Here is a 72,089-nt window from a genome sequence, read left to right on the forward strand (position 1 = left end):
GCATCACTCTGTTCAAACAGATACCCTGCAGCTCTATACCCTTCTTTCAGTCTCTGCTCCCCAATCCTCAATAATACGGATAATTAGTGAAAACTCTACATATGAGCTTAATAATGTGCGGTGGTACAATATCACTGTGATGCTTTGTGAGGTTATCTAGCTACAGCTTACATATTATATTCATACCATGGCTGCTTTTAGTTAAAACTGATTGCAAGTGAACCTGATTGATCAAAGGTCTGCAAACACAGCATTTTATACATAAATAAGATATATATATATATTCCCTTAACCAGACCATTAGAAAAAGAGCTTGTGCAGTTGCAATTAAAGTTCAGATGGAGCTGACAAATGCCGTGGTACTGGTTAGCAGCAGTTTTTGAACAGTAAAGAATGAAGTAAAGGAAGTGCTTAAGAGTGGGTCGAGCGCTGACAGCTGAGGTAGGATCCGTTCACATTGGGAATATTCTGCAGGGAATAAAATCTATCACACTCATCTGTGACACACTACAACTTATCTGTCCGAACTGGCTCTTATAATTGACTATATCTAGATCAGAGCAGAGGTACCGCTCCTGAAGAAAGAGTTCTTGAGTATTTTTATGCCTTTATTAGTGGAGAAAGGACAGGATTGTTTCCTTGACAGAGAGGTGTAGTGATTTATGGCAGGTTTCTTAAATCCTCGGGCCCTGAATGCTCCACAGGAAGACAAATAATTAGGAGATATAGCCAGAGGTTTTACAGAGAACAGTAAAGAAGCTCTCTTTTTCATTATGTGTGTCAACACTGCAAAATAAAATTTGAATACTGTAACCCTAAAAGTGTTTTGACACTTTTTGAAAGCACTAAAACACAAACGTTTTGAAAGGAAGAGGGCTGAGGTTGATATGCGAGAAGCAGACTTCACCGTTGTTTGTCTCGACGCTCCACCACTTGTTCTCTCTGTGCACACACACACACACACACACGCACACACATCTGCACACAACAGGTGTAACAGTTTGCATCTCACGACCCCAGTGAGAAGACTCCCTGTGGAAATGATCTCACAGAAAAACGCAAAACACAGAGATTAACGCAGGAGCGGCCAATGGGGAGAATGAGGCTAAATATGAATAGAAAGAAGCACATCTGGTTTGAAGAGACAAACTAGGAGAAGACAAAGTCTCATCGCAAAACAAAAGGTTACCATGAGGGGACCGAAACTGCACAGCTGGGTAAACAAAGACAAATTAGACAAAAGACAAAACAGCAGCTGGGAGAATGACAATAGAGAAGACATTTTACCAACATCAGTCACAAGACACCTGTCTCTGGAACCCTTTAGAAGGATCTGTTTGTGTATTTTGCAGCAAAGAGAAATATTTCCAACACAGATTTGATGATCATTTGAGCTGCATACTGTTTGTCTAATTAATCTAATTTTGAATTTGTTTATGATAATTTCACGAAGGCTTCTCCCATCTGTTGTGTTGTTATTTCAGGGACCAGAGTTGAATGTTTTATATTGATTACAATTCCGTAACTGTTCAGAGAGTGGAAAAATAGACTCAATTATGCATGTAGTGAAATCGTGTTTTGCCACTCAATCCATGTCCATGGTGCATAGAAGGAGAAAAGCAGCTTTACCGAATTCAGAGTTCATTCTGGGAACATTTAAAAAAACCTGGTGCTGTAGTTGCTGATGTGCTTTGAAAATCAACATTTTTTTAAACTGTGTGTGAGAGTGATGGTCGTGTCTGGAATGTGGTTTATAAAGCGGTAGACAATGAATAAATGAAGGATATTGCACACCGATTAGTGTCTACAGTTGAGTTACAAAGGAGGAAACAAGAAAGCCGGCACGAGATTGATGAATAAGTGAAAGTGAGCAAGAAATTATAATCAGTATGAGTGATACATCTCTACAGTATATAACAGCCACGCTGGTACCGGAGGTTTCCAGGAAGTAGCTACGAGGGCTACAGTGTGCTGACGCCTGGCAATTCTGCTATCATCATCCAAGCTGAACCTTCTGAGACATCATTGTTCTGGAGATTTATTTTCCAATCATCCCAGATGGATGATACAACAGCGCTCCCATTTGATTCCTTGGCCTCATATCATCAACAGAGCATACGCGGGATCTTGAGCGTTTGTTGCCTCTGTGCTTAAAGAGTTTGCGCTATAGCTCTCTCTGCGGCTCCCTCGTTCCCTCAGTCCCATCCCTGCGGGCTTAATGCTTGGTAAGGGAGCTCAAAATGGCTGATGGGAGATCTGGAGAGGTTTAGCGGGTGTTTTGTGGTTGAGTGTGTGTGTGTGAATGAGTTTCAAACATATGGCTAAGTGAGACTCTGGAGAAAGTATCAGGGAGCTGTCACTGGCATGATGGATGTCCCGGCGACGCACTGTATGTCTATGCAGCAGCAATGGTCAGCCATTACTCTTTTCAACCAACTGCTTTGCATTCTGGGGGAGATTCTATGCAGGTGAAGCATGAACAGAGGGTGGTGGATGGGGTAGAGACGGGTCGGCGGGGGCGGGGGGAGTTTGCAAAGCACAGTCCATCTATTTTTCACACTCACTCATCAATGAATCTCACCACCCTGCAGCAGAAATAGTCTTGGAAGAGTCAATGGGAAGAGGATTTGACTGATGAACAATCTAGTGAAATGCTTATGAGGGGAGTATTGACTTCCAAAGTTCATGATCTGGGTTCATATGATCACATGAAGGCAGAGGTTAATGCCCCACACTAATTTAATTGGAAAATCCTCAATTGTGTGTAGATCGTGTCAACAGAAACAGGTCTGCGCTGTTTCTCAAACTTGCGAGTGCAGAATCTGGTATCAGTTCAAACCTTTCCCTCAGCAAAAACCTTCAGTGCGCCATCAAAGCCTTTTCATTTCGTTTACAAATCCAAAGGTCATTTGTGGACTGTCACATCTTTCAGCTCTAACGTGGATTGAATAGTGAGGGGAGGAGAGTCCCCCGAAACACAACTGACACCCTGAGCTCTTGATAGGTGACATTTTCAAAAGTGGCAATCATTTCGCCCTGACCTTAAGTCACGCACACACATGTATATTATCTTTCCACCCATAACATTTGCTCTGCTATGGATAAAAGTACATCATCAGACTAAGCAATGGTGCACTAAAAAGACAGGGCTATTTGAGGTGAGATATAAAACGACAAAGGTGGAGTTGTTTGGCTCCTGATGACAGTTTGGCTCCGTGTCTGAGCAGTGGTGCATTAAAGCTGCTGAAGTGAAATTATTCCAGGAATGACCTGCTCACCTGCCCACTGCAGTGAGTCAGCGTCATGCATGGGGGGGCATTCATGGGCCATGCCCCCCCCCCCATACACACACACACACAATGAGTGACTGTGTACTCTGTGCAGTGTGTTTGTGTGTGTGTAAAAGACTTTGCAGCATGTTTTAGAATTGGGTTGGTGTGTTAGCAAATTCATTATCGAACCATTTACATCATATATCGATTTCCTCCAACTCTGTACTGCAGAAATTAGGTCAGCCAAAAGTAAAGGTAAGAATAATAAATTTTAAAAGATAATGTATTGATTTTACAAATGCACAAAAAGTGTTTTGGGAATGAGGATCTGACCTGGGGCCCTGTTATAGTTCCCCTGATCTACTGGACTCGTATTATGAGACAAATAGAATTAAAACAGAGTCTGGTTTTTTTGTCTACCTTCCAGATTATGCCACAGTGCAGCAGTCAGTAAACTTTTGGAATAATTTGGTATTTAAACACAGGTATTCATTTTCCCTAATCATTCTGGCAGCAGATCAAAAGAAAACTACTGTTTTACTTTGTATACTGAATGGAATCGAGCCTGGCTCAAGTTCAAGATAAGTTCTTTTAAAATAATTCCACCAATTTCTTTAAGAGAGACATTCATGTAAGTAGTTGCTTCTGTAATTGAACTGATTGTATATTAGTTTTGGCACAGAGACGTTATGACATTTTTATATTATATTGGTGAAGGTTATGTTGTTGTTGTTTTTTAACTGGAAAACATGTCTTGCTTGGTCTCCTAATAGATAGGAAACAGAAAGACGCTTTCATTAATTTTTATTATGTAACAGCAAAATTACATATCACATAAATTTAAATTCAAATAGACAGCATAAAAAGCAAAAACTTTCCATATGATGATTAATATGTTCATTATCTTTTCATCATTTCAAATAGTTGTTTGGTCCATAAAATGTCAGCAAATGATAAAGATAAATATAGAAATAAACAAATATGTTTATTTATTATTTTTTTGTAGCTTTTTTACGTTTGTTTATTGGTGTTGATGTTAATAAAGAAAAAAAAAAGTCGCTCATTAGTGACACCTGTGTGCACTTCCGTCCGTCAAGATGGCTGCCGCTGCCGTTTTTGGTTTGTTTGTTTGTTTATTATTATTTGGGGAAAGTATCAAAGTTCCTCCACTGCTGTATTCTCCAGTATTTCGTGGTTTCACCGACAACATTTCAGCCACAGCGCTGTTGAGTGGATTTACTCCGCAGGACTTTGACGACATGAAGGAATGTGGACACTGTCAGTCACGGTGTCGGACATTTTGTGTCCACAGCGTCCTGAGTCTTCCTCTTCAGAAGCCGGTAGGTGGTGACTCAAACACACCTTCCTCTTCATCTCTGTGCTCTGCTCACTCTGTGGCTTTTAGCAACTTTACTGGTTACAACTTTGAACTTTGTATGTAACTGTTTTGCGTTAGTTTATCTCAGGTTTTACTTGTACGTAAACGTACCCTCTGTGACTTGTAGGAGTTCGCCACTCTTGTTTTTAAGTTGTTGACTTGGTCTTGAAGACTGTGCTTGTTAGGGCTGAAGAGTTTAGGAACAGCAGACACAGCAAATGTGAACTGATTTTATCGTTGGTTTGATATTCTGAGTGCAGCATTATCCACATATCATCATTCAAATATGAACTACAGTTTCCTAATACAAGAATTGCTTAAACTTAAAACACATGAACAGTTTCTAACATGCATGTACTGTATACTATTTTTTCTTTGGCATAATAAATACAAATATATAGAGCTGCAACTAATGATTATTTTCATAATCGATTAATCTGTCGATTACTTTCTCGATTAATCGTTTGGTCCATAAAATATCAGAAAACCTTAAAAAATGTTGATGGTATTCGTCAAACCTGGAAATGATGACGTTCTCAAATGTCTTGTTTTGTCCATAAACCAAAATGATTCACTTTTAATGATTTCTTTGTTATCCAGAGCAAAGAAATTAAGAAAATATTCACATTTAAGAAGCTTAAACAATCGTATATCTTGTTTTAATCATGAAAAAAGCTTCAAACCGATTAATCGATTATCAAAATAGTTGTCGATTAATTTAGTAATCGATTAATAATCGATTAATCGTTTCAGCTATACAAATATATAAAGATATATACATCTTTACAGTATACAAGATATAAAGACTATGCTTTGCTTAAAATTGCCAAGATATAAGAATATACTTTAAATATAATGGTTAAATTTGAAGTAACAATTATGTCAGTTTTGTTTTTCCTTTGTTTCCTTTGTATCACCCCTGATGTGATTCTTACATGACAGCATCAGTTGCATCAGGTCAGTTTACAGCATCACTGGAAACATTGTGATGTGTTTGTTTGAATTCCTTTGTGATCATGTGGGTCTTAAGTCTCATCAGTTTTAAGGTTTCTTGAGAATCTTTGTTGTTGTGTATTAGTGGCTGGAGTGTGTATATGAAAATGTCATCTCAGTTTGAATGTGGTGTAGCTGGTGCCTGCTGCATACAAATGAATAAACCCTGCATTATTTTAAGTCAATAACATGTCAACTATACACAGTACAGTATATATAGTATATAGTATCATGCACCTGGAAACCTGCAGCAAGTTGATTTACAGCACCATGACGTGTGTGCATAACTTTTGGTGATGTTTATTTGTTGATATTATTCTGTCTCTGTTGGGTCTTCGTGGACAAGAATGATGTAACATTCTGTATAATCCCCTTCTACATATGAGGTGTTTCTGTCTGGCAGTATTACTAAAGCAGAAACACTATGTATTTTAATATTTAGTCCTTAATATTTCGTCGATGATTTATACCTGAAGCACACAGTCCATTTTATTTAGTGTCAAGAGGTCTGTGAATATGACTGAACATCAGTGGCCACACTTCTGATAGATGTTGTTCTTCTCCAGACATGAGAAACAAACACTAGACTCTCACAATAACGTCACATAGTGCCCTCTCACAAATGATTATTCTGGGCCGTAATAATGATACTGGCCCACTTCAAGCACTGGTGTTGACACAAAACAAATCACTTTGAGTGTGCTGCTTCATCTTATCACTGTAGGGCTGGGGGCGATTCGTCTGCATAATCGATGTAATTGATAACAAAGATACAACGATTTTTGATAACATGCGTCTAACCCATATCTTGATACACAATACGCACACATTTTTAAATTCTAAATGTCTAGTTTCCCCTCAAATGATCTTAAAGCTGCGTTCCGTGACACAGAAAGAGTTTTATTTCAAGTTCTTGATACATATATGTGACGCGAACAAGCTCTTGCTTTAATTTTATTTTGGAAAGTATTATGTTGGACTGTAAAACTGAGCTTACCAGTCAAGACTGTTGCAGTATAATGCCCTCCAAGTAGTAATAACAATGATGAAGGTGTAATTTACTCTGCTCTACCAGGTACATTAAATAGTTCAGTCAGGCTCAGTAATTCTTACACACCCACACAGTGCTGAGAGGAAACTAATTAAAGCCACTTGTGTTGGTCTATGAGAAATGTGTTTGGGACTTTTACCATTGTCTAGTGTTTATGACATTGTTTGAACATATTTTCTGTCTTTTGGAAGTCATTGCTGCACTTGGTAGAGTGTATGATTACCGTTTCTCACCTGTATCAGCAATAAAAGCTTAGTCCCCATCATCTCGACCATGCAGTACAGTTCGGTTGAGATTGTTGTTCCACTTTTCGGCAACTTTCCTTTGGGTTGATGCTCGATACTTTGCGGTCTGTAATATTCTTTTAGGTGTCTTCAAATAAAAAACAAAAGAAATACTTTTTTCCAGTACCATAATGAGCAATACACTGTGTACGGGCATGTAAGACCTTCGTATATAAACAGTACAGTTGTTATCTTTGAGAAGGAGGAGGAAGAGGAGCAGGTGAATGAATGAATGAAGAATCTATGTCCTCCGTAGTTGTAAGTCTGACTCACCCCTTCACCAATAAATCATTGCTGCTGTGGCAGCTGGTAACATCCTCATTTACTATTTTTCAATAGCCTTCATTGTAACACACTGATGACGCCCAGTGCTGTCGCTCCTGATACATGGATATAGCCTGTGTTTTTCAAATTCAGTGAACGTGTCTTTTGTTAGTGAATTTACAATAATAAATGAGGTGCTGTTTTTTTGCCGCCTTTTCATGCTTCTGCTGAGCTGACATTTCTACGCTTTAAGATGAGTGTTCTCCATAAGCATCTCCTCCTTGCTGCTCTCTGCACCTCTGATTATCCCTTTATCTCCCGTCCAGTCTTGTTGTAGCTGGATGAGGAATGGGAGCGAGTGCATCAGCTGCAGAGGAGGTGAAGACTGTCCTCCCTCAGTGTGTCACTAATGCTTCATTAGATACTTGGCGAAGGCCATTCATCGCTGTTATTGCCAAGCTACAACCTGCCCCTCTGTTACCTATATACACAAATAGACACACACAATTGTGAATGTGTGAATTGCCTATACACAGTCACGCAACCGATGTTGTGCTCCTCCATGCGTGCAAAAAAAATATACAGCCGATTATGCCACCGTTTTATCGTTGTTCATTCAGCAACGCTGATGTCTCCACCTGTTTTCTCTAATTCCTCTCTTTGAATTTCACCATCCTCTGCAATCCCACCAAGTAATTATTCAGCCTGTAAACATCCAGTGGCTTGTAGGCAGTGAAGCATATTATTGAAATTTACATTCATGGGGTTCGGAGGTTTAACCACACAGGCACACAAACTTGTGCCATCATTGACACATCAGGTATTCTGTTGATTAATACCCATGCTGGTTGCACTGGAGTGGACTGTTCCATTACTATAAACAGTGGTTCAATTTATTGATTAAGGCATTACTCTGATTAGGAGATGAATTAAACACACTTAAGGTGCTCAACTCAGCAGCATCTATTTAAATCCCTTACGTGGCACTGGCTTGTGTTGTAAACCACTGATTTCAGCACATGCTTTACATGAAATGAAGCATTTAAAAAGTAACATGGTAGCTGTTCTGTTATTGTTAAAATGAGCATTGGTTTCAGATTAGGTCTCATTATGTTTTTCTGGATTCATGTAGCATGTACAGTAGTCTCAGGGAATCTGTCCAGGGTGTGACCACGTCCTTCGCCCTGTGTCAGCCCCGCGCGACCGTCATGTGGAGGATAAAGTGGTAGAAGGTGGATGGATGGATACCTGAAAGCAAATAAATAGAGCTTTGCGCCAATAGACATTAGTCATTAAGGTAGCCCTCAGGACTTCCACGGAACGACCGTCAAATCACAGACAAGATTCACCAGCGCGTCACACGTTTGTGAAGTCAGCTTCTCAGTACTGTCATTCCCAGATATCGAAATTGAAAGTAGCACAAAGGGGCAGAAGCACTCACTCATTGAAAATTCTTTGACAAGATTACAGCCATAAAATCAATATAATCCAGGCAGCGTGATTATCTTGATGGTCATCAGAGGGTAAAGCCTAAAACGAAGGCTTTACCAAGTGTATGAGTCATTATTTTTAATTTGATATTTTCTATGATATTTGTCCTTTTTATTTCTAATGTGGGCTTGAGGCTTCCTGCTAGTTGTTGCTGTAAGAAAAACATTTCCCACTTTGGGCGTGTGTGTGTGTGTGTGTGTGTGTGTGAGAGAAACATAGTAAAGTGCGTGGGATCAGGAGAGGAGGAGTTGAATGTGAGGACATAGAGTCACAGCACATAACTGGCAGGTTCAGTTCCGGGTGTATTTATTGTAGCTAGACCTTTTTACGATGTCGCCACTTTTTTGCAGTAAATTCAGTGTTTTGACACTGCCCTCCCCAAAGTTCACTTTTCATCTGCTGAGGAATCCTTTCTTGAGTCACCTCTTGAAGTTTGTTAGTCTTCTTTGTTCATCCACGGAGGTCGATGATACCAAAAAAGTGATGGAGTTAGTGCAGCCTGGGATAACAGCATGGATATACTCGGCGTGAGGCTGTCCAGACCAATCTCGTCAATACATCCCCACGACTTTATCCGTGTCTTTCCTCTGTGTCTCTTTTGACAGCTCCATATTTCAGCTCCACATGCATCCACTCTCCACCCTGCAAGGTTACAGAGCAGAGCACACAGCTTTCATTTACATCCAGTTTCTCTGGCGATTCATTTTCCCAAGTGCAATCAATTCACTATACCCTCATGGGACTAGGGCACTACTCCATAAATCCAGATTAGTTAATCAAATATGTTACTCAATAACTTCATCATAACTTTAAACGTAAAATGTTAATGATTATCATATAAAAAAAAAATACATCTCAAAATTAGGACATTTTATAGTGCACGGTGAGACGTATAACCTCCAGATAAAGGTAAGGCAAGAGAGTGCTGTTCTGTATACAGTAATAGCAAGATTATACAGCCTGGGTGGCTGTGGAAGCGCTGTATGACGAGGGGGGTGATTTACAGCTGTGTGAAATAGAAAATATGGCCTTGTTTATCACTAAACATTGAGCTGTATGTAGATGGCTTATTGATCTACAATGTGGCTGCATTCTTGTTATTTCCTTCAGTTAGTCACATAATGAACACCCTTGCCTTCATTGTCTAATCAAAAAGAGTGATTGTATAGGAGCGTCGGTTGTCATTATGTCGGACACATTGAGAAAGCGTTGGTCTCTCTAACTAATTTGAATTTGCTCTCACAGGGGCCATATAACTATAATGTCTGACTCTTGAGTACATTTGACACTATGCTTCACTTTCTACCATTCACTTAACTTTGGTAACTTCTGGTTTCAGAGTTACCCTCTTACTTCCAGCGAAAAGCATATCAAAATTCAAAAAAGACAGTTTTTGATTGCTGTCCCGTGTGAAGCTCCCCGTCACAGGTCGCCTTCGGGTTACGCAGCTTTTGGGTCGTGTAACTTGCGTTAGATGGAAAAATCAAAACTGGACCAAAAGGGAAACAAAATCGGAAATTGGAAGAAAAAAAAAAAAATGGCATTATACATTTTTTGTTTCATTTTGAAAAACAAATGATAAACGGATTAGCAGGTTTCAGTGCAACTGAGCCAACCGAAACATCCTCCCTCTCCTGTCTGCGCTATCATCAAAGCTCTGTCCTTTTGTTTATAAGTGTTAAAATTGGGGAATACAAGCAAGTTTGGGGAAAAGACTATGGGTCAATTGCTGAGTCTCGAAGTGAAACAAGTAAATGGATAAAGCTGCAGCTTCTGCTGCATCTCTGTGTCACACTTTCACTCTGCCTGTATTATTTAGACTGTTTGCAGAATTAAAAACTCCACTACGGCTTGGTTGAGAAAGGGAGCAGAGGAGATTGATAAAAGAAGAAAAGAATAATATATATTTGTGAGACCCCACATTGTTCCTCTGCCTAACCCTATTACACAGCTTGTATCAAACAGAGAAGGCAACTCAACTGGTTGCACTTGTTTTGATTTGAAACAAATTAATCTCATTCGAGTCAAGTTCGTAAAGTAACTTCCTTTCAAACTTTTTGTGAAATGTGAAATAATAGAATTTTAAAGAAACACAATATAGGAGTTCCCCCCACAGTTGCTACCTGATGTTGTTTGCGTGGCTTGTGTTTTCAACCCGGCCTATATAACCTACTGTATGTCTCATTACATTTACATTGTATGAATCCCGTGATTTATGAATGTGATGACTTTGAAAGTCAGACACTCCAGTTATAGACAATAAGCAAACCATTTAAACTTACAAGTCCAACAGTAACGAGACCAGGTCGCCCTGGGCTGGGGTGTTAACCCTCCTCTCTTGTCCAGCCTCTTGTTCTGTCACATTTTTTGCTGCCACTGCCATGACACCCACCCAATGAATAGTTCCACTTGTGTAATTTTGTAGTGTTTTGTGTCCAGTTTCTGTGATGAGAAGTAGCACATACAGAGAGGTGTGCTTTCTCTTTTTGGCCACAAGGTGGAGTATCTGCTAAAGTGAGCACTGCTCAGGAGTAAACAAGGCAAGCACATGTGTATGAGAACAGTTCCTCCCGGTTCCATAGTGATTGCACAGCTCCATAGAAATTTAAATGATACTTTTTTTTAATCGAGCCAAAGTTCTTTCGTTTACTGACCAACTCCTTTTGTGCGGCGCACTCCGTCTCCATGTTGTCGCTGAGTGTAGGTGAGAGGGGGAGGCGGAGCAGAAAGGTTGTGTCTGTGTAGGGACGCAGGGTGAGGATAAGTAGGTGCAAACTTGGGGTCGAATAACTGCCAGATATCAAAAGTGAACATTATCTTGCAAAAAGGAGCAGAAACATTCACTCCTTGAACATTTTTTGACAATTCTACAGCTGTAAAATCGGTTAATGGCAATAAACTATTGAACTGCTGCAGTTAATCGTAATTTAAAAGCATTTTTCAAATGAGTTTGACAGTCCCCGGGGTCCGCTCAAGGTCCAAGAGTGAATGATTTAGTGGAGACAAAATTATTTGTAGCAGTTAAATATTACATGCACAATGACCCAATAGATTTAAAGAATGTCAGATGAATTTTTGTAATATTTTCCACGATATACTCCCAGCTATGTGATCAATAATCTCATTAGCGTCATTCAGAGTTTCAGATTTTTTCATCAGAATTAGCTGTGATTTCCTCTGAAGTTCACTGAGTTGCAGATGAAATGGCAGAGCTGCATTTTTTCCCCTCTCTAGAGGTTGCCACAGCAGATGATCCACATATTTGATTTATCAGAGATTTTTAGGCTGAATGACCTTCAGCACAACCATCCCTTTTATATGGGCCTTGGGTAGAATTGCTGAGAGATAGAAGAGCTGGATAAACTAGTCAAAAATGTAATTGGCAGGCATCGATTTGATGAATCCTTTATTTCCCATTCACATTTGAAAGTTGTACCTCTCCTTGAAAAAATGGCTGATTTTCTGTTATATTATTTATTTTTGGGGAATTGTTGCACAACTTGAAGCACTAACAATTGATCAGTACGTTAATTAATAATGGAAATCATTTTTAGTTACTGCTAAAGTTTGGGGAAAATTTCTGTAACACTGCTGTGCATTACTTTGATTATAGATGTACTTCGCCTGGTAGATGTGAGGCCCCATAAAACCCTCCTCCACTTCTGCCTTTACTCTGAGTCCCACAGCCTTTGGCCTCGGGACATGGGGAAATTAATCTAATATCTGAAAATGACAAGCTCTCCTTCTGCTATGCTTGGGGATGCTTCTTTTTCTCAGGACCCCAGAGACATCACACTGATTTCCCCTCTGTCTAATTCTGTCAAGCCATGTATTTGTTCGATGTTTTTGGTGAAGTGGGAGGAGAAGTGGAAAAAAACGAATGAGGTAGGATGGGCATGAGGGGTTGCAGAAATACCAGCGGTGATGGTGTGTGTGTGTGTGTGTGTGTGTGTGTGTGTGTGTGTGTGTGTGTGTGAGAGAGAGAGTAAATCTGCGATGATAGATTGTGGATGTGTCTGCCTCTGTGTGTCCCTATCAGTTGTGAAGGCTGTCCATTAACTTTCTGCTCAGTTCCCGTGGCGTCCCCTCGCCTTCCCGTTCTGTGCTGAGGTGAATGTATAATTTAGAGAGGAAGGTCACTTAATGAAGAGGAGCATCCTGCAGAGATGTCATTAACACTTCATCATAAATGCATCATTCCAAAGATGGCACCGTGCCAGAGGCGGCCTGTTGCAGCAGCTCCCATGTGTATTCTAGTTTTTTCAGTATTTCTTTGCTATTTCTGTCCTTGTGTATTTCTACAGTCGTTGTCAGAACTACTTGTCTGCAATGGCTACTTTTACTTTTTTACATGTTTGATTAACTTTCCTGGCAGTTTTTATATATTTTGTGTTTTGTGTTTTATTCTTGTCTATTTTTTAGCACAGTATATTCTTCAGTATGTTCTATGCCTGATGTCTGTTGCTGTAATGTAAACTTTTCCCAGTCTGGGATCAGTAAAATCCATCCATCCACCCATTGATGATGACTTATGAAATGACATTAATTCACCTTTAAATTTAGTACGACCATGGTGCAAGTCTACAATACAGTGGGAGATAATTCAAACTCTAACCTTAAAATCCTGTTCACGTTCAAAATATCCCACGTGCAAGTGCATTTGACATTTTTGACATATTTGCTAACTTGTCCAGCAGGGGGCACTGTGAGGACAGCTTGCACTACATCCAAGCTTTTTGTGGTGACAGTGGACGACCGAAGCAAACTAAACTGTCCTACTGAGCGGACAATCATGACACCAAATACAATGAAACATTGTGATATTTTGCATGGTAATGTTATATCACTTTTTTTTTTTTTAAACTGATGTTACAAAGAAACATTAAACTTTTGTGGATTAGCATAAAAAACATAAATTGACGTTTCAGTCCACAAGATGGTGTTAAGTGTTCACTCTCACTCGAACTGTTGTGAGGAAAAATACTCAGTATAACAAGATAATATCATATCTTGCCTTAAATATCATATTAATCTTGTATTGTGGTATCTCGATTCCCACCCCTATAGTTGACGTGCACATCTGTAGACGTGTAAATAAGTATGTAACTGTGGTTGAGAAAATAAGTTTCTATATATATTTTCTAAGGTAAACAGTTTTGTTGCCCAGTGACACTCGGAGTAAAGAGCCACTGACACTGTGTGCATGGTGTCAGTGCGACTGTTCACGCTGTTTTCCGGTGTTGACAAAAAACATGTGTAGACATGTACACATCGCTGTGCGAGGAGATTCATACCGATAGATTCTGCCAAACTCAATAATAATTGCCACTCTGAGAGTTTCATAAAGTGTGGTTGTCATCCATGTTACGCTGTAATAGAAATCGCACAGTGACAATGAACTGAATGAACCGCCTTTCCTTTGTGACAGAAATCTCACCAAAAGTGCGGGGAATTGGTTTGATTCACAAAATTACAACTATAGCTACAATAGCAGCAATCATATTTTTCCTCTTTAAATGACTAAGACTTGAGTCCCTACAATCACACTGCTGAATACTTATACTCATGTCAAGTATTGATGAATGGTTTTTTTAGTTTTTAAGATGTAGTTCCTTTAGAGACAGAGATGATACTTCACTGCCTCTTTCATTTCTGGACTCTAATATATATGGTTATCCAGTGGTCTGACAACCATCAGCTGCCAAAGCCTCTGTAGTGCGGGTTTGGCAGCAGCGTGTGCAACTCTGACAAAGCACTTTGGCATTTTTGGATTTAAACTGAGACACAATTACATATTCGATATGGTGACTCATCCATTTCTATCCAGCTTTTTTTTTATTTTTAACATCGCCTATCTTGATATGATTTATTCTGAAAAATAATATATATTCTTCTTCTTCTTATTGTTATTTTATCAATAGAAAACAAAAAAATATTTGCTCTACATGTAACTGTCCATAAATGGAAATCCACATGCATGCACACCCTTCTGTTGATAGTTCATGTAGTTAAGAATAATTTCCCATATAGTGATTTTGATCTTTGCACACTTTAAATTAAAGTGGCACATTCATCAACATCATATTAGCAACAACTTGCTGCAGCTGTTCATCAGCAAATCTCAATTTCAGGGGTAAACAGTCCATATAATTAACCGTTTGTTTTCTTAATTAACTCGCGGTGACCTCAGAAGACCATGGAATAATTACACTTAATGCCTTTCCCTCATCAGTTGTCAGGTTGTGGAGAACGTGTCTGTGTGTAATTGATACATTATGGGATCATTACTAAATGTGTGACCCTGTGTTCTGATCTCCCCCGTCCTCACAGTGGCATTTTGAGCTTGACGGAAATGTTCTGTCTCTCATGCACAGTTCTGTCATGTGTAACGCACCGTGAACGTCGGAGCAGAGGAAACTATGAATATGTATGGTTTCTAGACACATTTAGTTTCAAAATGGAAACAGAAGACAGACATATTGTGCACTTACCTTCTTACATTTTTAGGATATCACATTCCTCCCTGTCACTCTTTTGAAATTTAATTAAATGTAATCAATAATTAAGGATTTTTGAAGTGTGGGTGTCATCAGTCAGCACTGCCCCTGCACATGGAACCAGCTCAGACTGACAGATGTGGGTTTTCTATGGCGATGTGTGTGTATGTATGTATGTATGTATGTATGTGTATATATGTATATGTGTAAATGTACATATATACAGTATATACACATATGTATATGTGTAAATGTACATATATGTATATGTTTATATATATATATATATACAGTATATACACACATATGTATATGTGTAAATGTACATATATGTATATGTTTATATATATATATATATATATACACAGTATATATGTGTACAGTGTGTATGTATAATTATCTGTTGGCAGAAGAACAACACAGTGTACCAAAAGTAGAATTGTCATTTGGGCAAACCCTGCATAAATGATGTTCCCTCCCTGATTATGGTAATTGGAGAGTAAAACGTTACGTAGTAACTAAGACTATATTTTTTTCACCTAAATATCTTGAATTGCTTAAAAACAAAGGAAATATTGATAGATTGTATTCATTAGCTGTACATGTCATATCAATTCAACTTTAAATTGAAGAAGCCCAGAGATAGTGACATATTATAATTGGGGACCTGGGGAAGTTTATAGTTGTTGCACTTTGCTTGAGAGGAACTTTGGAATAGGAGATGTGAGGTGATTATTTTTAGACTCCGTTGTCCACTCTCAGTCTCAGTCTAACACTGTGCTCACACAAATCCAAAAGCAGCATACACACCTATATATGTAGATGTAGTACATGATGCCACAAGACTCTAACGGTGGACGATAAATGTTGTTTAAAAGAAAAGGTTGTCGTGCAATTAGTACAATGATGAATATTTATTACATTAATTCAAGGGACCCGTCTGTCTGTCTGGTTGTCTGCCTATCCTGGTCACTTGGCAGGCATAAGCTAGAGTACTTTGATGACACTGAACAAAGTGAAGTTACTCGTGTGCAACATTACTAAAAAGGACCAAGTGTGAAAAACAAAGGAAGGAATAGAGGAAAGAGAAAAGGCAGTGTCACAAAATAGCAAAATGAGTATAGACAGTCGTGCTAATAGAGAGAGGATATGCAAGGCAGTGTCTGTCTTCCGTCTGTTTGAATCATTTATATTTAAAAGTTACACTCTAAAGTTTTAAGCTTTTGTTAGACTGAAACACTAATATTCGCTTCAGAATGACATGAAACCTAAATGGAACAAGCTTTTAAGTCAATGAGTTAAACATCAAAATAACCTAAATGGTTTCCCCCCGACATTACCCTAAATCTACCTCTAACAGCAAATGCTATATTAAATCATATAATTAATCTTAATTCCATTTTCATAGCTGCTGTTAAAAGATGTGACCGTGTCCTGCCGTTTGCACAGAGAGGTAAAATGTATGAATTGAAAAGGATGGTAGGCAGTTTGAGATGCCGGTGGACTGTATTAATAAATGAAATGTGGAATCTCATGCGCTGTCGTTGCTCATTTACGAGGTGTTTTATCATCAGATTTCTGGCTGGCCCCACCAGTCACAAGACAGTCTGCCAAAATATTACCATAGCTTTGGTCTGGCGTGTTTGGCAGGAGACAAAGACAAACACAGCACCACCTGTGCTGTGGAACAGTTGGTATCCCTTTAGTAACTTGCTGCTTAAAGATAATTCATCATTAGTCCAGTTAGTTATAAAGCATCTGCAATATGATATGATAGGTGTGATATCAACGTTATCTATTTTAACTGGTAAACATTTAAGATTTATGAGCTGATGTAAGTGTAACCATCACCAAGGATCAATGAGCTTTGATCATAACCTAAGGAGTAAACCAAACCCTAATCTTAAGAATGACATGGGCCAATTAAAATTCTGAAAATATCATCCAGTCACACAAAAACCTTTAATCAACACTGAGGCCTTTCCACCTGAAAGGCACACATCCATCATATGCCTGACCCTGCACATAATGGTGTTCTGTCAACTCTGACCCCCACACCCCAATTACAAGAGTTGTGTTCCAATATGAATGTGAGGGGTAAACAAATCCTAGCACTGGTTATTCTAGGTCCAGAGACTGTTTTATAAAAGGACCAAGGATGGAGTTTCTGGAGTCAGTGATGAGTCAAGTTGAAAAGCTTTATTGAAGACAGCTCTGATCCAAGGAGAACTGAGACAGTGCCTGACATCTGAACAGTGAGGCATCCTCGCAGATAGTGTAAGATGGTGTATCCAGTCCAGATGCCTGGTGCCTTGGTATCTAGTGAGGGAACCCTGAAATGTTTGTGTCTTAAGCTATGGCTGTTAATATTGTACTCCAGGTCTGGTTATAAGAATATGTGCGTAATTAAACTTAAAGTTGGCTGAAGAATTTTCTCTCACAGTTGTAATTGAAATTTTTTGGCTTTTTAAAATGATTACTTTTTGAAATAGATAAATGAGTGTAGGGGCTAACTGGCCTTCCAAATGTTTTTTTTAAGGGGGCAGACATAAAAAAAATCATGAAACTAATAATGGTTAGCATGCTGTGTAGCTTTGATAATCACAATAAAACCACAATAAACCATAATAAAACCTGTATGCGCTATACTGTACATATAGCATAGACTGGTCCACCAGTAATTCCAGGTACCGAAGGTCACAATAGTGATATAAAAACAGCTGATGTTGTTGGTTTTTTTTTATTGACTTCAAATGCGTTGAGTCAACTTAGATGATGATGTGTCACAATCCTATGTGAATGTGCTAAAAAGAGGGGTAGATCTTACTTTTAGGGTCAAGGAGTTCATATGCTCAGAGCAAAAGTGGCCTTAGTGGGCAACTGTTTATCAAGACGGCTGACACTCTAATTTCTGACGTAAGCTAAAAGAGTTGGTAACAAAAGGTCATTTTGATTACACTCATCCCAGCTCCAGCACAACCTTGAGGCCATTTAATTGTTTAATCAAACATGCCCCAAGTCTCTAAGTCTGTTGCCACAATGCTGTCTTACAGCCACATTGGTTATTGATGTGTCTCTTATCGCTGCTCACCAGGGGTTTCAGTGTGTAAATAGTGGAACCAAGAACGAAGCATTACACAAAAACAATTAGTATAACATCCCTAAAGGTGCACTGAAGCCTGAGAGATTTAATATCACATCTGAGAAGAGATTTCCTCAACCTGAATCCCAGTACTTTACAGGGGAGATACTGCTGTATCATGTTCTCCTTGGGAAACCGATGCATATTAAATTATAGACCCTAACTTAATTTGCCGATTGCGAGATTCACCTTGGGTTACCTTTTTATATAAAGACTGTTTATCTCACTAATGACAATTAAATATTCAACTGCATTCCACATCCACCCACCTTAGTACTTTCTCCGTCTGTCATGTTCTTCAAGCTTCTTCCTCATGCAGCACATCATACATTCTACCAAATGCAATTAGCTGGACTTGTAGATTTTTTTTAAGAGTTGCATCTGTCACTTCTGAACTGAAGAAGCCTCTTGGATGAAATGTGAAACATCTTCAAGAAAGCCACAAGTCTCAATGCTACAGATTCAGTGACTTTTGGAGAGCTGTGACCTAATTGATTGACAGTCTACACATATGTCATCCGGTTTCAAAGGTGGCAGACGTTACCACTGAACAGAAGGTCAAAAACATACAGAATGAATCACGTTACTTGACTCTTTGGATTATTGCAAGACTGACTCCATTAAAAGAAAGCACAACACAACTATTTTGATTGAAAAACTTTATTGAACAGCGCTCTCAAAAATATTAGGATTTCTTTGGCTTCAGTATCACCTTGTGTACATTAATCTATATATAAGATCTTCTCAGCACAAGGGAAGCCGCCTGTGTGCTAAAATTGATTTCCAAAAACAAATTGCACATGTTATCGTGCAGTAGCCAAAAGTACCACACACAGCTTTTACACTGACTCATGGCACTAATGCATTGCTTTCAGAAATGACACTTTGCGTTGCAAGAGAGAAAGTGGAAAATTGGTTATCAAAAATTGTTAACTAGATGCAAACAAGCACTTTGCAAACAAGATATACAAAACAACATTATTCTATTTCCTTGGATAAATTCTTTAACTGTAGAGGAAATCTCTCGCATTGTCGATGCTGTTGCATTGTCTGAAATCATGGCACATCACAGTTGCTTTCGTGAAGACAAATGTTGTCCTTAATATTATACCTGTCTACATATATTGACAGTGTGCCCCTGAGCAAGGCACTAAACTGTTGATAAATTCCAGGATGTCTTGGGGTCAACTCTGTCAACTTACAGCGGCCCTTGACCTCAATCCTTCTTAAATAAACGGGCCACCTTATGTGCACACGTATGTTAAAGTGGAAATGTGTAATTAAAAAAAACCAGGAACCTCCAGAGAGGCACATGTTTTCAGGGTTTTAACCTACATACCAAGTATCTGTGGTAGTGCTATCCACTGAATATGGCCAGATATTGCATATTGACTGCAACAGTATGCATGCAGTCTTTACTGAAGAAAATACACAGTAACTTTAAAACATGCACCTATTTCTTTGACATTTAAGTCAGATTCCTTGAAGAAATATGTGAATGCTGCTAGCATGCTAGCAATACTACGTGTACAATAAGTAGTTAATTCCATTTAATTAACATTTTTTTGTATTTCAAAGGTCAGGGAGACAAAATAAGGAATGACTGATGGTTTGAAATGTTTCCATGGTATTCTGATTAATCTGCCAACCTTTGTTTTTTTTTTTGTCTACCCGAGCAAAGACTTAAAAATGCATGGTACATTTTTGTTCTTCAACCTCACTTGGTAACCACATACGGTAACCAATCAATATGTCCTATGACATTTTTCCGATCCTCTTCAATCATTGCAGCCTGACTATGCGTCCTCCTAAAATCATGACAAGATCATCCTTCAAATGCTCCTTCTCAGCGAGATGGGTGTTCTCTCTCTACAGAGACTCCTGCAGACCTCTTGCAGGTTTGCCACCTTTTGATATCTGCTCATATTGTCCAGAGGCAGTCTAAGATTGCCCTTTAATGGTCCGTCTCTATAAGCCTGGGCAGAAATGATGCAACAGCTGTGTGAATCCACCTAGACTGGCAGGCTGCTGCTCTCTAAGCCTCAGTTATACCACCGCTCTCATTATTAATGACTTCCCGGCTGAGTGTATTGGCTCATCAGCCGTCAAAGTGGGCCACTAGTGATACCATCGCGGGTTTGATGTCTGACGAAGGGGCTTTGGTGATACCATTTGTGAGCTCAAAGGAAGGGGCCAGCTGGGGCAGAGTGATGGCTGGTTGGCCCAAGGAAGCTACCATAAATAGTAAGTCGTTGCTGCGGCGGGGGCCAGGGACTGGTACACCCCTCATGGCCTTGGTGGCGACCTTGGACGAGCTCCTAATGCTGGAGCCTCTTTGAGGAGCCTCACAACGCAGCAGGGCTTGGAGACATCTGTAAAACTGGTGCAAATGGACAAAACAGAGACATGATCAGAAATGGTCTATATCACACTCTTAGACCATAGATGTACTGTAAATACAAACCCAGACAAGTTATGAAATGTGAACTCTCTTGCTAGAAATTGGTTGAATACAAAAGATATGTTCAGTCGTGACTTAATGCATCATTTAATTAATCTTCTTTTTTGGTAATTAGTTGTTAATTAGTTGATTAGTTTATGATTGATGATTTCCTCTATCCTCTCCACAGAACAACTCTGTTACTCAGAGTACTTTGACACCTGCCTCATGTGTGCCACAATATGCCAAGTGACATAATTAAGACAATTTAGTTTTACCTATTTTTACCCATTTCATGGACAGAATGGTTGTTGCGTACATTTAGCTTCTCTGTCATACACATGCAATCCGGTGGTTCACTGTCTTACTAATGTTATTTTCCATGGTTTCAATGATATGCTAATGTTGAAGCTGTAAATGTATGACTTATAAACACATTGCTCATCATATCTATTGGAAAATGTATTGATAATCTGGCTACATGACCTTAAAAATAGGTCCTGGTGTATCGTTATTAGTCGCAATGGTTGCAAAAACAAGTTTCCCAAAAGACACATTCACTCTCTCTGTCTTGTATTGTGTCCATTGTAGTAATTGTAATATTTCTCTTACTGCGCCTCTCAGCAGCTATGTTAGGGGAGAATACAGTTTTGGTGGGAATGCCTTGCCTTAATGACTGGCTGGCGCACGCAAGGTGCAATGTTCCTTGCATGAATTGTGTGAGGAAAACCCATTGATTGTCTAACTGATTTCCTGCTACCAACCTCTGTTTAGACCTTTCAGAAATGTGGTCAGCCATAACTATCCCGACATAAAACGTGTTTTTAAAGGTGGGAAAAAAAACCGGCTCATTCTCACTCCTTCCTATAAGTGGTCTTGACCTCTTTTGACCTAATTAATTGTAAATGTACGTAAACTTGGTACTTTAGGTGACTGTAGTTAAACTCCAGTCTTTGCACCCAGTGTTAACTGCAGGATGCACCCAGGCAGAAAATAAGAGAGAGAAGGTCAGGTTTGTTTTTACTAAGGCTTGGATTTTGCTTCTCACCTTAGACCTTCAATCAATATGTAGCCACCTTCAATGGTTTTTCATTTCATTTGTGCCACAAACATTTGCTCTCAACATTTCTTGGTTAAATCATTTTTGTGGGACAGGCTTTACACAATTGTCCAAAATCATCTTCCTGTATTGCACGTTTGCAGCAGGGTTTCCACTTCTGCTCCACCTGAGGTTCAGAGTCATTTTCCATACACATCCATATCTTGATACCCTTCAAGTATGATCATAAGCGTGTGTGTACAACCCAGGTTTAGATGAGCCGAACCAATATAAGGACATCTTAAATTTCTTGAAGCCAGTTTACGAAAACAAATACAGTGAATTTGTTTTGTTTGTACAGATCTCAGCGACATGTTATAAAGGTAAAATGAATCCTAGGCACGTGTTAATGTTGGGTAATTGACCTGGCAGTAATATTTGAGGCATAAAGTATTACAGGTCTACATTTCTAGTAATGCTGTATTTTAACCACCACCAAGAATTGAATTTTATCAAAATATCCTGTGGTTTGGAAAGACAGGCAGTCTCTAAGGTGCAGAGTAAAGGCACTGACATCCATACACCATCTGTCAGGGTCTAATAAATAGTGAATGGACACATGGATATATTTTTTTAGGCTGGGAAACCGATCCGGCATTCCCCAGATTCTGATTTCATGCAGAACGTCTCGTTTTATACCGACCTCTGCACAACAGAGAGCCACAGCCGCTGATGGACAGGCAGGAAGATTCTGAATAATTGACGACCCCAACAGCAGGTTGAAAGCATAACAATGCATTCTGGGTATTTAGCTATGCTTTAAATTCAAGGCGTTCCCTACCACATCCGAGACATATTCACAACATAGCGCCAGAGACTAGACCCCAATTTAGGCTGGTTTCTTTTTCTAGGTTTCCTCTTAACGTGGACTTTGAAGATGGCAATTCTTGAGTAAACGTAGTATACTTAGTATACTTTCTGAGTTGTACGTATACTTATAGTCTACTACATTTTCTCAGGAGGTGCAAAATCTGATGAAACTCTTTCACATCGTCTGAGTAAGGTAGGAAAAACTCAGATTGACACATCAAAAGATCATTGAGAGACAGAGAAACAGATGAAAGGAATCCAGATACATGCGTAGATACATTGACTTAAAACCCAAACATATGTACTATGTGCAGAAGAAGTCATCCAGCACTGATGGACTCACTAGCTCATGTAATATATCCACAACCTAAAATGGGCTTGAACTGTAATTTTTTATTTGTTTGATCAGATGATTTTTTTCATATCATGTCACAAATGTATCTCTTTAAGAATTGTGTAGTACCCATATCCACATTGAACTTCACCTGTGCTTTGCAGTCCATCAAACCCCTGCTGAGAAAGGGACTGCGAGAGCGAAATCCCTCGAGAAATAACAAAAAAAATCCTCTCATGGCGTATCTCTGGCCAATACATCTGCCCCCTTTCTTCAGTCTGTCTGAAACCTATAGGTCATCTATTAATGAAGACTTGTGAGGAGATGTAAAGAGAGAGCATCTCTCTGTGGTGTTGATTCAACACTCCCCCACTCTCCGCAGCTGTCCAAACAACACACTGAAGAGAGCTAGACAGGCAAGCGAGTGGTTGAAGATAGTTAAGACACAGGCATCAAGGCTCACGTCACGGCAAAGATGAAGGTAATGACAGATAAATGGATTAAGCATGACATGAGATGGAAGGAGAGAGATGCACTCAGTGGTTTGGCGAGGAAAGGTTGAAGATGAGTCGAGAAGGGCCGTCTCATACCTATCGCATCAGGGTTTGGTTGACTGTTTTTATGATCTGGGCTGATGCTGTATGAGTAGAGGTTGACAAAAGAGGGTCAAATGTCAGGCGTCATCTTAAACAACAACAAAGCCCCATCTATCCTTCCTGTCCATAGCAGGGAACACCTGCTTGGTTCCCAGCATTTTTTCTTCTTCATGTTATAAAAGACTCTCATTAGCAGTCGACTTACGTTGGCTTTGCAAGAGGAGACAACAGTTGTTTGTATAGGAGTCCAACATAAAGCAGAGAGAGAGAGAGAGAAAGGCGAAAAAAGAACATAGGCCAGAAAATAACTCCTAATAAACATCCAGCCAACACAGCTGCATGCAGAAATTGACCGATCCTACTATTGCACATCGCTCTTCGTGACACTATTATGTGAACACAATAATTAAATGTAGCAGTGTTCTCATCACAGCTTGTGAGTTCAATTACCAGCAGTCTATTATCAGTAAATTACATGTAATGCATTTAAGGGATCGAAATTAATTAACCTATTGTGTTTATATGTTTATAGGCATCAGCAAACAAACCGTAACTTAATTTGACAATTGTATGTGTTAACTTGAATGAATAAATTCTAAAGTATCCTGCAGTCCAAAGAATGCAATTAAAAAGAAGTGTTACTTTTGAGAACATGAGCAGAATAACGGATCATTAAGGGACTCCGCATTTGCTGCAACAAATGGAAATACAGTTAGATTTGGTGCCGTTAGTGCCGTTCTTTAGAGGTTCCCTGGATGAAGCAGCAGGCTAAACCAAACAGGGAGCGCAATGTAGGGAACTATCGTATAAGAGCGAGCCAAATCAAGACATCAAGTTTTTGATTTTGAGCTTTTTTAAACCCCAAAGTTTGTTTACGCAATCAATGAGTGAGTGAGACTGTGTTCAGATCTGGGATTAACATCCATCCTGAGATATCCAATCACAAGTGGACAGCACTAAGTATGATTGTTCACATCTGGCATTAAGTGACTTGATCTCACTGACTCACAGCCATATGCAAAATGCACATGTATATCATTTGTGTTCCCAAAGACCATTTTATGTTTTTAACCGGTTTGACTGTACAGATGTACGTCCCTGATTTGCTTATGTGTGTTTGTGTTTTTCAACTAAAAACAAAAAAAACCATCATGGTTAAATCAGGTTAAATCGTAGCTGTAGCAGGTCAGAGCGGAGGACACAGTTTTAATGTGCCCTGCACTTGTGACATGATCAGTCAGAATGGATGTTAATACCATGTCTGCTCTTCCATAAATCGGGGCGTCTATGACAATTATTTCCTTTTTCAAGGACAGACAGCAGTGTTTTTATTGTATTATATCGTATCGGAGCATCATGTCATATTGGGGATGATGGAAAAGGTGTCTAGGATGCCGAGGACAGATTGTGTTCCTGCAGCTGACAAATGTGTAGTCAAACCACATCCAATGTGATATTTGCGATCAGATCTTTAGACCCCTTCAGGACGCATTGGAGTCGTTGACATCTGTATTAATCATGAGCTGGCTGTGATCAGATTATTAAGGATGGATGTTAATTCTAGGACTGAACAGGCTTTATGTGGCCCCTATGTGACCAGCTTTACTTTGAGGCCCTCATGAATGTGAAGAGAAAGACAAAAGAATGCAGTAATGCACTTAGCAGTGACGGGGTAGATCGTTGAGAAAATAACAGGATGTGTTAAACTGCAGTTAACATGGAAAGATGTTGAAGTGACGCCACATGTCAGTTTGTTTGATGTAGTTTTCACTGTGCGAGTCTGTTCCTCTTGACAGTAAGTCATCGTGGAGTGTGGTTCAATCATGCTCCAGCAGTCTATTACAGTCTATTAACAGAGGATTAGGTCTTTTTGTGGCACTGGTGTTGATTCCGAGCGAACCGCTATGACTAGGGCTTGGTGTGCTTTGACTTGCGGTTTGAGCAGTGTTTTTAATTAAAAATAAATGACATGAAAAGAATGGTTTGAAAAATATGCTTACTCTCTTACTTCCAGGGAATTATAGCTGTGCTGAGCATAATAGCAGCCATTTATCAAAAAGGTGCCAGGCCACCACTCCAGAGTCTTTGTTTATGCTATTGCAGTAATTGCCTCTTGTAAATGATATGTACAGTAATGTTGGTAATGATTTCAGTGAGTGGAGCCAACATTAAAGCAAAATGATCAACTAACAAAGTAAAACAAGGAAAACGTTCCATGTAAATTGTATCAAACATCATGTAAGACACAAGTGATTTGGCAACTGAAAAGTTCTAAATATGAACATAATTTACAAAATGTTGCTATTGAAGAAGACACAAAACAAATGATAATGATTGTGAGGCCATTATCTGTGATATATCTCTGTTACTGCTTTCATGTGGCTTATTAGATATTTAAGATATGAAAACCAAACTCTAGTGTGTAAATAAAAGAAGATTACAACGTTAGGCGTCCAACTTTCGGGGGGAAGAAGCTGTTTAGTAGGGGTGGGCAATATGAGCTTTTACCATTTACTCTTCTACCATGATTTTTCCATCATGATATAGCGATGTCAATTGTTTTGATGAATTTTCACAGAATTAACGTGCAAACAATGCTGTGATGAAGGCTGCTGGCAGCTGACATGCAGTTAAAAAATGACCATGCAAGAGAAATCGATTCAGGAAAAGCTTACCCATAATTCCTGGGTTTTTCATGCAGACGTCTGACATCCACTTGAGGACCCTTGGTTGTGACTGTGGCTAATTGTCGACGGGACAAACACACACCAGCTGCTACTTGTATCTGTACAGCATTTTTAGTCTTCAACTCGCCTCAACTCACAGTTTCCATTGTAACGGGCTGGGAGGAATTGAAGACTGAAAATGACATACAGGACATTTGGTGTCGCGCTCTCTCGCTCTCCCACTGAAGTCTCCCACTGTTATGAGGTCAATGATGCGTGGGCCAAAATGTCCCATAAGGTCATAGCTCTGGCGCTGTTGGCGGCAGCTTGAATAAGAAATGTTAGATGAATCCTTCTGTGCCTCGGGATGACACAGCAACCATAATTATACTGCATTTATTCTCATGTTATCAACCACTGAAAGCTCTTCACATGGAAGGACTCTTCAACATGTGGCCTGGAAGTGCTTGGGATTAAACCACCGACCTTTTGATTCAATTTAATGTAATTTTTTGTGATTCAAAACTCCTGTAACTGGTGCATGGTAGCTGAGTGTTAGCTGGAAATCACAACAACACAATCATTTTCATAAATGGAAACCCTGAAACAAAGATATGCAGTTAAAAATAAAAACCTTCTACAATTAATTACACAGATAATTTTAATCCTGGCTATTCCAAACAAAGCCATCATTGTTCCAATGTAATGGTCCAGTAGGCAGGATTTATGATGATACACTTTTCAGCATAAATCAAATCAAGTGATCAGAGAGAACAATACTTCTGCTCTCTTTACAGCCACACAACAAAAGAGAGGAGAATGCAGGGCAGAGCGTCCACGCAGTATTTGGTGACAACTAAACGAGAGTCGGGCAGTAAATACAATGAAACTTGTGTAATTACTGGCACAGAGATTCGGAGAGATTGCCATGTGCAATCTAATGAGAGGAAGTGAAAAACATCAGTATTTTAACATTCTGCAGATGTGACTCAACCATCAACTTCTTTCCCAGCAATCTTGCCTACTGCTGATTTAACTGTCTTCACCTCAGAGCGTCATGCACTGAACCTGTCTTTCACCAATCACCGGCTGTGCTGCTGCTCTCCGAAATAACAATAACAACTCAGGACTCCCCTCGTTAATCTCAAACTGGCTGCTGGCAGCTGATGAGCACTGTAGGCATATACTGATGGTCTACACTTGAAATACATTGTCATTCTGGAACCGTTTTTTAACTTCCCTGTGGGAAATATGGGATAATCCAGACACAAGTTGTAGCACATCTGTGCCTTTATTCTCCGTGTTGCTGTGGTATATCTGAGTTTGCTTTATTATTCATAAATAACTGGATGCTGATGCTCTGGTCCAGTGATAATTATATGCTCAGACAAAGTTTAATCCTGAACTAAACGGAGCATAACACAGAGGTAGCAAGCAAAGTGAATTAATGGAAACATCAGAGTCTAATTAAGGTTCAGGGGTAAAAGTGAGCCGCGGGCCTTATTGATCTCCCATTTATGCAGTGCAGACAAAGTCCTAATACTTAGGCAATAATACTGGTGAGGACATTCATTACATTTGGCCTTGGCTCCAAGTTTAATAACAAAATCTATTTCTAGGGGGTGGAGTGGCTCAGTGGTTAAGACCACAACCCTGTGTGCGAAAGACATCATGGTCGCAAGTTCGATTCCACCCCTGGCTGATTTTACTCAATTCCATTGTAAGTCGCTTTGGATAAAAGTGTCTGCTAAATGACATGTAATGTAATTTAATGTATTAGTGACCATAATCGCAGGACACAGGAAGTGAGGTGACAACAGTTACACTGAATATTCTTTTCCCCACACAGCTCACTCAGTTCAGGACTTCTCAGCTGTGACTTAGAAGGCCACAATTTAATTGAAAATTAATTCAGTTAAGGATATTTCATTTCCACTCTCACAGAACAAATTATACAAAAAAAAAAAAACATATCGATATCAATCTCACATTTTTAATCCATACCCAGCACTAGTAGACGCTACTGTATATCTGGGCAATATCTCTTTAGCAGTGGTTCCCAAACCAGTGGTTAAAACCCCCACACGGTTCAGGAGGAGTCCTGAGACAATGTTTAATACTGATTGACAGCATCAGTTACAGCATGTCAATTTAAAATAAAGTAAATCAAATATTATGACGTTTTTAATTTACTTTACTAAATAATGAGTCTCTGGACCTGAACCCTGGTCTATACTGTAGGATATACTTGATTTGTTGAAGGTTGAAGCCAGTAATTACAGGTGTTTAAGTCTATTACGCAATTATTGGCCAAGTTTTGTTTTCCATGCCACAACAACGCTTAATCACTAGCAGCGTAAGGACTTGTGCTTGCATTGTTTCCACAGTGATTAACCTCCAGTCTGCACATCTTATTTTCCTCTATAACTGTATATAACTGTCTTCATAGTTGTCTGAAATGGAACCAGACGGAATTATTCTTTAAAAGGTACGTGTACTCTTAGAATACTGTTGCGTGGGGAAAACTGCACCAGTACTGATTAAGCAATGTGTCTCATTAAATCTGATTTATATTCACCAAAGACCTCTGCTGGAAATAGCCTGATCTAATTTTGAGGAAGGAGAACCTGTGATCCATTTCAAACAGTATTTGGCTGAACCAGATATTTCTCAATAAAGCGGCTCCAAACTGAATATTTATAGAAAAGGTTGTTTTCACGAGTCTGTGGATTGGATTAAATAATGCCCGCACATACACACACACACACACACCGCTCTTTGCATGATAAATGCTGAGGTACTTTTAAGGTCCACTGTGATTTATCATTTGGATGCATAGGCTTTGTGTCTCCAGGTCCATACTCACTAATTTAGCATGCAGCTGTAGTCAGATGTGGCTTCTGCTCTACACATGTTGGCCACTAGAGGTGTAACATGAAACCGATTCTGTTGTTCACTTCCCAACCCCGGCTGCCTCTGGCTTTCCTCCTCCTGCCTCTCATCTCTGTGCCATCATCTCACTGCTGTCGTTGCTGTGGTTTGTGGCTGTGTTTTCCTTTCACTTTGTCACAGATGGAAATGCATGTATATGTCGTATCTTTTTTTTTCTCTCACTTGTTAAAAGGATCTGCAGGATCTGTCATAGTAAGAAGAAGTGTGATGTGTTTGAAATAGCTGGGATAAAGGCACCAGCTGCTGAATCAACTCTATTCAATTCACAGCCACACAGTCCTGTTGAAGTAAATAGTTTTTTGGTGTTAATCTATGTGAAAGGTTTTTGTTAGATTTATTTTAAGGATACTGGGTAAACGCACATTTAGGTTTGACAAGTTGGAGAGTGGCAGCGATCAAGTGACAAAATATGCTTTTAGCATTATTGAGAAATGATTGATGATTTATTTTGGAGTTTTCAAATGAGAATATGTCACGTTATGTCGGAGACAACGTCATTGTTTTCGAATGAGTTTGGGTGCATCTCCTGACAGCAACTTATAAATGAAATAAAGCAGAAGAAAACATAATTATCGTCCCCAGACAGTAATAACATCTATTCCCCAGATTGTAGTTCACAATTAACACCGAGATAACTCCCTGAGCTATTCATCATACTGTCTGAAGTGGGCATGGGCCAAGGTTGTTTGAGACTTCCACTGTGTTTTAATTTATTAACATTTCAGACAACAGATGCCTTCGTGACATTGTAAACACACCTCCTGGTTTGATAATGAGCAGTCAGGAAAAAAAGGTTAGACTCGCATGAACGGCTTGGGTTAGTCAATTACAATATATATTAGATTTGTTTGTCGTGTCCTGAGTTGCACCGAGATGCCAGATTAGACAAGACGCAGTAGAGAGCGATCAAGGCCCCTTTACTGTGTTGTTTATGTCATTAGATGGAGAATTTTTGTAGTCTGCAATGTGGTTTCTGACACTTTCGCAAAGGCAGAAATACACCGAACATGTGTCGTGAAACTTAAATGCACGGCTCCACACACAGGTAAGCAAGTGAGATTATTCATTGTCAAGAAGGGCACCGGAAGAGTGTCTGATAGGAATATAAAATAAGTGTTTTCCATTTATACAGTATAAAACAACCTTGTGAACAGTCAACACGACTGGCCCTGGGACGTGAGGTACCCTTCACCTGCCGCTTCATGACGGCAAAAGACAAAACGCTCTGACTCAAGCCACAGGCCTCCCTCCCCCCATCTCTCCCTCCATCCCCGCCTCTCTTCCTCACCTGTTTATTCATGAAGACATAGATGACCGGGTTGATGACCGTGCTCGTCTTGGCCAGGACCGAGGGGATGATACTTGCCTCAGGCGTGACGAAGCCCGGTGGCCCGAATGTGGCCGTCAGGGCCATGATGCCGTACGGCAGCCAGCACAGGAGGTAGCATATCACCATAACTACCACCATGCATAACACGCGCTGCTCGCGCTTCCTGCTCATTGATGCGTTGATCCCGCTCACCTGGAAACATCAAAGAGAGAGGATTAATGTTAATGAGTCAGAAATCTATACACAACGTATTCAGGCACCTATAGGTTTTTGACTTTTACATTTGATCTTTCTTTCCCTATAGAACAGAATGTAGGAACCTATTGGAAATAACATCGGGATGACAGGAAAGAGAGAAGGTTATATTTGTCCATGTGAGAGAGTGAAAGGCCTCGCGAGAGATCTCCAGTGGTCTATTCATTCACATTTGTCGTTTAATCTTTTCATTTACTGGAAGCTGATATCTTAGACATAATCCTTAAGCATTGCAAACATAGATAATGTACATTTTGTGTGGCCTCGCAGGCTAAAATAGGAAATAAACAGCAGACTTGGCTCTGTCTGAAGGTAACAAAATCCGTCTGTCAGCCAGTCTCACTCATTTACATGTCACATTTAGTTTTGTTTAATCCAGATGTAAAACCAAAGGCTTTTGTGAATCTCTGGGGTCTTTGAATGGCTGCCAAATAAACAAGATACTGTATCAGATTTTTAAAAAAGTGAGCATAAGCTGTGTTTTTAGGCAGATTATGTGACTTCGAGACTGTGCCAGGCCAATGGTTTCCCTTCTGTCCTGCTTTTATGCTCCGCTAAGATAACTGTCTCGTGCCACTTTTTATTTACTTGTGAAACATAAAATTCATATTCATTTTCCTGCAAAACAGGCTAACTTTGGGATATGGCTTTAATCAGTTTGCCATCATGAATGTTCCTGTGCAGGAAGCTGCCGTTGAAGAATTCTAACCAACTTTATGTGGCTAAAGTGTCACCAGGAGTCACTTGCTCTGAAAACTAGTCCTGAATTAGAATAACAAAATGGTTTTTTATTAGCACAGCATGAAAATAATTCACACACTCGTGAATCTGAACATAGACAGCAGAGGGCTTACTAATGCAGTCACCGTCATATGGACAGTAACTTCTCACTGACAGACAATTTCACTCTCCACAGACTTAAGCTGTCTCCGCTTGTTTTTCTGCCTGATGGCCACTTGTCACCTGCTGTCACTCAATTTCGACTCCGACAGTGGCCTGATTTTGTGGAGAAGCTGAAGTGCGCTGACAGCAGAAAACTGTACACACACTGTAGCTGCTCACACACGAGTGAAACACACAAAGAAGAGAACCAACATGACACTTGTGTTGTGATCCATCTAGAGATCAAGTCTATTTTCACATAGATATTTGACTTTTACCGTACTCTACGCACGGTGTATAAATGTTAATGTTAGTGGATTTAAAATATGTATACAGTAGAGTATATTCAAGTGTCTCTTCTGCATTATTCAGTTTACATTCCACTGACAAGCTGTAAAATTATGCGTACTTGTACACTCTTTGCTGTCACTCACACTGTTTTCACACATTTGCATGAATATACACATAAATCTGGCTCTCAGTTTCCACCGGTCTTTGCTTTTTGTGTTACTGAGACAATATAATGACAAACAAATGCTTCTCTGTTTTTGCAGACTAATCAGGCCAAAACAGTGATTGACAGCCTCTTTATATTTGGCTCATTTGCCCCCAAGTCTGATAGAAATTGCATGTTCACAATGATAAAGACAGAAGTATTTGCGGTCTTAATTGTGTTAAGGTTTTTCAAAAGCAGGCGTTTTTTGTGTCCTTCATTTACAGAGGTTTGTTATTCCTTTACCCATAGTGTTTTAAATCCAGAATTGGGGTCCTAAATATGCACTAAAGTCAGCATCCTCATTTGATTATCCATGATGTAGAAGTGTTAATTTGTTAGTCTTTGTTAGAGTGACCGTAAATGCATTTCCAACAAGACGGAATAGTCAGAATAACCTCAAGCTAAATGTAGTCTTTGAATTGCATTTATAATGATCATGTAACAATACTAACCATGAAACACGTGGAAACTCAATGTAAAGCGGGTTCAGGACCAACTTTCACTCCTTTTACGATCACTGTGACGTTTTTAAAGATAAACCATGAAGCTATAAAAAAATACAGCACTTTGGAAACCTCTGCCAAGGCCACTCCGTTCCCCACCGTGTCACTGTACTGTAAAACAATAAAAAAAATTAATAAATCAAGAATCCAGATTTGTATCTGGATTACCACCAAAATGTAATTACTTAATCTTTGCACCAAAATATAAATCTCCAGAAATTGTCATCCTTTTGAGTAATGCTGGGCAAATCCCAAGATACAGAAAAAAGAAAGGAAGAAAAAACCCTCCTTGGTAGAGGGAATAATAAGACTCTTGGCCCTGGAAATCGACCTACATTAGCATATGGCTTACTTTTGTATGGCCCATAATAGTACTGCTGACCTTTGCAGCTTCTTTCAGAGACGGCAAACATGCAGTTTATTCTATTCATTGCACTTGCTCTTGCATTGTCCCTATTTGAAAGACAAAAATAACCTTCTTTTACCCCCCCCCCCCCAATACACACCTCCCCACCGAAGACAAGCCCATTACCACAAAGCAACAAGGGGGGGTGAAACTACTTTTGACTCCCTCTGTCATCAGATCTCTGACTCAGCAGGAACAACAAGAAAGCTCTTTACAAAACAAATTGTATTTTTTCTGTTGTCGTTTCGGATTCTGGTCAAACAAACCAAACGCACAAATAATTCCACTAAATCATTTTGTAACCTGCTGGAAAGAGTTGAGAGCCGTCTGTGTTCTTGTGTCTCTCCGGACATTATTGTGTTTGTTTTTTTTCACCACCTCCTGTTTAATCAATGTGTTTCAGACGTGATTTTTATTAACCGAATGAGTCCTTTTGGCACAACAAAGCTTCATATTCCTTCCTACATGTTGGCTTGTTCTGGTGACTTCCTCACTTTGTCGCCTCTGATGAGAAGGCGGCGACTTCAATCTTGGTTCTGATTGAAGAAACGAAGAGGTAACGATCAGACAAATTGAGGAAATGGGGAGTGAGCACTGATGATTGTAATCAAAGCCTGAGTGGCTGGTGAAAGGCACTACCATGTCCTCAAAGAGAAATGGATTCATATGCTAACCAGCAATTCACAGAGTTGAATGTGTAATGGCACAAAAAAGGATTTGTCTAAAATTGCCTGACATAACCATTTGACAGGGAATATCTTCATAAACTTTACTGACAGAAAACCCATCAGCACATCCACTTTTTCCTAAATAAATTATAAGAAATGTCTATTATATCAGTATTGTAACGGAAGACAGGATGTTGTCATAGGTTTTGGATATGGTCATATTGTAATTTGGCATCTGAGTTATTTTCCTAGTTTTAAAGACTGTTGCAGTACTGATATTGAGGCAAATATTGCAAAATCAATATTAAATTACATTGAGTCATATAAATATTAAATATTGTTTAAAAAAAGTCGGACAGCGACTCCAACCCTGTTACTACGTCCGGTCCAAAACTCAGTAGCCAATCAGCAGCCAGCTTGTTAAGGCCCGCCCATGGTCAGAATCGCAAACAAAAACCACGGCGCAAAGAACAAATCAGGGAGTGCAAACACAAAGGAGTCGGAGCAAACCATATTCCGATCATTTAAACAAATAAAATACAATATTTTTGAATTTGTTAAATCGATATTTTATTTGCAATTTGTGGATTTTGATTTTTGTTTGCTCAAATCTTAAAGTTGTATTTGTTTCTTATAAGGAATGCACTTAAATGTTTTTCCCTGTAAAGTAACATTTTGTTCAACTAAATGACCTTCGTCTTCTTCTTCTTCTTCTGTCAGTGTTGTGTCACATTTCCATATGCACTAACAACAAACAAACACACCAGCCCATTCAACGTGATGAAAGCTGAATGCTCGTGCACTCTGGGTGAAACGTTTCCGTCGCTTCCATGTGTCTTCACATGATTGACGTGATCTTTTGTGGGCAACACTTTGATGATTTCGGAGAGGCTTTTAAATGGCTGCATGGCAGCAGCTTCATAAGCAATTTCTTGGGGACCTGCAGTTTAGTTCCAAAATCTCTCCGCTGTTGTCAAATGAATTCTTATCTTTTCTCTGTGTTATTAGAAGTTATTGACAAAGCACAGACAAACACGCACAAACCACTGTGCAGAGAGGACTAGCACCATGCTGTCGGCATCACATTTTGAAAAAAAACGACACAAAAGCCCTGCTGGACTCAGCTAGTTTTAGTTTTTTTTTTTTTTTTTTAAATAACATTTCTTCTGGGAAAAAAAAAACCCCAGCAACACATAAACCTTTTTTATGGGAATGAAACCTGTTCCAAAAAAACATCATAAATGCCTGTCTGCAGGAAAGATGTGTTTGACAGTAATTGTTTTTTCTACCTTTAACTTCCTTCTGTCTGTCTCAATACTGATGTTGGGAGTAAAAAAAAAATATGTGCTCAGTAAGTGTCAGCCATGTTGGGAAAAGGCACTCACTCTGCGGCCCTGTGCTGTCACAATGACACCTGCTGTTTAAATGATCTGTGAGTAGACAAACAGTCTATTCTAATCACAGCATGTCACAATGCAAGAGCGTGAACAGTAGTACACAAAGGAAGAGGATCAACTGTAGCTGTGTTGCTTTTGATTATGTGACTGGTGTGCTTTTTGCCAAAAGTGGAATTTCCAATGAACGGTCAGATTTATTCCTGCTCAGACCCTTTAAGAGGAAGTCATTCCAGACTGGAGCCAAATTTAATGGACCTGTGATTACAACTGATTATTTCCGCGATGAAACGAGTAATCCTTTGGTCCATAAAATTTCAGAAAATGTTAAAAAATGCTGATCAGTATTTGTCAAAGCTTGAAATATTATCTTGGTTTTTCCACAAACTAAAATGATTCAGTTTTAATGATTTCTTTGTCATGTGGAGCAAAGAAACCAGAACATATTCACATTTAAGAAGCTAAAACAATCAGAAATCTTGTTTTAATAATGAAAAAAGCTTCAAACCAATTAATTGTTAAAATACATTACATTGCCTCGGTCATCCTGTCATGTCTGTCTTATTGTGCTGTCTTAATGTGTGTATGGACGGGTTGATTGCTGTAATTTCGCTGTACTTCAGTATGTGTGACAATAAAGGCCTACTACCTACTACTAATTAATTTAGTAGTCGATTAATAATCGATCAATCGAGTAATTGTTTCGGCTCTACTCCAGTTTTAACACTGCAGGAATAACGGACACAAATTAGAGGAATTATTTAAAAAAAATAGGTGTCTGGCTGCAATTGGTGTTGCCATACTGCAGCACGGCATGCTTCAAGTTTCAGCATTGGGCTTGTGTAAGAAAAGATCACTTTTGATGGAGAGGGAAGTCAGGTTGTGCTTGCTTTGTGGGCATGTGTGACAGTTTCCTGTCTAGAGTCATGTCAGATCTCCTGCAGATTTCGTGCAGGAGTCGTTATCTTCCTGTCAGAGATGATGGGAAAGTCTAGTATGGGGGGGGGGGGGGGGGGACATCCATCCTATCCATATTTTTTAGCAGTGTTAGTTTTCAGGGAGAGTGGTTCACAACTCTTTGTTGGCATATTCGGTCTCCGAAATATTGGCTACAATTGAATTATACAGCAAGAAGGTGGGATTGAAATTAAATATTTGAGTCTGAATGGCTCTCATTTTAAAAATTTTTTTTTTTATTTTCATTACCCAAGCTGAGAGGACATAGAACATTTATACAGACATCATTTACAAGGGAAGTTTCATCACTGTCAGAAAACTAATGTTCTTTCCTCCGTTCCTTTTTTGAAGTTAAGTGTAAAAGTTCACAGACAAAGCCCAGTCAACTTGTAAATCTGTATTTTGGTCACAAATTTTCTTTTACAGTTCACAATGTAAAAGCATTACAGACTCTTATTATGGCCTAGGTTGTAAAAAGCAGTGTGGTAAATCAGTGTCAGTATTGTGACCCTGTGCTCATTATCTCTGAAGCCAGAGAGTGGGTGGGCGTGGGATCAGCTTCTTCTTATGTCACTATTATCAAAAAGCCTCTGTGGCTAAAGATTGGTAAGTACAGCTGCAAACAGATCATTGAACATTTTAATAAGCACTGAACAAATATGCTTTTCAGATTGCTTTGAGATTTAATTTGTGTAACTTTCTTGGCAAAAATGGATGTTGTGGATTTGCAAGAGAATCTGGACAGAATCTGTGTCACTAGGCATGTAGAGGAAATGTCACCTGCACCAAGCTCCAAAACAAAACATACATGAAATTGGTCTCCAGGGGGATGACGGGGATAAGCAAGCAGCCATGTTGATGCCATGCTCTGACAGGACTGAAATAAATCAACTCCGACAAATCCATTTTCAAAAAAAAAGGTCTGTTGAGAACTTTAGTCGTTAGAGCTGCCCCTGTCATAGCAGTTGTGATGCGATTGTGATGCATATTTCCCGACATGTGGATCAGACACCAGTCTGCACAGCTGCTCGTTCAATTCATCTTTTGGCTTAATCTTTTTGTTGTTATTTTTCTGGCTCTAATTTGTTTATTTATTAGTCTTTCAACTTGCGTCTTTACTGGTCACTTTCACCGTTGGCCACAGGAGCATTCGTTTGGTCCAAGATGCTTGGCTGTTTGTACACACAAGTGGAGCCGCCTGTTGATAACAGAAGCAACGGCATTAATGGCTTTAAATGTGTACTTGGAACAAGCAGCAAGGACACAAAACATTTTGTCGACGTACAAACAAAAGGCTGCTGACATGCTTCAAATGAAATGATAAACCATATTTGCCGATGAGGAATGACAGGTGAATGTTTGTTGGCAGAGTTATTTTTTTTCCTCTTGAAATAATCGCACTGGATTTCCTGGTAATGACGTATCCTCGAACTGCAAGGACGAGCTGTGTAAATAATGTCATTTAGTGGGACTGACTGAGTGACTGGGTCTCGCTGCTTCCATAATGTTTTATTTATTCATTTATTTATTGTGGCGATCAACCACAACATAACATAACAGGATCTTTTCAGATGTATGTCTTCAACCAATCTAGGAATCCATCGGTATTATCATTTGGCAACAAATTAGCTTCGGACGGATAAATAGGACAAGAATTCTGCTTCCTGTTTACAGAGGAGCAACATGAGCCATGCCAGGTCAAACGGATTTGGTGAGGAAACCAGAACCCATTTTCAAACACCTCACTATAATGCAGTACTTCTTTATCCTCTGCTCTTGTTTGCTTCACTCTTGCTTCCCTTTCTTGTTTCCTCCTCTTGCATCTGCCTCGTTCTTATCTTTAAAAAAAGAATATGGAAGGAAAAGCTGTGGTTTTTAAATGAACAATGGCTGAATTTCATGGAGCGGTGCCATGTCTAGGATCCCGGTGCTGTTCATGCTGGCTCATTGTCTTCCAGGGACACTTATCCAGCACATGTTCTGTTCCTGCTGTAACAGAAAAGCAGGAACAGAGAAAAGCTGAAGGAAATCAACACCTAAGTACAAACTTGGTCAAGACAATAACACTTATAACCACACACACGGTCGTACCAATGTGCCAATATGCACCAATGCACTCTTAATGAAACCAACAATCAGTTAATTTGCAGTCTACAGGGCAGCTAACTGGGTTACACTGAGGTGGGAGGCTGCCAAACTGTTGGAAATCACCCCAGCTGAAGGCAGTTGTGGGGGGGGGGTACTCTTTATAACTCCCCCACCTTCTCCAGCTGCCGCCTGCTCTCTCGTCTGTCCACAGCAGCACCGGACACAAATTATTAGACTGTGAGATGCGGTGGAGAGCGAAGCCGTGTGACAGAGAGCAGGCAGTATCAGCGAGACACGAGGCTGGGAACAGACAGAGGAAGAGGGAGGGAGGAGTGCAGCGACATACAGGAGGGAGAAGAAGTGGCATTGCAGTAGAAATAAAAGAGTGGGGAGGGTGAGAAGTTGAGGAGCACATAGGGAGGAGATGAGAGATTTCTGTTGGCGAGTCATGCAAGTCCAATTATTGATGGCAAATCAGCAGAGGGACTATAAAGTTCTGTTGTGTTAGAATGAGTGGTGTCCACCCAGTTATTGCTGTAATGAGCAGGTGAAGCTTTCAGCTTGGACCAGCATTAGCCTGGTGAGAGAGTGTGGCCGTGTGGGCCTTGATACACAAACACAGTCAACCTCAAAACAGATCTTTGACCACCAGACACTTCATATAACATTTATTTGCACTATTTTTAATATTATTCAAACTCATCTCCAGACATTCTGACAGAGGTGAATGTTTTTTAAGGTTTTCTTCCAACAGGTATACAGCTAACCAATTAGAATGCATGTTGTTGATGACATAAGAATATTTCCCAGCTGACATAGGGCAGCTGGGATTGGCCTGTCCAATTAGCCTAATCCCCAAATCTGCATGTTTTTGGACTGTGGAAGGAAACCGGAGAACCTGGAGAAAACCAACGCACACACGGGGAGAATATGCAAACTCCATGCATTAGCCAAATCATTGGAAGCAATTATGATGTTTTATTGTTTTTTTTTTGTGATAATGCACTATCACCACTCTCGACACTCCTGTGAGTGTTGAGCTTGGACAACTTTTATACACCACACCCCCTCAACCAGTAAAAAAAGGAAGTTATATTCAGTTACTTTCTGAGTCCCTTTACTGTAAACTCTTGACTGTCTATCCTTCAATCTTTTAGAGTCACTTTCTCAAGGTTCAAGTCTACGAAATGCTGAGAGGCTTCTTGTCATCTTGTCACTGTTGAATGTAACTGCAATGATGTGGAGAGAAGCAAAATACGAGACGAGGGCTGTGAGGAACTCTCTTTAAGTTCATTTAATGAGGGGGAAACTTCTGAACTTCCAAAAGCCAGTCCCATCCCTATAAAATGAATGATCCTCATACATTACAGGTCGTTTCCTAATTGTATTATACCATGTGCTGCAATCAAAGCACCTCCAACTTTTGACTGAACTTAACTGGGCATACACTACGGGATAGTAAATGTAATAGTTTCAGGCATTGCTATAATTGCTGAAGTTTTCGAGTGAAAAGTTAGTCTTGGTGATGTTCAGCTGGAAAACGCCTCTGTGATCTCCCTCCTCGCTGGCACGACTTAAAACTGCAACATATCAAAGTGAAGTTGATTCCCAGCAGCCCTGGGTTTATACTTTTGACAACTGTCGCTCGACATAACTTAATGATTTTTCAATTTAAGTTTTCCACGTAGTGAGGAGACGCTCACACACTGTCTGAACTTGCAAGAATACTTTTATTGCTGCGGTGTCCCAGGACCGGGCAGTCTAGTACCAAAACACCACAGCAATATGAAAATGTTGCAAGTTCACACAGCGTTTGAGAGTCTCCTTGCTATTCAATTATCTTTTTGCATCTGTCTTAAGAGGTGGATGAGTGGAGTTTTTTATTCTCCATGGAACCACTGCCCTCCAGCCAGCTTTTGCAGTTGCCAGTTTACACCCTGACCACAACTGCCAGGTTGTTTATCTGTATCCATGTCTGTGTTTCTTCTTTTAATAATTGATGTGGTTTTACTTAGATGATGACAGGAGTAATGGAAGTGGTGCATTGTTTGTGCTTCACTCAAGAGAGACCCAGGGAGAATATGGCCTGATGGCTACATGAAGTAATAGATGAACATGAATATGATGGTGTCCACGACACAAGAAAATTGGACAGGTGCGCGACACCTTTTTTTCTGTCCGTTTCTGTAGCTTGACACGCTGTGGAGTCTAAATCAGCCATAACATGAACACCCCAGACTGATTTGATGGTACATTTCACACTTTCATTAAACCAGACGTCAGTCAACACTTCACTGCACATACACACATACAAACGCAGCACCTTTGCCTGCCTTGTTTTGCCTCAGCTTTTCCAGCTCCTGAGTCGGCTCCTGTGTTCTGCCAGCGCAGTCGTTGGCTGCTAAACATGATTGATTGCAGGACTGTTGCATTAGTCCTGTACACCACTAGCCTCCTGTGGTCTGCCAGACACTACACCAGCCTCTCACCCATCAAAGGTCCTCTCTCAGCAAGAATCCGCAACGCTGCATTGAGTTGCTTCACAAACATTCACTGCCCCCCTACTACTCCTCTTCGACGTTTCCTATCCTCCTGTTCCATCTCTCCACCTTTTGCCCTTGCGCTGAGTTGTTGCAAGGTTGGGGGTGGGGGGGGGGGAGAACCATGATTGTAGTTTTATTGAATGAGGGAAAGTCAAGTAAATCTGCCAAGCACTTGGGAATAAGTGTCACCAGCTGCTCTCCACAGACAAACAACTTGTAAAGGAGGAAATCACGACTGAAATTATGGGTAAGATTGCTGGGGGAACTCGGGGTCGGATGTATTGAATTGGGGGGTGGGGTGCAGGGGCATGTGACTGGAGCCGAAGTGCTGGGACATTCATTCTCATTTGGAATAGCAGCACTACACCTAAGGGACATAAGGGAGCGGAGACACTCTACGATTGGTACAGAATTGACTAGTCGAATTGAGCAAAGGGCCTTTTTTCAGATTGTTAGATTGCTTTTGGTCTGGAGATCCTGCCTCTAGTCCCTGCTTCTTACAAGCTCTTATGGGACTCTATCAGAGGAGTGATGTTCCCCCAAGTGTCGGAAATACAGAGAAAGGGGAAAAAAAGAATCATATCTGCCAGCTGTGAACAAGCTGTTAAAGTTGAGTGCATTGCAGTCCTTACACATGCTTGCTTTCAGCAAACGCAACTGACATCTTTGACATGAAGAATGCCTCACATGTCTGGATCCTTGAGTATTCTGTATGAACCTCTACCTCTGTTAAATTGAAGAGAATAACATCACAAAGCTGAATACAAGGTGGAACTCTGTGGGGAAAATTGTCAATTGGCGGAAGTAAATTGAGCACTTGAGGGCTCACATTCTCACAAGTGACAGCTTTTGTTGAAAGAGTGGGCATTTTATTTCATTTCATTTCATTTGATGATTGGACTCACTTAGTCCATGTAATTCAAACACAAAGAGGAACTCCCACAGAGACATCCACATGCTTATGGACAGCCTTCATTCACACTATGCTGGCGCAGGCTTTTGTGATATACCCGAGGCATAAAATGTGGATATTAAAAAAAAACTGGAATAAGTGAGACATAAAAGAGGTTAAGTCCAAGGCCCTTTTTAGACTGCAGCCCAAATCAGATTTTTATGCATATCCAGATTATATCTCGCTTTAATTTTTTTGGCACTCTGGACAGATAAAAATAAAAACCACATACGGAGGTGGTTTCAAATGCAATTCTGAGTGGATTCTTACACAAACAATCGCCACAGTGGAAGACGATAGTTTTAAAAAATGGGATTAAAGCAAGATAGACAAACCCACCAGGCATCACTGGTCAGCCTGCACCACACGCCCAAGACGAGACTAGACACCGTCACAATGGACGCGCAGTTCAGATCTGATCACTTGCAATACATGTGAGGTCAGGTAGATCACAAATGCTTACGAATCCAATTTTGGCTCCAGTCTAAACGAGGCCAAAGTGTTCTCATCATGTTTATAATTATCAAAATTAATCAAATAGATTTGATGTTATTCAAATAAAAACGATGACGGGACACGTAAGCAAGAGCAGCTCCTTCCACATTCTGGAAACTTTGGCAAACCGCACTCCACAATGTTTTGAAGTGGGATAATTGGAACTGTAAATTGTAACACACTGTTCTACATATTGTTCATTTATCCCCTTGAACACAAGCAAGAAATTCTGTGATACAGAAACGCTGCTCATGCATCTGCAGCTGTATGTTTGACGTGTACGTTAAGCATGTGATGTATGTACTATCCTGTCACTTGATCAGCTCATTGATTAGTTACACAAATAAGTAAGTGAACAGATGTTCCTGGACATGTGAGAGTGTACATTTAAGCATGTGATTAAATTGAACTGTCCCATTATCCAAATCTGCTCAATAAAACCAGGTAACATTATGCTGTGAAATATTATGCCCTTGCACACGTTTATAGAAGCTCATACACACACAGTCATATAGTATGACTTTTGTCCTTGAGCTTCATCAGTTTAGCAGCAGGGGGGCTAATGGCTCATCAGTCAGGGTGTCCTGGAACTGCCTATAACACACACACACACACACATGCCTTTTTACGGCCTTAAACACATGCCCTGTGTATACAGTATAACTGATTGTCCCAGTGAGGCTCCAGTGGAATACATAATGGTACATTTCATTCCAACAACAAATTAGTTACAAACATGAATATTTAAATTTAACATAGCTAAGGAAAAATTATCCAAAGTGCAAAACTAATGATAACATTATGTTTTACTGAGTTCATACTCACCTGAAAAAGCATATATTTTGTCTCTATCTTAATCTTTAATTAGAACCTGTATCTACCTAGGGAACAGGTCTTCCTAGATACGTTCTCCATCACTGGTTTCAAAAGTGACGTTTCCAAAGTCTGGGAGTTGCAACTGAAAAGTGACAGCTTCCTTTAGCTTTAAATTTGGAACAAGTAACAACTAACAAACCCTAATCAGAATCTAATCTTAGAGAACTAATGATATTATAGAGCTGCAGGTCATCTCTAATGTAACTACCCAACTACACAGAAGTCTAAAGGTTTTCACAAGAATTGAGTGAGGATTCCTAATTTGATGGTTAACTCTTTCTTCTAGAACAGACCCTCTCAATATGTTGTAGTCGTGCATGCCTTTAAAATTCTTTAAAACATTCTACTCTATGCAAAAACACAAAACGTTCATTTGTTACAAGAAATTGCATTGGCAGAAAGTAAATCACAAACTTTTGGATCTAATTAAGAAATAGAGTTAGTTTGGAATATAAATCTCCAGTGGAGATCAACATGTCAATGAGCAGACCGTTTATTTTTTTAGGAGGGAGCGGTAAGCTAGTGAAGAAATTAAACATGGAACAACCCCATCGACGTGACAATATATCTGTGGCCGCTGCTCCACTTTCAATGCACAATTCTCAAGAGGTATGTTAGATTTATATCCTGAGGAGTAACACAGGTGGGGCAGAGTTAGACTATAATTCCATGAAATGAATCGCTGTTCATGACTGCTACGCTGAACAAATAAGCATTAGTGTATAAAGCTTGTGACCAAATGTTATTTTGTTTATATATGTTGTCCACAGAGATGGCTGCAGAAGCGGCTGCCTCACATTCAGATTCTCTAATTAGGCCATGGCTTATTGGGTCAGGATGGGTGGAGTGCCCAGAAAATGAGCAAAATTAAAATGACTAACATCATGTAGACACAGCAAAACCCTTTTTGCCTGCAGGTACGTGATAAAGACTGATAGATTAATTCTTAATTTTAGCCAACTATTGGCTACTGCCTGGTTATATCATTACCTGGGGCTTTGTTTACCTTTTGTACTGAAATAATTCACATTAAGGCACATACAGATATAAAATAAAAAGTCCACTCAGTGGTAAAACCAGAACCAAAACTGACTATGATCAAAATGGGTCCTGCTTCTGTAATGAGACTGTTGTATGGGAATCATCACTTATTTAAATCTGTCATTTGACCTTGATGACTGAGACTCGGAAGCTTGAACTTTTCTTTGGTGTCTCGGTTTCTTCCCCCGGTTGTTTCAGATATTGATGTGACTTTGATACTTGGATCCTCTTGGGGAATCATGAAATCTAGTAAGTTAAAAAGCGGGGTTGATTCTTTCAGATCCTTCTGTCCCACTTTGTTTTGGAAGCAAATGAACTGGGACCAGATGCCCCTTTTTATTTACTGTATGTGGCATTTTGATGACAGCCATCCAAACTTCTTGTAGAGTCTATAGTTCAAGAGTCAATAATTAATATTGTAGTTCTGAATAATTTAATGACTTCATCACATGTGATAGATCTGATTTGAGCGACTGAAAAACAGGAAGCATGATCTGGACATACAGTAAGTGTCTGGGTAAACTAGTTACTTTCTCTCTTTGCCAGAACCTAAGCTGTTTGGGCAAGTTACTGATCAAAGTTAAAACATATCACGTGACAAAAAGCATGCACAAGCAAATTAAGGACTGCAGACATGCACCCCCGATTTGTTATCCATTTTCTCTGATAATTATCTCCAACCTAGCCATGTATTGTTTTGCCTTAATCTAACATGCCATGTTTGTAAATAAAAGATGCAAAAGGAACTGAAATGTTCTATCTGTGTTTGCAGTCATAATAATAATATCATTAATATAATATAATATTCTGCAGATACTGAGCATTTATTCCTGTCCAATATCATTAGTAACTGGTCAAGGTGCCAATGGCAGGATGTACGTCTAATCAGGGTACAAGGTTAGTTTATTTGCCTCCCCTGGGGGAAATTTGGGAAAAAACCAACATCAATTCATGGATCGCTGCCACCCAGAAATACACAACAACACCTCAGGTTCATAATGCTGCTTTTCATCTTTGGGGGGTCTTTTTCCTCCTCCTCCTCCGCCTCCTCATCCTTCTTTTAATAATTTCCAGTTGGTTGTACACCAAGAGGTTAAATGCTGCCCTCCACAGTTTCTGTCCACAGTTCAAATTTCTTCAACACAGTTCAAAGCTCCCCATCAAAGTCCTTCTTCTTCTTCTTCTTCTTCTTCTTCTTCTTCTTATTCTTATTCTTATTCTTCTTATTCTTATTCTTATTATCGACTCCATACACTCTCAAAGTTGCTGCTGGGTCATAGCTCTGCAGCCCCAGGAACCTCGCGCCTGCTTCTGACACAAACTATTAAAACAAATTATATCGGAACTAGATCTAATAATCAAAATAACCCTGATAAGTAGGTTATTAATTATTGACGTCATACGGTTAGAATTAAAATTTGTCACTTGAGCGCGAGTCTTAGTTTGAACCATGTGATGTTTGTCCAGCTAAAATAGGTTGATGAGGTAACCGTTAGCATGTGAATTAATGTGAGTGTACTGATGCTGCTAAAGCCATTCCACTTAAGTGTTCTAATTGTTTAATAAAAAGGATATTTATTCATTAGGGGAAAGCAAAACACTCATTTAGCAAACTCATTTGCTCACCCCAATTTCCAACAGGACAGCAAGTCGACACATTGTTACCTGACTAATACGTCTTCTTACCATAAACTCCTGTTCGGAAACCATTGCCCAATCGCTTTGGGTTAACTGTGAGTGGAAGTCACTACTTGAGTGCATCTGCTCTTCTGTGACTGTCATGTTTGTGCAATCACTCTCCGTCCATCAAAGTCATCCAAAAAACTGCTCTTCCACCCTTGTATTTGGTAACTGTCAGCAGACTTGTGGATAACTGTTCCCGTTTCATCAATCGTCCATAACCTTTCTCTTCGGTCGGGCTGCATGACCAAACGCTCATGCACATTATTTAAAGCAAAGTCCTTGCACTTGTTCACTCCTTGTTTAGTCTACCTTCTGACTGCTTGCTGTCAAATGTAAATGCGCTGTAGCTGTGCCTCATTTTCATACAAAAACAACGCGTAGCAGTTTGCTTTCTGGGAGGGTGAAAAGGTGGAGACAGGATGGAAGCTATAATGACAACTGAGACAACCAAGGTGAGGAAGATGGATGATAATGGCACATTGAAAAGGAAAGTGTGCATGGAGAGGCCTGAAAGATGGAGAAGGAGAGCCTTTTTGAGTGTAAGAGCAGAGTGAGAAAGCTGGGACTGTAGAAAATTAGATGAGCTTTCTTTAGGTGTGCACGTATTGTGTGTGCGTGTGTGTGCGTGTGCGTGTGTGTGTGTGCGTGTGCGTGTGCGTGTGCGTGTGCGTGTGATAAACACACTCACACAAGATATGCATAGCAGCCTGCAGTGATGTCAAAAGAGAAAAACAGAGTTGGTGAAGGATTCTCAGAGGGCAAGTGAATACAGACAGGAAAAAGTTTATACAAAACAATAGGACAAAGAGGAGAAGGCATAGTTGTTGCCACATATGGGCAAAGATACATCAAAATGTATTTTAAAATAAAATGCCCAACTAATAAATGTATCCACATAAACAACAAAATACAGCAAATAAAGTTCTGTAATTTTGTGTTTATATATATATAAAATATTAAAAATATTAAAATACTCCACCACTTGTGGTGATTGACAGCAGATAGGGCTGTCGATCTGCAACCAAGTGATTTTGAGCCAGAAAAAAAAACCTAGGTCACATTAAGGTAGGAGCTGTAATCATTTTTTGGCAAGTGGAAATGTACATTTCATGGGTTGTACTCTCTGACTAATATTCAGGAATGGAACAAGTGATTTTGAGGCAAAAAAAAGAGCATTTTAAGCTTGGTATAGCCACTATAAATATATATAAATTGGTTATTATTATTATTATAATAAGTAAGAGCAGAGAGCAGGTAAAATAATGCAGTCATTATAAATAAAATGATTAATGCAATGATTAATCAAGTACTAAAAAACACTATTTTGATTAATCAGGGTGTTTTTTTGTTGTTTGTTTTTTACAAACAAAAAATGTTTGCCGGTTTCACCTCATTAAATGTGAATATTCTTTGGTTTATTTGCTCCTTCTTTGCAGCAGGAAGAGCTGGGTTGGCGACCTGGTCAGAACTCTTTCTACACGGAGTTTGCACGGAGTTTGTTGTTGTTCTCAAGTGTCATGGATCCATGTCACTGTCCAAGCACCAAAACATGAAATGCTGCATCATATGACACCTTTGATGAACTGATTAGTTTGAATAACAAATCATAAGAGCCAAAATGATTAGGGCTGGGTCATACTTTCTGAGTGTGCGCAGAGATCAGCTGAGGTCCATATGACAGAAATTTCATAATCTTCTGGGCACGCGCATGGACGACCATGAGCATAATTATGTCCAGTTTGAATCTGCAGTGGCTGTGCGTGCTCCCTGTAGTACAACACTTTCCATTCCAGTTAGTGTTGCACACTGTTCTTGGTCAAAGGACAACAAAGAAGACAGTTGCCATGGAAACTTGCCGGAGGTTATATGAGGTCCACTGGTTCCCAAATATGTACAACTCAGTGCTGAAAAAATACAAGGACACACTCAAGAGGGTGAAATGCCGAGTGAGACATTTCTGCAACTAGAATCGAATGAAAACTGCTTTTGTGGTTATTTTCTTGTGGTCAGTGTGAAAACAGAGCATTATTGAAGAGCATGCTGCATTTCTGCTGAAAAAAGATCCCAATCATTTGCAGCAATGACCTCAATTACCCAATATTTCAAAGTAGATCCACTTGGTGCACATTCTGTATCCTTGAGTAGGATGGACGATCTGGATTTAAATTGATAATGATTGATTTGGCTTTGAGGAATGACTTTGCTTTTTGCAGAGTTGTAACCACTGTGCCCCACAGTGCATATAAACTGGCAGATAATGTATGTGCCTAAACTGTTTTATGACTTTTCTATGTGGTTATCAGGGCAAGACGGTTGTATTTATAAAACATACATCATCCAGTGGTAGACTCAGTATGGTGCTGAGTGTACTAATATAATATTTATTTATTTTGGCATTTTATGTCTTTGGCATTCTCACTTACTTTGATTCAAGAACTTGGATAATTTTCCACATCAATATAATAATTGACCTCTTCATAGAAACAAATTGTAATATTAAAGGAAATAAAAAAAACAACTGTATGATTGAATTTATTCTCAGTTTAAAAACAGCTGTTTCCTGTTAACACTGGTGTATTCAACTTTAACGTCATATTAGTTAAAACACACACAGTTGGTATTGGTAGCAGGTGATTTAACCCTTCGTACTTCTCATAACCGTAACTCCTAGGCTGTTTGTGGCATCTAGAACATTCAAAATCTATGGTTTGGCGATCTGTCCAGGGTGGATAAAGCGATAGAAGACGGATTGATGGAAACCAGAAAGCAGAGAAATAGAGCTTTGCACCCATATACTTATCACGGTAGCCTTCAGAACTTCCACGGAACGAGCGTCCAATCACAGACAAGATTCACCAGCGCGTCACACGATTGTGACGTCAGCTTCTCAGAACTGCAATTCCTAAACGGTTGAATAACTGCCAGATATTGAAAGGGAGAGTAATCCCGGAAAAAAGGGGCAGAAAGAAGCACTGACTCATTGAACATTCACGGCCATAAAATCAAAATAAATCCAGGCGGCCTGATTATCATGATGGTCATAAGGGGGTTAAGGATATTATTTTTACAAAGGTCGATGACACTGCCTGATCCTATGTATTTACTCCATAGCAATCGATATGTAATCTGTCAACGTGGTTGAGAAAGTGACACCAGGCCCGAAGCCAATAATCGAAAGTGGACCTTTGAGCATGTACCTGTTATGAGATCTTCTCTGATTCAAGTGCTCGCGAAGAGACAAGCTCACCTCTCACAGTGTCTGTCCTCTGCACTGAAAGAGACTTCAATTTGCCATAACCGTGCAATAAAAAGAGGTGACAACACTGACAGACGTTAAGAAGCATCTGAAAGCAATCAACGGACCAGTTCTGCCCATGTGTCCGTCTGCCTGTCATCTCTTTTACGGTGTGTATTTCTCCATTACTTTTTCTTAACAATCCTCTCAGGAAGAGTTTTTATAAACAGTGAGTCAAGTATAATTTAACCAATTAAGAAACACTTATTCTTGCCATGAACACTGAAATATGCCAGTTATTTCACAGAGAGGTTTGACAGTGACACACACAAACACTCTTCACACCATCTTCCTCTGATATTTGGTCTCAGATGAAACATGTCAGACCACCTCGGATCAAACCCCATGTGGATTGCCCAAATGATCATCACATTAGAAAAGGGGGCGTGACTCTTTTAACTTTTAATAGACAACTTGCTGACCTACTTAGATCTTTTTGCAGCTTTTCATATCCAGCCTGACCTGACTACTGAACATAAGCATTTAGAAGATAACATATAATAGATACATGAGAGACTTTCAGGAGAGTAACAAAGGCAAAGCTGTATGAAGACAAAGAGCGAAGGAGTGAAACACTTTTCCTCACCCTCACCTTTCATCTGGACAAAGAACGGTGTGTTTCTGCTGATGAGGGAAGACGGGAAATAGATAGTGTGCAAGAGGCAGTAAAAGAAAAGTGGCCAAGTGAAAGAAATGGATTAAAAGAAGCAAAGAAAGAGGACGAAATCCTTGCACAACAGCACATTAATAAAGAGGCCAATCGCACCTACATAACACTGAGTTGAAGAGGACACTTTGACGAGACAGCAGATGGGACGGGGTTGGGATGCATTGGTTGCATCTTTTTTTTTTTTTTAAGTGTAGCCTTCTTTTACTGCATATTGCTGCTATTACGGAAATCAGCGGGCATTTGCAGTTGTGAACATTCATGTACCAATATTGTGAAATGATGGTGGTTTTCACACCTAATAGTCCGCTAGACTCGGTACGATTGGGAACTCGGTTCAATTGGGGGTTGCAACATTTAGCCAGTCCGAGTTTGCTTTCACGCTGCACTTGAGTGAGGTTGGCAAGCACTTTTTCAGAAATACTAACCCTATTCTAGTACAAAATTAAAATCGGGTCACTACACTAAAAGCACTAAAAACACAGTTTGTGGACATGTTGTTTCTTGATAAAAAAACTTGTAAAAAGCCGTCAGCTGAGGACTGAGGTAGACGTGATAATGACGGCTAATTATTGTGATTGCCCATTACACATGTTTGCAAAAACATTCAATGGATGTTTTGACAGAAATGTAGATTTTTGTAGAGCTTTCCGCTGTACGCAGTTGTTGAGAGCTGTGAGTGGACCAAAACAGAAATGCTTTGGTCTGTAAAATGATAATAAAGATAATGTGCTGAAATTTACATTTACATTTACAATGTGTGCATTGCTTCTGGGGTAGAAGTTCTTTACAGCAGAAATCTTCTCCCTGCAATAAATGTATTCTCCTTTATATAGCCACATAATGTATATTCTTCATCAGTGTTTGCTGACTTCATGATAAAATACAGTATATGAGCTGCTACCCACACTGACAATCTAGAGTGTCAAGACTTTGAAAAAGTTTTTGAAAAATTGTGGTTTCAATTTGGAATAACCCAGGTGCATATACAGTGTGGATGGTGGAACCAGGCTGTTTTGTGCGAATACTGCAGTTTTAATGGATGTCATCCCCATTTCCCCATTGACTTACCTGCCTGATGGCGCACAGCAGCTTCCCATAGCAGAACACGATCACCAGGAATGGAATAATGAGGCAGAAGACAAAGAGGCAGATGATGTACGAGATGTTATTCGCTGTCCTGGCCATCCAGTTTACAGAGCACGTGGTCCCGGGACCTTCGGGACCATAGTGACTCCAACCTAAGAGTGGTGGCATGGTCCAGATGAGGGAGTACACCCAGGAAAGGATGATGCCAAGGCAGATCTTACGGTAGTTGGAGGGGTCCGCCTCAGCAGGGACCACCATGGTGGTGTAGCGCTCATAAGAGAGGACAGCCAGGGAGATGAGGGACACGATACCTGCAGTAATAAAAAAGAAAAGAAAGGGAATATGTTCAGGTGACCCCAACAAAACCAAGCATGCAGAAACCACTTAAACGTAGACAGGACCCACAAGACAGCAGGAGTATCACCCAGTGTGGTCTTCTGCTGTTGTAGCCCATCTGTTCAAAGGTTTGATGTATTGGGTCACTGTTGCCTTTCTATTATTTCAAACCAGTCTACACAATCTCCTCTGGCATCAACGTATCAAATCAAGTCAATATTACTTATATAGGCCAACATCCCTGAAACAATTTGCCTCAAAGGGCTTTTACAGTCAGTACAGCAAGTGACACCCTCTGTCCTTAGACCCTCTGTCCTTAGACCCTCACAGCCAGTGAGGAAACACTCCACAAAAACCCTTGTGCAGTGGGAAAAAACAGGAGAAATCTCATGAAGAGCCACAGAGGAGGGATCCTTCTTCCAGGATGGACGGAAATATCAATATTAGTAGTAATAAAGATGGTGTGGGCATTTTTTGACCAAAGAACTGCTGTTCGCTGTTTTTTGGACTCTTCTCTATAAACCCTAGAGATGGACAATACTGTATGAGGAAATCCTAGTAAATGAGCAGTTTTTTTTAAATACTCAGACCAGCTTCCACATTCAAATTCACTGAAATCCCCTTTCTTTCCCATTCTGATGCTCAGTTTAAACTTCAGCAGGTCATCTTCACCGTGTGTATATATGACTAAATGCCCTGATTTGTTGCCATGGGATTGGCTTATTAAATATTTATGTTAACAGGCAATAAAACAGGCGAACCTAATAAACCTGCCAGTGTGTGTGTAGTACATGAGCGAGATGTAACACCATAAAGTTGATGTGTGGGCTTGTTCTGCCCCTCGACATTCTGACTACTGTACATCACACTTAATGAGGCCGTCAAATTCAGACTGAATCTGCCTAAATGTTCATCTACCCTGCATTAACATATAATAATATAATATAATAATAAATGATAAAAATCCACACAGACTTCGCTCAAATCAAAAGTATACCTCATGGTTTACAGCTTTGAAAAAGGTAGGGTTATAATTTTACAAAAAAAAATTCTCGAGTGAAATGACCAGCATAATAATAATAATAAAAACACCTGGACTGAACATGGAAGTATCATATTTCAGACAGCATGCCTGGGTCTGCAGCAGATACTGTACGTGCTGCTGTAAATCTGCACTCCCTGTAGTGTCTCAGCTTGACACGATCCGTGCAATGAATTGCAAGAGACGAGATTTAAAGAAGCTTACTTAGATTTTTGGGAGCGCTGTGAACATACGTACACAAACACTGGCACATACAGATTTAGATTCACAATTAAGTCCGAGACAGAGCAGCAGGAGAGTAAATCTCAGTGTTCATGTGCCTTTATGTCCTTGTTATGTTTTCAAGGCATTGTAATCCACAAGACCGACCTTCATGCCCATTGATTTTAATTTGGGTGGATGAAATATTAAAGTAAAGCATTGGAACGAGTTAGAAAACATTTTTTGCTTCTGCATGTAATTGCGTATTTGTACCCTCAGCCATTTTATTAGGTACACGGGACACCTAATAAAGTGGCACCTGGTTTGGTCCTTGAGTGTAGCTCATCTAACTCAACGTTTGAAATTAATTTATTTAGTATGTGAACAAAAACTAATTGATTAATTATTGATTTGTATAACACAGTCACATACTGATTACCTGATAGCTGAAATAACAGGTAGACAAAATAGAAGGCAAATAATGACACAGCACAAGCTTGTGTGGTCCTTCAGTGTAGGTGTACATGGTGAACCCAAAATTGCACGATTAGCCAAATAGAATCACAATTTCTCAGACTTGCTAAAACTAATTATTAGTTGTCCCCCATGGCTCTAAATACTGACAATTGTCTTGTTTATGAAACATGTGATAGCAATCCTCTGGCCTCAGGCTCTTCAAAACTGTTCAGGTTTATCATAATTGATCAGTTATTGTTTGCAAATCCATTGCACAAAGAGTTGAGGCGGCTCCAACCCGGTACTAACAAGGTATAATCGAAAAAGAGAGGGTGCGTGGATTTGCTCATGCAGTAGACTTTTTTTCTCCCGTTTCCTTTATCACTACACTACCGTGTTCCTTTCTTAAACCTACTACTAAACATTGATGTTCAAATTAAACTAAACTTAATTTTACTTTCCCCGAACAGCCTTGATTTTGTCACACTTTCAAACTAAAAAAAGAGCCTTCAGCACTATGCTTAGTTTAGAACTTACTTAAGTTTTAATACATTTTCCAAAGCAGGGCTACTTACTTTCACTCATATAGTAAAGTACAGAGCCTCGCATGCTTATCAGTATCTGGGTGAACTCGCAGTGTATGAAATAGAGTTTTGATGCTGAGACGAGTGCCTGAACAGTGACATCCACAAGGAGCCAATTTATTAAAATCTCTGACAGGACTTCAGATTTTACAAGCTAAAACATTACATGAAGATAAAGTGTAAGGTGTGTGTGTGTGAGTGTGTGTGTGTGAGTGTGTGTGTGTGAGTGTGTTGGCTTACAGGCATCATTAGAGTGCCTATTGGTTGTGGATGAGTAACTCCTCAACAGGCCCATAAAAACAGAGCGTAAGAAAAAGAGCGGAGGAGGGTCAGGGAAAGGAAAAGGAAATGAACTTCTTTCATTCAGATGAATAATGGCATGTGCAGCTTTTGACACAGTGTGTCTGAATAAAAAAAAAAGAAAATCCTTGTTAAGCTTCTCTATAAGATCATTGTTACTTTCAATGAGAGGGCATCACTGTCAGTGACAAAAGACATTCTTAGCCTGGTGTAAGATATTGTATCCTGGTCCCTCTTCACATCGATTTCTACTCTTCTGTTTTTAGCCCATATGAAATCTAAGATTTCTGATTGACTGAACAATAAGAGACCAACATCTTTGGTTTGATCTGTATAGATATGCGTGTGCTCACATCTACAAACTCACAATAAAGACTTTCTTTTACCTCCTGGCACCAATTGTACAGCTTTATCCCTCCCGCCTTTTTGAATGTCTCTCTCTGTGCCTGCTCCTTTATTGTCTTCCATTATGCTGCAGTGGAAGAGGAGAGAATGTTTTTCTTATTTTTTTTCTGTCTTTATTTGACACCACCTCTGCGTGTCCCTGCATACTACTGCCTGCCGCCTTCTGCCTCCAGTGATCTCTGCACACAGTCGCTGGATAAACTCTCTGTATAATGAAGTGCCCTCCTTCATGTACGTGCACACACACCTGACTACACATACAGATGATGACGTACAGATGGACAGAAGAGAAAAATGCATATATACACACATGTGCAGCACCTGGCCAGCAAGATGCTAATTTGTCTCGATGGTGAAGAAAGAAGTCCCAGCAGGGAGAAAAAAAACAGGAGAACAATGTGGCTCTGCCATAAAGGTCAGAGAGAGTGAGCCACCTAATTGAGCTGGAGTCATAAATAGGGAAGGAAAGGTCTCTTAAAGGAGCAACAAAGATATATTTAGTGATAAGGTGTCTGGTTTAAACTTGTGCATTAGAGGGAATCATACTTTAATGCCACCCAGACGCCTGGTACCTAATGAAAGTCTTGTCTTTTGTTGAGGATTATGGACATCACAGTATTTCTCTACTGCAGTGGTGACCGAGTGGGAGAAAAGAGTATGATGGGATTTATAGAACAAACAAAGCTTTACACCATTCTGTGTTTTTCATTCCAACGGTCTTTCCTGGATACACAGAGTGATAGCGATACTAAGCCAGATACTTTCTAACAGACAAATAACACAACGCAGCAGCAAACAAAGATGCTTTTTCCCCTTGATTTAAAATGTTATTACATCATAACACGTTTCATTTTTTCAAACACTAGATTGAACTGCTGCGTTTGATCTCGCCTGAAGTCTAGAGGATAGATGAAGAGGGATGTTTAATTTCAGTTGCTGTAAAAATGTCCTTCACAATTACACTAGACTGGCTTGAATAAAGATTTCCTACATGTTACCAGAGATAGAAGAGCGGGAATGTGATGGGATTTAACAAGGTGGGCATATTTCTCTGTATTGACGTGATAGCTTTGTGCTTTTGCTGAAGACTATTATTGGATGGAGATCAGGTGACTGTGGAGGCCAATTGACTCCTCATTGTTCAAAAAGCAGTTTGAGATTATTTGAGCTTTGTGACGTGGCGTGAGATGGCTACTTAACGCAGCAGCAGATGTCGAGACTCCATAGACCAGGGAATCTTTTTTTAATCTTCTTTTGTCAACATTTAATTGTCATGAATACATTGAATTGCTGCCATGTGTTTGGCTGATTAGATATGTTATCATTTCATTCATCAGGTGTACCTAAGGAAGTGGTTTGTGAGTGTATGTGCATGTGTTAATCTTTAGTTCCCTCCTCTGTTGCATGGATAGATTTAACAGCCACAGACTCACTGAGTCAGGCCGTCCCATGGGCTTTACCTGCTAGTGTCACCAAAATAAATATATTCACAATCCTCGCACACAATCCGTAAGAGGTACACAATGACAACAAAGAGGGACAGAAGGACCATACAGAGATGCAAAAACGCATACAAGCAGTAGAGACAGGTGCACAATGAAGGCAAAGAAATGCAAAACAGCCATAAAAAGATGTAGCTTGTCCACAAAAGACAGCAAATTACTTCAGGGACACCACATAAGTAGAAATAAATAAATGCAAAACCATGACGAGGAGATACCCAATGTACATACAAGTACAAAAAAAAGGAACAAAATGTAACCTCAACAAGACCAAAAACAACACAAAATGACAGAACACAACTAAATCTTAAGTAGGTGGCTCAGGACAAATACCTGGAATCTTTATTTATTATTATAAGTAAGTATATTATATTATATTATATTACAAGTCCTAATGTTCTAATATAATTAGGTACATTTCACCAGAAAGTGGTCCTTCCAACACTTTCTAAACATTTTAATCATCTTTTAAATCCTGTTAACACATTGTCATGGCCAATTAACTTCAGGTCTTTTTTGTAGCTTGCGTCTGGTTTTGTTTATACGTAAACTGACCATGAAATTCAGTGACAATGATTCATTGATGGAAAGTTTATTGCCGGAAACAGAGCAGCAAAGTAACGAATACATAAATTATTCAAACATGACTTACGGACTGACAGTAGATGATTAGAGTTTATGTGTCAACAAAGACGCAAGCTACACAATTTTATATTCGAGGCATACTGATTGATTTTAAACGTATAAAAAGTCAGTTTTTTGACATTTGGAATTGCTTTAATACAAACTGCAGCTCTTGTCCTGTCCGATTTGAAAACCTACACTGCAAAACATCCTTTAATAACATGTGCACTTTGATTGGACAGCTTAACGGAGCAGCGTAAATGTCATTGTGCTAATGTCAGGGAGATAAGAAATGGATGTTTTCAAAAGCCAATATCTCGTTCATGCTGGTCTTCAAAGGTTGTCTGAATGGCTTGAAAAGCTTTTAAAGTAATTAGTGAAACTGGGACCTTAAATCAAGCGTGAGGCAGAAGTCGTGAGCGAAAGAAGCCTCTTTCATGTTTGATGCAAAAATGAGTCTCCTTTTCAATCTGGTATCAATCTAAATTCATTTACTGTTAAGTGTCGGACACAGCCCACTGGTGGGCTTCGGAGGTACTGCAGGTGAGCTTGAGACAGGGATATATGAATTCTTCCATTTACCTTATTCACCAAAGCCTTTTCTTTGTTCCAATAAAATATGACCGCTTCTTTTTTTGGCCATGTTTGTACATTTGTGAGCAGCATAGCACGTAAAGCAATGGATGGATTTTGATTACATTTCTGGGAATATACAGTAGGTTATGGAAGGAATGGAAGGAAGAAATGATTAGATTTTGGTGCAAATCCGCACATGGATCACCACTCGAGTGTATTGACAGCATGTGACATGCTCTTAATACTTTCTGAGAGGCAGCTGCGGATCAGCTCACTACCCTACTGTGGGGTTTAGTCACTTGCTCCTCTAGAAGTCTGCATGCTGATGTGTCCCTGGAAACTCCAAATGACTCCTGTTGGCTGTGCATGTGAATGGATATGACATATGTGTAATAGAGAGGTTGCTGTATATGTGTGAATGGGTCATTTTTAAAGAATCATTGTCAGCAGCTCCATGTCACCGCTGTCCTCCAGCTCCTACACTGTGTCATTCCAAAAGTCTCCTTCTTACTTTCACGGCTTTCCATAACCTACAGTAGTACCTCCAGAACTCCTCCAACCTCACACCTACTCATACTCTCTGATCTTTCGCCTCCAGCGTCATTGCTCGAACCTCCTGCCCTCTTCATCGCTGGAACCCTCTACTACAACTCATCAGAGAGTCTGACACTCTCTGCACCTTTAACTCCTACCTCAGCTTTTTTTAATTATTTTTTTATGATTGGCTCATGAATTTCAACCACATAGTATTGATGATTTTCTACTCATTTTAATTAGCTTTTTATCGTGACTGTTTTTGGTTTTGTTGCCAGTCAGCTTTTATTCTCACCAAATTTGATCATGCACAAATCTGAATGTGGGCTTCTGAAAAACCTCCAAGTTTTGGGAAGCAACAACAGTGTGAACACTGATACACAACTGTTCTACAAAGCCCTAAATGAAAGTATTGTATACTGCATCTCTAGTCTCTCCAAAACTTCTTTTATTTTTAGAGCTCAGTCTGTCAGTTTGGCCGAAATCCAGGCGAGTGAGTGTGTCCCTTATTTCTCAGCTACATCATTGTGACCCATTTCCTTTGTATCCTGGGTATCCAGCGTCTATACTCTGCCTTCTTATTACCCATTTCCCTCGGGTGATATTATTCTGCTACAGTTGCTGTTGGCGCTTCTATCGTGGCCTGCTCACGGACTGAGACTGCGTGTCCCTGCAGCACAGCAGCGCGCACACACGCGCGGGCAGTCCAGTGATGAAGCTGCACTTGCCTGCAGGCTACAGCCACTCCACTGAGCTAAACGAGTGTTTAGCGGCCATTGAACAGAGCGCCGCACTCTCTGCATCTAAAACACCTGCTGACAACCCATGCGTGACGTGTTTTCAGAGAGTCTAGTGACATTTAAACAAATGTCCGAGCATCTGCGAGGGGAGGCTTCTCTGAATAACCACAGGCTGCGGTGTGATGTCATGCAATGCATGTGATTCATCAGTCACATTAGTACCAACACCAAGATCTAGCCTACAAATAACAAAAAAACAAATGTTTTCGTAATTAATGGGTAATTAAACATGCGCATCATTTAAAGTCTCGCCTGTCATGGAGCCTCTACAGTATTCTTAGATTAGGAAATCTGCACTTTCTTGCAAGACCTTACACTGTACAACATGTATGTGCTCTCAGTCGTGACTGCAGGCTGCAGGATGATCTCACACATGGGAAAACAGACACAAAGACTGAGAGCAAGCAAAAAACACTGCTCATGTGAAAATAGAATTAATAAGAAACGGGTGCATTTATCGTTATTTAAAGATTCATGCCGATTTAAGTTAAGACGCACCGTCACAACATGCATGCTTCTCTATATGAACCTTAACTTAACACTCATCGTAGCGCAGCGCAGCGTTCATCACACCCAGTCAAACAAACACCGCGGTCTACAAATATAAAAATACCCAAACTACTCGTCCTGTGAACATCACATCACATCACATCACACAGATATGCCACATGTTTACTCACCAAACAGGGAGTTGGCGAAGCCGTACCAAACGCACCCCGCTTTTCCAATGAGCCACCGTCCCTGCGTGCTGGCCGCGAAGCTGAACGGAGTGCCCAATACGCACACCAGCAGGTCGCTGATGGAAATGTTCATCAGCAGCAGGTTGATGGGGGAGCGCAGCATCTTGTAGCGGCAGAAAAGCACCAGCACCAGCAGGTTGTTCACCAGTCCCAGTGCTCCGATCGTGCCCAGGGAAACGGCCACGATCAGGTGTCCTGTCGGGGTGAGCGTGTGCCGGTGCGAGCCGCTCCCCAGCTGTCCTCCCTCCGCGGCTCCGGCGCACAGAGCGCTGCTGACCTCCGCGCAGCCGCTCAGGCTCACGTTGGACACGATCATCGCAGTTCGGCCGCGGTCCACTCAACAGCAGCTAATATTGCTTTGGCATTTCCTCTCCCCCTTTTTCCTCTTTGTGGGCTCTAAAGCTATAAAAGACAAGCTGTTGTTCCAAGCTGACAATACTTGTTGCTTTCAAGTGGAGCCCAGTGGAAAGGTGGTATAATAAGTAAATAAATAAATAAATAATTAAATAGTTTGTTGTTTAGAAATGTCAAAACTTTGTATCCCAGTTCTGGGGGAGGGGGTTGCTCCAAAGAACAGAGGGAACAAAAAGTTGTTTGGCTTTGGCTTTGCTCCACCATGTGACAGCCTGTAAGGCAAACTCAAACTCTTTCCACACGCGCTGCTGTTTCTCACAGAAACACATTTCCCTCTCAGTCTCTGTTTAAATCACTGACGCCAGCTCAGCAGCTGACGTCTGGGAGGGAGGAGGAGGAGGAAGGAGGAGGGATAGGTAGTAAGGATGGATGGAAGGAAGGTAGAGAAGCGCACATGTGAGGGACCAGCATGGAAATCCAGACCAATCACACCATCCTCATACAAAGCTGGCACTGAAGTCTTTTGCTTTTTGACTCTTTGATCACATTTTACTCATTTCCTCAAATGTGAGACTACTGTGAACGATTTTGAATAAATATCTAATTGTGATTGTGATATGATTCGCGATATCAGCGGGAATGGTCATTTATACTTCATTATTCTCATTTTCATTTGAATGATTACTGTGTGCAGATCTGTGAGAAACAAAGATGTTCTCTTCAGTCTGTAGAAGAACATGGGTCGAGACGATGATTCATCTAAGGTGATATTTTGACACACATTTTGGCTTTAACAAATATTGCGCCTCCTACGATTTTAAAATTGCAGGCCGCCGTTTTGCGATTTCAATAACATTTTGGTTAATTGTTCAGCCCTAATTACAATGTAAATGACTCTTAACAGTTTATCTTGATTGGGAATCGAATGAATGCACTTATTTTAGTGCTGAGAATAACGCCATGTCGACATGAACAACCAGGCTGTCGTAGTAATACGTGTTAACAGTGTAAACTGGTGCATGCAGAGCGAATCGGTGACGCAGAGAAGCAGAATTATCACACCATCTCTCAGCTGCTACAGCCTTATTTATTTATTTATTTATTGACTAAACCATCATCAGATGTTTTTTTTAAGTGTGACATCAACTGACTCCTCACCCCCATCTTCTCTCTCCCTCTCCCTCAGTAGGAGCAAGCAGCTCCAACACACTCTTCTTGTGAAAAACGTGACACAAGAGACACTACATGTTATCAGTGTGATTAAATAACATAACCAGTTAAGTTAGTTAAGTTAATCACACTTAATGCACACAGTGGAGCTTTTTTTTTCTTCCGAAACGATCGCAATTTTGAGGCACTAAACGTTGGTGAAACCGGCCGAAAATTGGCAAGCTAATCATAACTGGCAAACATTTTATAAAACGTAAAATGGTGCCAAATGGCTCATTTGCGCCCACCAAAGGTAAAACCCAGTAGGATAGGACAAGCTGAAACAAAGTTGCACCAAATTTCACGAAACCTGGTGGAAACATGTCGCAGCACAAGATGAACAAATAAGTTTATTTGAATGTTTATTTATTTTGAATTTGGCGTCCATCTTGGGGTGCCCGTTTTGTAAATGAATGAACTTGTCTCAGCATGATAATCATGCATGCTGAGATCAGCCGTTACGATGCTCGGGGACTACTTAATTGTTACTTTATTTGATCTAAACACATCAAAGATAAAAAATTACCAAAAGGTCTTGCAAATTTTAAAGGGCATAGCCACGGCAACCATTGGAATTTTGATGCATTTTGACCATTCGTCACGAAACAGGAAGTGCCGTATAACTTTGCTGTACATTGTACAAACTTCACGCTTCAGATCTCAAAACTCTGATTTTGGCTCCAGAATAGTTAATCAGATTTTGTAACCATGCCTGTTTGGAAAGTCTGATCAGTGAGAAAGAAGCAGGTGCTAAAACCAAAACATGAAAAAGATTCCTTTTTTTTTTTCATTTTAAGTTTTACACAGAGAAAACATCTTTTGTTCCAGTGGGTTTTATTTCTCACCAAATGTCTGTATTTTTTTTTGTTGTTTTTTTAAGTAATCACACAAAAATAGTTCTTTCTACACAAACCCTTGCACTGTCCATGGTGCTGAATTATGAGCAAATCACCCACAGTGGCTGCTCCATTCATCAACCAATTATTTCGGTCTGGCACGTGTTTTAATGACAGCTTTGAAATAAATGTACTCGGGTCATAAATACACACTCAAGATCAGTTATTGTTCAAAATGCTATAATTTGCTCACAGAACAAGACCACAAACCAGGAGCCTTTGCAACTACTTTACATTTGTGACAATCAAGTACTTTTCAGGAGCTTTCAGACATTTCAGAAATTTACTGGAGTATTTAATTTGGACAGGAAATGAGCTGCTGATTCATAGCCACTCACCAGAGGCTGTTTCACTGCCATGTAAAAGATGACATGCCATGCTGGGTGAGGTAGTCATTTTTAGCATAATGTTGGCACTGGGCAGATGTTTGGATATTTAGAATGTAGCTCTCCCGTTCCTCTCAAAGGAAGCACATTGTCCACTGTCCAATTTCCCTTTTTTCTCCTGTTCCAGCTGAATTTATCTGTGAAATGTAATCATCAATTTTTTTCCCCCACCTGTCAGCACTGAAACAACATACTCCGGGGATGGCTGTTTCAGAATGAAATGAGGAGGAGCAGTGGAATGCATTAAACAAAATGTGTATCAGGCATTATATTCCACCACAGACTGCACTTTGTATGTGCTTCTCCCTGCACTAAAACAAGCATGATGTGGATCAACCTTGTCCATCACTGTGCTTAAAGTCCCATGCAGTATCTGCTTCACATGGCTGACTGGTAAATAATAATAAGTAATTGAAAAATTTAATTAAGAGAAAGCAGAATTTATGAATACAAATGTGCTCTAGCAGCAGGTAAATCAGATATTAACATCAGGTGTATGCAAATGCTGCTGCCGTACTTGCACAAAGCAGCACCAACACCATGTGATCCAGCAAAAAAGTCGAGCACTGGTTCAAAATGTCAGCGGTTGGATGGTAATTAAAAGCAAATCTTTGTGGTCAAACACTTGCATTTGGTGTTAAAGCAATGTTCTTTATGTGGTCCGGTTAAAATGTGCCCCCTGCAACATTTGGCTCACACTGATTTAAAGTTACACAATCAAATGTGGAAACCTTTTCTTCCCCTTCATTGTTTGTTCTATTTGCTTCCCACCAAATAGCTCTGTGTCAACCGGGAAAGTTAATTATCCATGAAAACTGTACAGTGACATTTACTCTTGACACCATCTTCCCGGGATACAGATAATTGGGTTGAATAAAGACACAAAGGTTCTATTACGAACATCGTCCCACTTTGCCATCATCGTGGAACTGGGCAGTTGGCATTTAGCTGGTTTTTTAGGTCATTGTAATTGCTGCACTCTGGGGGAAAAAATGTTCGTTAAAATTAAGTGTAATCATTTACACTTAATCTTACCGAACATTTTTCATCATTTGTGTATTGTCTAATTTGTGTAATCACTGTGATTTGCTGTGGAGTTAAGTTTGGATTTGGTGCATCAAAGTGCACCTGGAACCTGATGTGGGACTGTCCACCAGAAGCACACTTTCTGGGCTGATGTCAGATTTAGTTTTCCTTTCTAGATGTTGTTTATCTGCAATGTAATCATAAGTAACTTGAGTTTGTTGCTTGATTGACAGGATTGGTGATAAAGAATAACTTTAATGTTTGTTGTAGTGTAAAGTGTGGATATGGGTTCTTCAGTTTGGTTTCTTATGTACGGTATATTTCTGTAGATCCTTCTATTTCCTCTTCCCCAGATGTCACTCTTTCATTATCAGGCCCAGAATTGTTGCATTTGTTTATCTTCCACTGCAGAAAGATTATAGAGGCCTTGGTGCTTTTGTTTGTGTCATTGTGATGGCCCCAAAGCGTGCACAACTCAAGATAAATGTGTCACCAGGGATCACTGCCCTGCATTTAATAATCCATAAACTGGATCTTTGCATGCAAGTGCCCAAACAACAATAGGAAATGGTAAAAGAACACAGTGAGTACAGGGAGTGGGTGCAGGGAAAAGAACAAGAGGTCAAAAAACACACAGTGGTTGCACAACGGTGGATGTTTTGGTCGACAAGATTTGCTGTATGCCCCATTCACATTGCCATTTGCCCTCTTATTCCCTCTATCTTCCCTCTCATCCATCCTGCTCCTCCTCCATCATTGCCGCCCTCTCCTCTGACACTGACCTTGGGGAAGTGGCCTCTGCTGCTCTGCAACTTGATACGGCCGTGGTTTTAAGGAAAGCTCAGATGAGGTGTGGGGCTATGGATCATATGGATTTATTGTCCACAGGTACACGCGGCTCCTCCGCAGTCCTCAGTTTATCTGGACACGTGTGTCACTCGAGGCCCATGCTTTAAATGCCTGACAAACATCCTGTCATGACATTAGACAGATGAGGAGAATATATCTTGGATGATGGTGTGGAGAGCTCATGAGGATGAGCTGTCTCGAGCAACCAATGTGAGTAAAGCGAAGCCTTTGCCTATGGTACATATAATAGTAATAATCGTAAGGCTATTTTAACTTATTCAACATACTTATGGGTAGTAGATTAACCCTTTAACACCTAAGCCTCAAAGTGTCCACTTGGCCCTTTTTGCTGTCATTAAAGGGCCAGAAAATGTCCTGTGATGAAGTGCTTTTGCCCATTTTTCCACTCTGGAAACTTGAACTTTTGATACCTGGCAGTTATTTACAATCTACTGCATGTGAAAAGAGTGTATTAACAGTTTAAAGTCAGGAAAAGCAAGCAATGTAATTGTATTTAGAAAAAAACACTGAGATTTTTTGCATTTTAATTGGTGAAATCTGAACAGTACAAAACATTATTTCCAATCAAAAAAGTCACTGCACGATACAAGTGTCAACATGCCCCTTTGATCTCAAATGCATCACCCAAAAGGAACGTCTTCAAGGCATTTTTGGATCAAATTTGCTGCTCTTTGTGGAAAGGGGGGCACAAAGGCACTGATTTGCCGCCTTCCTGCATCAGCGACAGTGAAATGACCATAATAGCCACATATTGAAGTGCAACTTCATAGCTTTCAGAAAGCATTGTGATTCTTCCGATAGCACAAACTGTCGCATAATTGCGGTAATGTGAAGAGCGCTTGCCCAAACGTGTCGCCGACAATACGCTCAGTGTTAAAGGGTTACTTTCTGCCAATAAACCCTCATAAGTGTTGCCCATTGGGCCTTTAACCATAGCCCCACACACTACATTTTGCCCCAGTCGCACTATAGTCTTATTATTATTGTACTGGAAATTACACAAGAAAACATGTGATTTTTTTCAACCTATAGAAACACTTTCACACTGTAAATATTCTTTGACATGTACAAACATGCAGCGTGCAGAGAGCAAACAATAATAGACAGGTTTAATTTAGGCTCGTAGTCAAGTTAATTAGTTACAGCCATGATAAACCTCCACCGGCCTGTTTATTTTAACTGATGACAGTCACTCTCATCACCGGTTGAAATGAGAAGCTGCTGCTTCATGTTTTTGATTGTCAGTGACTTGTATTCGTCGGAAAGCAAAGCTAAACTGAGCACCATGATCTTAATGCAGCTGATTTACCACAGCTGCATTAAAATCATGGTGCTCGATCATGGTGCTGCACCACATTGTGGTAAATTACTGATTTTTGTTCTTGGTGTTTTACAGGAGTTGGCGTCTACAATGTTACTGCCAGTGTTCAAATTACACCGTGACATTTTGGGAAGCCCTATTTTCAAATGGTACCACAACTAAACATGACACATGGATGCACACACACGGTAGTGAGTACCACGAAAAAAACTGCACATATCACGGCTGTGTCACAGCTATTATGCGAATTTATTTATTTCATATACCTTGTCTCAAAACTTATACAGTTTGCTGATGATCTAAAAATGCAGTGGAATTATCTTGTTTACTTGCTATTGCAACCTCCTGACAATTCACCAGGGAAGAAGTAAACTTCCAATGTGTATAACAATGCGGCAAGATGGAACTGGAACTCATCAGGAGTGTTGGATGAGTTCTACACATCAATTAAAGCTGTCTTGGTTAAGTAACTGATTTTTTCAGTTTAGATCAGTGTCCAAAATAATGCCTTGTCTTTGATCAGCTGTTTGAATAAAGTCATACAGTAATCATTGGTGCAGTTTAACAGATTATTAAAGGACTAGCATCATGAGAAGACATTCCTCTTTGCAATCCTGCCAACTGGAAGCATGAACACATTATTAGGCAAAGGCCCATGAATCGACCCCTTTGTGAAACGCCTCAGGAGTCATTTGTTTTTGTACATTTAAACTCAAATGAATCCTTCATGTCAAACTGAATATTATGCAAGGGCATAATTCAATTTCTCTAACCAGTGAAGAGGCATTTTCTCACATTAGAATAATTCATGGCTCCTTTTCTGACTTGTAATCTTAGCATTATTCCATTAGAGGGTCACTGGATTCAAGACCAAACACAGGTTAAAGCACTCTTGGCAAAGGATACTGCAGTTAGTTTCTGCTTGAAAAATGAAGAGCGCCTTTACTTACGTCCTGTAGAACCTCTGAAAATCCTTTTCACACATTCAGCAAAGTTTGCCCAGACAGTTTCTATTTATGCACTTAGTTTGCATATGATTCCAGAAATCTGTGCTTTTAGGAGTCAAATTGACGGTCTGGCCCTTGTTCAGCGCAGGAACCAGCACATTATGGTATAAGTCAGTCCGCTGGTCGTTAAAACCATTTTCCGTTGCACCATTTTCTTCAGTCAGCAACACTTTGGTACTAAAAGCACAAGGAACAAGAGACGTACCACTCTGGGTGGTAATCGAGGGGAGAACTCTTTCCGTGGTACATTAAGAAATATGTATTTTTCTGTGCGCTGTGAAGAGCTGTCAGCATGTGTTCTATACCAACGTGCATCTCCTACTTAGATGTTGGCCAAATAATGATTCAGTGGGTTCATATATTGCTCCAAAGATACAGTATATCCGCCATTCTATAAATAACACGACTATAGAGTCGTCAATCTGTAACAGGAGGAGCCCTAAATGGTGCAGTGGGGGTTCATTGTAATGAAATTGATAGCAAGTGGACAATGTCCAAAAAAGAAGTGAAAATGTCCTCCTCCCTTCTCACACTTCTCACAATTATTCTGTCAAAGTACAGATCGAGCAGAACAGTCTTCATCACATGTGCCCTGGCATTACTGGGAAAGGCTTTTGGAATAGTTTAAATACTTGGGTGACATTTAAACCAATAAATCATGCTCAAATGTTGTTGTTAAAGTTCAAAGATCTCATTTTCTTGGTGCTTGACAAACGCTGCAGCAGTGATGATACTGACCAGGATAATCATCACTGCTAAATGATTGCCGTACAGTAGTTTGGGCTAACAGTGATTCAGGCAAAGAAACAACAAACCAGTTCTTCTTGTTTACACTCTCAAATGTAAACTTTTCCCTTGATTCACTTGATCCAATTACACGAAAAGAACTGAGATGACAAAAGAATAAAATGTTCGATCTATCGGGGCCAGTGACAGAACTTAGTGGACCCACTAGATTTAGTGAAACAGTAGTGCCAATGAAATTGGAACCAGTAGAAGTGAAGTTATGAGGATACAAGGATCCAGGGCATCTTATAGTGTTTATTTTTTTGTGATATAAATATAACAAATAAGCAATATGATGAGACATATTCCTGGTAAAGACTCAAGCCCCCAGTGACTGTGTATTAGAAGCAGAATTGGATATATAATGTAAAGTATGTAGTGGTTACATAAACACTACGGTTTGCTTTCTTTTTTTCCACCATATAGCAGAATAAGCTCTATTATCACAACAACAACAACAAAACGCAAGCAAATAAGATTTGTCATCCTAATGCAGCAGCTCCCAAACATGTTCTGCAGAGGCAGGACTGACTGTGAAAAACAAAAACATGACAACAAACCCAGCGACCACAAGCATATGCGTGATTTGTGAGCAGTGCGGCTTTCCCTCGTTATGATTGCACACGCAGTTTTGGAACCACCGTCCTTCTGTCTTGTGATCACTGTTGAGAAATTAAAATACCCAGATAGAATTGGGGGAAAAAAAGAGAAGGCAGACATTTCTCACATACAGTATAATGTGGTCAAATTAATAATTTACATGCAGCTGACTCAGAAAGTAACGCGATCAGCGGATGTCCTTTATATTTCCATCAGTAAACTGGCCATCGGAGACCTTCTTGTGCTAAGTCAGCACTGAACGCATCACGATACCTTGAGACAATCAAAGTTCAATCTAAACAAAAAACATTCTCTAATAGAAGCGGTGAGATTTGATGTGTGTACTGTATGTGTCTGTGACCTGCAGCACATGTTTCAGTCCCAGCCTCATGGGAGCGATGTCTCTCCTCCTGAAGCATCATCCTGTCATTTGACAGTCGTTACTCTTTGCCACTGAAGACACGAGTGTAAAAACCTTTAACACCTAAGCCTCAAAATATCCGCCTGGGCTTCGTTTTGCTTATTTTAACCATAAAAGGGCCAAAAAATGTCCTGTGAGTTAAGTGCTTTTGCCTATTATTATAATATCTGGCCGATATTAACAATTTACTGCGTGTGTATAGTGTATTAACAACTTAAAATGAAGAAAAACAAAAAGTTTTATTTAGAAAAAAACACTGTACTTGTACATGAACACCAGATTTTGCGTGTTAAATTTGACATTTGAACAGTATAACACATATTTAAAATAACATTTGTTTGAGGCATTTTTCCGACTCTCTCCTCTCTGGTGACAAATACGCTGATTTGTGTGCTTCCTGCAACAGCGGGAGTTAAATTACAGTTTTATTACAGTACATTTTTCCGAAAGCACAAACCGTTGCATAATTACAGTAATGCAAAGTGCTCTCCTGCAAACGTGTCTGTGATCAGCTCAGTATAACAGTGTTAACATAATAAATCCAGGGATCGGTCTGTCCTTTAAATTTGTCTAAACTTTTGACTCATCTGATTGATTTCATACTTGGCATCTTGAGGATGTAGCATATCTTGAAGTGGATTAGTGTTTCTTTAAAACCAAAATGTCATCAGCAGTAGATTCCTCCTTATTTTTGAAAGTGCAAAGTTCTACAACCTGACCAACAACTGTTTAAAAAATCTTATTTAAAGTGATATGGTTTGGATTCCTGGATCAATACAACAAAATGTATACTAATAAGACTGGTATCGTGTCATATGTCTGAAAATAGAGGTTCTTCCTTTGGTCTAAAATTACACAATTCAAACATTGTATTGAATTTAATTCATCTGGACAGCCTAAACAAACCAGACCAGGTTTTTGGTCTCCGTGAGCTAAGCAGCTAAGAACAGAATCTGACCGTTGAAGTTGATAGATTTTAAAATATCCCTGCATTTGTGTGATGTCCAAATAATATAATATGATATAATGAGGTAAGAAAATCGATGAAATGTTTGTTTAAAATGAAAATGACGGCATGTACATGTTTAATCTTAATGGTTTGTATTGTTGGGGATGTTTGTTCTATGATGAATTATAAACGTAACACAATAATAATCAATCAAATCAATCTGGTAATTGCAGAGTAAACCTTTATTCCACTGGTGGTGTCTCAGCTGGAGCTGCAGGTGGTCAAAAGTATTCATGACCATTTTCTTTTATTTTCCATGACCAAACAGTCTTTATTATTATTTATTATTCTACATTCTACAGTGTCTACTGTGCATTGTAAATGGCTTTTGGGGATGGGAACAAATGAACGTAAAATTGAATTGAGACCCATCCGTCTTCCATTCCTCGCCACATGAATAATAAAAGAGAGAAAGATCACAACATGTTTATTGACGACATTTCTGCATACGGCTTGTGCATCCTTTGCCAATGGCACTTTGTGGAAACCTTTACACGACCAGTTGTCTCAAAATGAATTTGCTCAGCCAGTCATTTATATGAACCACATGTTGTTGGACCCTGTCACGTGACCTATAAACAAAGCACATACATGTGCCGTAGAAATCATCTACATGTTGATAGTTAAAGGGATTTTCATGTTGCGTTACATTTAGTGGCATTTTACACTCGGCAGCATGATGAATGTGTTAGTCTGACTAAAAGGATACAGGACCGTGACAGCTGTAATTGTCTGATTGCACTTATTTGTTCTCATGGTTTCATTGTCCCAATTATTGTCATGGACAGCAAATGGCTGTAACGAAGCAAATGTCATATTTGTTTCACTGGTTAGCTTCTTGCCACCCTTTGTTTGACTCGCAATGATGCCATCAGTGCAGCTTCTGCTGTGGCGTGAAAGCTTTTTTAATATTACTTTTCAAAGAGACACAAGCATCATGGGTAAAGTAGTAGTTTTATTACTGTAAAAAAGTGGCTCTGAAAAATGATAATACACAATAGACACAATAATTCAATGCCAGCAAATTCAAATGTTTGTTTAAAAATGTGTATTTAATGCCAGTGCATTTTCTTTCCTTCTTCCTAATATATATAGATATATAGATAGATAATGTTTTTTATAACATTTAGATCAGGCTCATAGAATAATTATGGCATAAAATGAACGGAAGGAAAAATAAAATGTTAATCATCAATTGTCAGCTAAGTTGTGCGACTGTGACAGCCTTAATAATGATGATGATGATAGGTAATCCAAAAATACATATTTAGATCCTGGGGTTGGTTATTATCATTATTATTATTTTTGTGATAGTGATGCAAAAGCTGTGAGTGGTTTCTACTTGACAAATGATCTGTTCTCCTCCGACCTTTTCTTCTTGCTTCTCTCCTCCAATTTGTTGACCTGGTTCTGTTCTGTTCTGTTCTGGGTTTTTTTTTCCTCTTCCATTTTTTCCATTTCTGTTCCTCTCCAGCTCTCAGCATCTTATTATCTTCATCTATCTCTGCTCTTTCTCTGCCTATTCTTTTGTTGTCCCTTTGCATTTCCATTTCCACATTCTTCTAGTGCTTCACCGGGAAGCCTCTTAACACAAATCTGCCTCCTGCTCCTTCTCCTTCACTCGTGCTTCTCATCCATCTTTCTTCACTCCTCCTCCTTCATCTTGCCTTTTCCTCGGACCTGGTCAGCTCTGTGGAGTAAATTAGCAGCTTCTGAGTCCTGGGCCAAATCTGTCACTACAGACTCACCAGCAGCATTACAAGTGATTTCCCACAGGGACGGCAGCCGCTTCTAATCACATCCTCGGGGACGCAAGGAGACACAGGTATAGGGTGACAAATTATAGACAGGTGGTGGCAAAGACGAAGAAGAAGAAGAAGAAGTGCATTAGATAAATGGGCAAAGTCAAACCCCATAAAGTTTGATATCATGTTATTTATTGCTAATTTCAGCGTGTGTGGGGTCTGTAGCAATCGTACTTAGTCTGTCAGAATCAGTCCATATCCACACTACAATATAAATGAGGTGAATGCAAAAGAGGAAGCTTCAGTGTCCGCCTATGCAAAGTCCCATTGTGATCCTACGTGAGCAGAAACTACAAAGGAACATCTGTGTCATTTCCATATATAAAATATGGAGAAATGCAACTTTAACTGACTTGTTTAATCAGTCCACATGCAAATCTGTGTCCTCGTATGTATTCACATTTACAGAAATATAAGCTGCTTTGGAGGAGGTCCCTTTTTTACTGTGCATGAGTGAGTGAGTGAGCGTGTCCCTCATCTTTGTCGACTTCATTTGATTGAAGGGAAAGGAGACCTCCCCTGTCAACCAGTGTGCAGCGTTTAGAAAAAAAAAAGATGTATGTCCACATTACACGTCCACAGGTTCCACCCTGATTAAGATACTGCCAGTGGAGAGATGGACGGAGAGGTGACAGAAGGGATCCCACACTCATTATGTATCTGAACGTGGCACTGACAGCCCCTGTGACTGATGGGGAGAGCGAGGCACTCGCTGGAAAGGCGAGGAACTGTGCAAACTTTGTGACCATGTGGGCCTTATTTCACATAATCTCTGTAATTATTGTGCTCATCCAGAGGATGGAGGTGAATTTTAATGCTACGAATAACCCTCTAACCCTTTTTGCACGACACAAGAAAGAACTCCAACCTTGTTAAAAAAAAGTAACTATAAGTAACTTTTTTTCTGAGTAAATTTTTAAACAAGCAACTTTTTTACTTTAACTTGAGTACATTTTTAGACCAGTACTTTCACTTGTACTTAAGTGAACTTTTATCAAAATAGTGGTACTTTTACTTCTTTCAGCACTCTTTCCACCTCTGATGTATAATATGAATCACTACTGACAGTTGCAAGCTCAAATAAAAGCTGTAAATAAAATAAAACTAAAACACCAACAACGTATCAAATGAACAGCACGGCAGCAAATTTGAAGTCTTTCAGTCTTCTGCTCGTTTTAGCAGGCGATGCACGGGTTACCTGGAAACACCGGCACTGTGGAGATCCTGGAGCTGCTGAGCTTTTTCTGGACGAGCCTCAACTCCACATTCTCTGCCTCTGCTTCACTGCTTCACTTCACTCCACTTTTGTTTGTGCTGTAAACGTGAGCTTCTGTCCTACAGATACACACTACTCGTACTCTAAAGGTCGTATGTCTTTTCGCTGAGTACTACCTCCTGCTCCTGTTGACT

The 72,089-nt window shown here is 39.8% G+C and overlaps 1 protein-coding gene across 1 annotated transcript; it reads right to left on the reverse strand.

Annotated features, from left to right (window-relative positions):
- Nucleotides 1-20,022: 20,022 nt before the first annotated feature.
- Nucleotides 20,023-59,632, reverse strand: tmtopsa (teleost multiple tissue opsin a). Its single transcript, XM_058629315.1, has 4 exons — nt 58,930-59,632; nt 50,872-51,200; nt 30,558-30,791; nt 20,023-20,752 (listed from the first exon to the last, which is right to left on the reverse strand). The coding sequence occupies exons 1-4, from the start codon at nt 59,303-59,305 to the stop codon at nt 20,471-20,473; spliced, it is 1,221 nt and encodes a 406-aa protein (XP_058485298.1). The 5' UTR covers nt 59,306-59,632; the 3' UTR covers nt 20,023-20,470.
- Between the last annotated feature and the right edge of the window lie 12,457 nt (nt 59,633-72,089).

The sequence above is a fragment of the Solea solea genome, chromosome 1, assembly GCF_958295425.1.
Source record: "Solea solea chromosome 1, fSolSol10.1, whole genome shotgun sequence".
Classification (NCBI taxonomy): Eukaryota; Metazoa; Chordata; class Actinopteri; order Pleuronectiformes; family Soleidae; genus Solea; species Solea solea.

Bases quoted from the DNA above. Each gene is read 5' to 3' on its own strand.
- tmtopsa (XM_058629315.1), bottom strand. From the start codon at position 59,305: ATGATCGTGTCCAACGTGAGCCTGAGCGGCTGCGCGGAGGTCAGCAGC. The intron at 51,201-58,929 runs GTGAGTAAACAT...TTATTACTGCAG, and splicing joins CTTCGCCAACTCCCTGTTTG to GTATCGTGTCCCTCATCTCC. The intron at 30,792-50,871 runs GTAAGTCAATGG...TGATGTTTCCAG, and splicing joins TGCTGTGCGCCATCAGGCAG to GTGAGCGGGATCAACGCATC.